Raw genomic sequence first — 72089 nt, forward strand, 5'->3', positions numbered from 1 at the left:
CCTTGTGCTTCCAGACTGCTGGATGTGAAGCTCAGGAGCCTGACTACTTTTTGTCTCTAAGTAGCAGTATAGGGCCATTGTAAATAATTAAGTAGAAATTTGTTACCTTTTGTCAAATGTATTTCTGATGTTGCTCTTCCTTAGCCTCCATTAAGAAATCCCTTGATTAAATTTTAAAGTCTTAAACAATTTGAAGGGCTGAGAGCACAGGACACAAATGACAATTTGAATGTTTTGCACAGGAAAGTCATATTCTCTTTGGGAGCAAAGAAAATAAAGTCAAGTATTTAGTATGCAATCCCATGATTCCTTTTCAAGACATGATGTTAAGAGATTTGATTACTGACCCTGTAGCTGGTGTGTGTAGGTCATTTATTTTCTCAGCTGCTTTGAATTTACAGGATTGGGATTTCTACCTTTTCCTCTATTTAAAAATATTTTTATTCAAATAGAATCTGTAGCTGGAAAACTAAACCAATGAAATCATATTAAGAGGTTACATATAGTACTTTGTATGTTAATACAGAAAACAGAAAACACAGGACAAATGCTCTAATTCATAACTTCAAATCCACAATTCAACCAGCAAGCCCATTCAGAGCACAGAAAGAGAAGGAGATTAAAAATAAAAATATAGAGACAAAATCTCTTAGAAATCAATCAGGTGAATATAAATCTGATAAGCAAGTTGCCCTTGTCTTGACTTCTGCATGTAAAGGCATGAGGAACAGGTGGTTTTTTTTATCCTTCATTAAAAGTGGATCAATTCATAACACAAATTTATAATTATGTAGGAGTTGGAAAAGCTATATAGCAGTGTTACTGACAAAAATCATATACTGTGAATTGAACATGGGACACATTCTGTACTCAAAAAAGGAAAAAATAATATCAGTAAGAATGAAATAATCCTGGAGCAGAGGGCTATAATCTGAACTAAAGAACGTACAATGAAAAGTGACCTGTTAAAGTTAGCATGAGCATGACTGTGAAGGTCTGACTTCACCTACACAAATAAATGATTACATTTTTTTTCGTTTAATGATGTTGTATGCTCACTTACCCATAATTGTAATTCCTTATCCCTAAATTTCATTTCCCTTCTTGCTCCAGGGAAGCAGTAGAAAACAGAAAAAAGTCCAGTGTGGCACAACAATCAGGAGAAAGCACTCTCTTGAGTTACAGCTCCCCAGTCATGGTACTGCATGTAAGCAGTTGGAGAATGAAATCCCCCTCAGCATCTAGTGATGCCTTTGGAAGAGAAGTCAGGAGCAGATCATATTTGCAAACACACTCTTACTCTGCCTGGGTATTCAACAGACAACCCTGCTTTGCCAAAGTAATTACTTCTGGATGGTTTTAAATTACAATTAATGTTTGTATTGAATGCAGGAATAATAAAACGAGATCCTCACCATACGGGTAAAGGTCAGCAAAGCAGTACCTAGCATGCCCTCATTGAGGGTGTTACCCTACATTGAACCTAACTTGCTAAACCAAAACCTATTGCAGATGATAAGAGATGGGGACAGGAGTTCTTACCTGATCGTGTGGACACTATTTGAAGAGCCAGACATCAGTGTACCCTCCCCTCGCTAGTGTTTAAAGAATAAGCAGATGGGATTCAATCACGAGTCCTTATTCAGTGACTACTAGAGCAGGTCTAGGGGCTAAGCCTTAGAAGTGGTTTGAGGAAGGTGCAGCAGTGAAGGACTACAAACATGCAGTAGCACAGAAGTTCCCCATTCCCCAGTCAAATTACTAAGAACTGGGTTAATGGCAGAATCTCAGATCGTATCCTAGTGGAAGTGGCAGTGAGTGGCAAGCAACAGCAGAGCTAAGAGCAGCTGCAGCAGTGGTGAGTGAGTGGCCGGTGGCAGCAGAGGTGACATCAGTGAGCAACCAATGGCAGCAAGTGGCAAGTCCCTGGAGAGATAACAGTGGCAGCTGTGGTAAGAAAGTTCCAGAGATGGAGGCGGCAGCATCAGAGGCATTGCTCAATGTTTCTGATGTGCCTTTTTGGGGCTTGGATGTGGGCCCATTTGAATGCACTTCTGTGTTCTAGTTTGTTATTGACTAAAGCCAACCAACCCTGAATGGGCTGAAGTAGAGGAAAAGGGGTGTGGCATTTTAAGGGGACATACATTCATCAGGCTTGTAATGTGGGCAAACCAGATGCCAGGTCCTGCCAAAACTTGTGCCTCAATTGAGCACTGACAACTAGAAATCAGCCTGTTTCTGCTGCGTGCGAGTGTGGCTAAGAGGGGTATTGAATTTTAACAATGTGTTAAGTTGTTGCACACATTATACTATCGTTATCGTTGTATTATCATTGGTACGAGCCATAAGAAAATATTTAAGTTTTTGCTTCATAGGTGTAGAAAATGTTTGCTTTGGAGCTGTGAACCTGTCAGGAGGGATCACCAAATGCTCATTGACAAGGCTGTTGAAACCAAATGGGCCAATGGGGAATGTTGCCATACAAAAATCTTGCTAATTGACCCAACATATCCATGAAAGGATTACATGCAAGAGGGATCATCCCATCACCTTGGATTCTGGAAGAAGGAAATAAAGACAGTCGAAAAGAATATTTTTCATCTCTTTTGCTTTTTGGACAATGACCAGTCCACAGCTACAAAACAGAAGCAGAGGTTCCCAGAATGAGCCTTGGTGGGCCCTAAAAGACATTCAGAGGTGATAGATTACTCTGTCACCCTCTGGAAACCATAGACTATAACTCATTTGTATATATACATTTGTGTGCTTTAACCTTGTAATAATTCTTTCATTTAGTTTTTATTTTACTAAACCCTAAGCAAGTTTACTTTATGATTGGCCATAAACATCTTCGGTGTGAGATCTGAGGTACAAATTGACCTGGGGTAAGTGACAGTCACAGGCCTGCTAGCAACCTGAATATTCTGTGATCTTTTGGTGTATCACAACTAACACAGAGTCCTGAATGATAAGGTGCAAGGTAGACTAGATGGTCCAAACAGACTAGTTGTTATTCCATGGTAAGACTCTTACATTGCTTTAGGAGTTTACACTTGTTACTGGGTGGGTGAAATTTCATTGTAGAACACAAAGCCTGTTTGGGATCTTTGGACTTGCTTCTTGACAGTCTGCCTTGAAGTTGGCACTCATGGGCTATGTCTACACTAGGACACTACGTCAAAGTAGCCTATTTTGAAGTAGCAACATCGACATGCGCTACTTTGATGCGTACCATCCACACATCCTTCGGGGCTGGTGCCGTCGATGTTCAATGTCGAAGTAGCAATGGGAAACGTTGAAAGGAGCCGCCCCGGAAGGAAATGTGGAGCGTCCACAAACATAAGTGCTCCCCATAGAAATAAGGGACCAGGAAAGCCCACGGACGGGGTCACAGGCTGGACTAGCCCTTCCGGGGCAACAGCAAGCTGCTCCTTTAAATGGCCCCTCCCAGACACACCCAGCCTGCACAGCACGAGGTCTGCAGAGCACTAGCCACACTCTTGCAGACCGAAGCGCAGCAGCTATGGACTCTCAGCAGCAGCAGCAGCAGCAGCAGGAGCACTTGGAAAGCCTTCTAGGTAGTCACCTAGGGAGCAAGAGCCCTGCTAGGTGCTGCATGGGAGGCCGCTTAGCAGCTCCTGGCAAGGGAGCCCTCCCAGGGGGCAGACGGGGATGCCCCTGACCACAGGGCTCCTCTGTTCCTCCCCTGCCGGGTGCTCCACCGACTCTGGAGCTACCCCACCAGATCCAAGTGGTGGGAGCAGATGGTCATGGGGGAATGGGATGATGACCAGTGGCTGGGGAACTTCCGCATGTGCCGGCAGACCTTCCTGGAGCTCTGCCAGTGGCTCGCCCCTGCACTGAGGCACCAGTACACATGGATGCAGCGCACCCTCTCCGTCTCGAAGAGGGTCGCAATAGCTGTCTAGAAGCTGGCCACTCCAGACAGCTACCGCTTCATGGGACACCAGTTCAGAGTGGGAAAGGCCACTGTCAGGGCCATCATCATGGAGGTAAGGAGGCCTGGGCATGCACCCACTGGGGGGCAGGGGGCCATGGAGGGGGCCGGGTGTGGGGCTGGGGATGGAGGCGTGCCAGGGAAGGAAGTGGCTGAGTGTGGGGCTGGGGAGGAAGGGGTGCTGGGTAGGTAGGGGGCTGGGTATGGGGTTGGGGAGGGAGGGGTGCTGGGGAATCAGGGGCTGGGCAGGGGGGTACCTAGGGAGGTGCCTGGGATGGAGGCCTGTGTGGAGGGGCCTGGAGCACCGTGCACACCCTCATGGGCGCTTGTGTTCCCTCCCCACAGGTGGTCTGTGTGCTTAATGCCATGCTGCTCTAGAGGGTTGTCCGAGTCAGGACCTGGATGCAGCCATTGCCAGATTTGCTGCCATGGGGTTCCTGAACTGCTTCAGGGCCCTGGACGGGACCCACACCCCCTTTTGCGCCCCGGAGCACAGCGGGGGAAGATACATCAACCGCAGGGGCTGTGACTCTGTGGTCCTGCAGGCCATGGTGGACAGCTAGGGCTGATTCCAGGATGTCTACGTGGGCTGGCCCGGCTGTACACATGGTGTCCGCGTCTTCCGGAACTCAGACCTGTGCCGCCAGCTGGAGGCAGGGACCTACATCCCCCAGAGGGAGATTCCTCTGGGAGACACCACCGTGTCCCTTTGCCTTGTGATGGATGCAGCCTACTCCCTCCAGCCCTGGCTCATGCGTCTGTACACTGGCCACCTCACTGCCAGCCAGGAACGGTTCAACACCCGACTGAACCACGCCCGCCAGGTGGTGGAGAGGACCTTCGGACGCCTGAAGGGCTGCTGGCGGTGCCTCTTTGCCTGCCTGGATGTTGCCCTCCAGAACATTCCCCAGGTTGTGGGTGCGTGCTGCACGCTCCACAGCATTGTGGAGAGCAAGGGGGAGGCCTTTGTCCAGGGGTGGGCAGTCGATGCCAGCACAGGCTTCCCCCAGCTGGTTGCCGCACCCAGTCACTAGGCCCACCACAAGGGGATACAGGTCCGTGAGGCCGTACAGGCCCATTTTGATCAGGGAGACCCCTGACCACCTCCCTGGCTTTCCCCGGAGGGCCCCCACACATCGCCCACACTGCCTGCACAACACCCCTACCGCCCACACACCATCCACCCAACAAGCACACATCTCAGGTTCTTTGGAAAATAAAACTGTGGATTGTTGAAAACTGGTAACTGTGCTATATTCACAACAAAAACTGGAACCAATGTACAAAGGAGGACAACTATATACAAGGGGAACAACGATACACAAAGGGGACAACTATATACAAATGGGGGACCAGCAGATGGCTTGGCCATCAGCCCATCAATCTGGGGTGGGTGTAGAGGGGTGTGACCCCCAGCGGGTACGAGTTGTGGCCCCCTGCCTTGTCTGTGTTCCCCGGCATGGCCAGCTGGGGGCTGGGAGGACCAGCAGGTATGGCTGGGATGCCTCCACCAGCTGGCCTTCAGCACCAGTGAGCTGTGATCCTGGGGAGCTGGCAGGCAGCACATCAGGTGGTGCAGCAGGTGGGGCGGCAGGGGGGCATCAGGTGGAGCAGTGGGAGGTAGGACCCGGGCGACAGACTCCCGGATCGACATGGCTATGTCCCAGAATATGCCCAGGAACTCCTGCCACACTGCCCAGAGACGGGTGGACTCCTCCCAGTCGAACCTCAGTATCTCCTCGGCCACCTCCGCCTACCACCAGAGAGCCGCCAGGAGCTGGGGTCCACGGGGGGGTCATTCCTTGGGTCTGGCTGTGGTGTGCCTGGCCCCCTGGCCTTGGAGGTGTCCCCGGGCACTGGCAGTGGCTGACCTCCAGTGGGCTTTTGGGGACCACAGAAGGTACCTGGCTGTCTGGGGCCTCAGATGGTGCAGCTGTGGAGAGAGAGAGAGGGAGGGAGGGGAAGGCTGTTACTACTGTTCCCTGGCCCATGGCCCATTCCACCCTGCCGCCCCTTGGGTGCTGGGTCTCCATCCCCATTGGTGGGTGTGGTGTCCCTGTTGGGTGTCCCCACTGCATGGCTCCCCTGCCCCCGGGGTTAGGGCACAGGGCTGTCCATGGGTGTGGGTGCTGATGGCTGTGCCGCCATCCTGGGGCCATGCGGTGGCTGGGCAGTTGTGGGTGTCCACTGGGGGTGTGTGGGGCTCCCAGTCATGTTTGGTGTCCCCGCCCCGTGGCCCAGGGGTTTGTGCCCTGTGGGGTACGTACCTGACTGTCCACTACCGTGGTCGGGGGAACCCTGGTGGGCAGACGCCTGGCTGGTGCTCTGGGAGGGGAGGTCTATGAGGATCCCCCCACCTTGCTGCTGGACCCACTCCTCCACCGTCCTGAGGTGTGGATCCTTGGGTGGGTCCTTGAGTGTGGGGCTGGCCTCCGGGCTGGCCTCTGGCTCTGAGGCCTGCTGGAGTTCATCGTCTGTGGTGTCAAGGGTGGCCAGGGGGCAGGAGGTGTCCCAGGGGCCCAGGATGGCCCTGAGCTCCCTGGAATAGGGGCAAGAGGTGGGAGCAGCCCCAGATAGGTTGGCTGAGTCCTGGGCCTGGGCATAACCCTGCTGCAACTCATTCATCTTGTTCCGGACATGATTTGGAGTGCAGGCAGGGTGACCCTGGGCGGCCAGGCCCTTGGCCAGTTGGGTGAATGTTTCCGCATTTCGCCGCTTGCTCCCCATTATGTAGAGCACCTCTTCCTCACCCCAGAGCCCCAGCAGGTCTCGGAGCTCAGCCTCTGACCAGGAGGGCCTCTTTTTGGCCCCTCATTTGGCTGCCGGGGGTGCCTGGGTCCCCTCGGGGGGGAGTCCTGGGGGCTCTCTGGGGGCTGGGTGGCTGCCATGGGTGGTGGGTGGTGGTTCAGGACCTCTGGAGGGTGTGCAGGGCTAGCATGTGCATGTGTTGCTGCCTGCATGCTCTCAGCTTCCTTCCACAGGATATCCGGGTCCATGGTGCTTTAAGGGCTGCTGCTCGTGGGGACCAGAGGGCTCCGCAGGGGCTGGACAGAGCGTTTCAACCCCTCAGCTGATTGCTGCCATGGAGGACCCCACTATTTTGAAGTAGCAGCAAGCGGCTCATCTACACATGCCTTACTTTGACATTGAACGTCAAAGTAGGGCACTAGTCACATCTTTGGATGGGACTGGCGATTTTGACGTCTCGCCGCCTGATGTTGATTTCAACGTTGAAATAGCACAAGGTGCGTGTAGATGCGACTCGTGCTATTTTGATATTGTGCCAGCTACTTCGAAGTAGCTGGCTAGTGTAGACTGCACCCTTGGGCTACGTCTACACGTGCACCCAACTTCGAAATAGCTTATTTCGATGTTGCGACATCGAAATAGGCTATTTCGATGAATAACGTCTACACGTCCTCCAGGGCTGGCAACGTCGATGTTCAACTTCGACGTTGCTCAGCCCAACATCGAAATAGGCACAACGAGGGAACGTCTACACGGCAAAGTAGCACACATCGAAATAAGGGAGCCAGGCACAGCTGCAGACAGGGTCACGGGGCGGACTCAACAGCAAGCCGCTCCCTTAAAGGGCCCCTCCCAGACACACTTTCATTAAACAGTGCAAGATACACAGAGCCAACAACTAGTTGCAGACCCTGTATATGCAGCACGGACCCCCAGCTGCAGCAGCAGCAGCCAGAAGCCCTGGGCTAAGGGCTGCTGCCCACGGTGACCACAGAGCCCCGCAAGGGCTGGAGAGAGAGTATCTCTCAACCCCCCAGCTGATGGCCGCCATGGAGGACCCCGCTATTTCGATGTTGCGGGACGCGTATCGTCTACACGTCCCTACTTCGATGTTGAACGTCGAAGTAGGGCGCTATTCCCATCCGCTCATGGGGTTAGCGACTTCGACGTCTCGCCGCCTAACGTCGATTTCAACTTCGAAATAGCGCCCAACACGTGTAGACGTGACGGGCGCTATTTCGAAGTTACTGCCGCTACTTCGAAGTAGCGTGCACGTGTAGACGCAGCCTTGGTGTGAAACCTGCCAGACAGCATGACAGGACTTTCAGACTGCAAGATGAGAACCTGAAGCTAAATATGGAGTCCAATGGATTGTGGGGTGGTGTTTACTTATGGATTCTGTCACAGATTCCTTATCAGTACCCTGGGGTTCTGCACTTCCTGGCCATTTCTTATGTGCCTCAGAGGCTCATGGAGGCCCTTTTGCTGCCCTAGGTCTTCCCAAAGACGAGGATGTCTGCTTACCAGGCTTAAGTGGGGGTGGAGTAGGCCCCCTGCACAGGTCTTGGGCTGCTTTGGTTTCCCCAGCCGGGCAGCCCTCCAAGGGGTAGGAGGGTGGAGTCCAGACCTACCCACTATTCTGGACTCCAGCCCAGGGACCCTAGGGAAAAGGGAGCTGGTGGGGCTTTTTACTCCTGCACTGTCACAGTGACCCTTCCCTGAGCCACTTTATCTAACACTTCCCTCTGGTACCTTTCTCCCTTGTACCTCAATGCATTGCTCTGCTCTGACCTGACCTGACCTCCAGCCTCTTTCCTCCTTAAACCTTTCATAGGGAGCCCGGAGACCTTAACTGGTCCCAGGTGCTTGATTAGGTTTTATTGCTGACTGCCTCCTAACAAGCCCCAGCTGCTCATCTAACCTGCAGGGCTGCACCCCCTGTGAGCCTAGGAGGGGAACAGAAAGGTTTTTATTCAATGACCAAAGTGTTCGCTCTCTATCACTCTCTTGCCACGTGCAGTCTGTGATCTGACTCAACTCGGCTGGGTCTACACAGCACGGTTTTCCCAGCAGGCCCATTCTAATGAGCTGCCTCAAAATAGCAAATGGCTGCTCATTATCATGGTCCCATGGCTCTTTAGGATTGCTGCGTGAGAGCTCAGTCTTGGCAGAGGGGGGTGCTGGCAGTAAAGAGTCTGTGTGGATGTGCTCTGACAGCAAAAAGCCTTTCTGTTGCCAGACTCAGGCACAAGGGTCTGGTGACAGAGGGCCTTTTTTTCCGGCAGGGGCATGTCCACACAGCCTCTTTAGTGACAGTGCCCCCCTCCGCCAAGACTGAGCTTTCATGTGGCTATGCTAATGAGCTGCGGGACCATGCTAATGAACAACCATTTGCAATTTCATAAGAACATAAGAATGGCCATACTGGGTCAGACCAAAGGTCCATCAAGCCCAGCATCCCATCTGCCGACGGTGGCCAATGCCAGGTGCCCCAGAGAAGGAGAACAGAAGACAAGTGATTTATCTCCTGCCATCCATCTCCTGCCCTTGTTATGAAGGCTAGGGCACCATACTTTATCCCTGGCTAATAGCCATTTATGGACCTGACCTGCAAAAATTTATCAAGCTCTTTTTTAAACCCTAATAGAGTCCTGGCCTTCACAGCCTCCTCGGGCAAGGAGTTCCACAGGTTGACTGTGCGCTGTGTGAAGAAAAATTTCCTTTTATTAGTTTTGAACCTACTACCCATCAATTTCATTTGGTGTCCCCTAGTTCTTGTATTATGGGAAAAGGTAAATAATTTTTCTATATTCACTTTCTCCACACCATTCATGATTTTATATACCTCTATCATATCGCCCCTCAATCGCCTCTTTTCCAAACTGAAAAGTCCCAGTCTCTCTAGCCTCTCCCCATATGGGACCCTTTCCAAGCCCCTAATCATCTTAGTCGCCCTTTTCTGAACCTTTTCTAATGCCAATATATCTTTTTTGAGGTGAGGAGACCACATCTGCACGCAGTACTCGAGATGTGGGCGTACCATAGTTTTATATAGGGGAAGTATGATATCTTTTGTCTTATTATCGATCCCTTTTTTAATAATTCCTAACATCCTATTTGCCTTACTAACTGCCGCTGCACACTGCGTGGATGTCTTCAGAGAACTATCCACTATAACTCCAAGATCCCTTTCCTGATCTGTCGTAGCTAAATTTGACCCCATCATGTAGTACGTGTAATTTGGGTTATTTTTTCCAACATGCATTACCTTACACTTACCCACATTAAATTTCATTTGCCATTTTGCTGCCCAATCACTCAGTTTGCTGAGATCTCCTTGTAGTTCTTCACAATCCCTTTTGCTTTTGACTGTCCTGAACAAGGCTGCTCATTAGCATGGACCTGCCAGGAAAACCGCGCCATGTACAACCTGCCAACATGTTTTGAAACAAGGCTGTGGTGTTTTCCCAAATTCATTCATTCATTTCTATTTTAGTAAAAAAATTAAGTTCTTATATACAGACTCACAGACAATATATACAGAATGATTGGGGAAACATTCTCTTAGACGAGCTCTAGGGTAATATTTAGATTCTCTGGTCACTGGGTAGGGGCTCAAGGTGGTTCAGTTTTGCACTGTGAAGAGCAATCTTTAGATACCCCCAGCAGGAATTCTGTAAAGCATGGCAAATCCTCAGTTACATTTTGACTGTAGAAATAAACTCATCCAGTATTATCTGTATATTCACTCAGATCACCATCGCTATTACTGCATGTTGTGTAATATATGCCCTTCCAAACTTTTATGTTTTGAAATATAAGCTATTTAAATATTTGCTTATATTAAGAAATAACACCTCCATTTTTCACAGGCTATATTTAGAGAGGCTTTATCACATTTTCATTATTTTAAATATTCATTTCAGAATGTTATAATTTTACAGAAGATGAACACTGTCATCTGAGAAGCATTTTTGTGCCTGTTAAGTAATTCCAAATCTCCACCTGCCTCCAACCTTGAGATGGATCTATTGCCCTTCTAGGTCAGGAGGGCTGTACACATACATAGTTTCCTCAAGAATACATCGGCTTAACCATAAAGCTTTCAATAGATGTCCCACAAGCTGTTCTCACTGGCACTGATCTGCCTCCATCATAGTCTCAGACCCTGCCAGTGAGAGAGCAAGAAAGAAGAAATAAATATTGAACTTGGAAAACATGTCCAGAAGCTGCTAGTGATGTATTGGCTGTATAATCAATATCATGGAGAGCATTAGAAACTGCACACTGGGGAGAACTACAGTGCAATAAATTCAATCACAATAGCCAAAATGTAGTAGATATAACACAACAAGAGATAAAAATCTGCTAGATTGCTTGTGCAAATTTTTTGGCCAATGCCAGATTACGTTAGATTCCTCTTTGGCTACGTCTACACGTGCACGCTACATCAAAATAGCTTATTTCGATGTAGCGACATCGAAATAAGCTATTTCGATGAATAGCATCTACACGTCCTCCAGGGCTGGTGCCGTCGATGTTCAACGTCGACGTTGGGCAGCACCACATCGAAATAGGCGCTGCGAGGGAACGTCTACACGCCAAAGTAGCACACATCGAAATAAGGGTGCCAGGCACAGCTGCAGACAGCGTCACAGGGTGGACTCAACAGCAAGCCGCTCCCTTAAAGGGCCCCTCCCAGACACACTTGCACTAAACAGCACAAGATCCACAGAGCCAACAACTAGTTGCAGACCCTGCGCATGCAGCATGGATCCCCAGCTGCAGCAGCAGCAGCCAGAAGCCCTGGGCTAAGGGCTGCTGCACATGGTGACCATAGAGCCCTGCAGGGGCTGGAGAGAGAGTGTCTCTCAACCCCTCAGCTGATGGCCGCCATGGATGACCCCGCTATTTCGATGTTGCGGGACGCAGATCGTCTACATGTTCCCTACTTCGACGTTGAACGTCGAAGTAGGGCACTATTCCCATCCCCTCAAGGGGTTAGCGACTTCAACGTCTCACCGCCTAACATCGAAGTTAACTTCGAAATAGCGCGCAACACATGTAGCCGTGACGGGCACTATTTCGAAGTTGGCGCTGCTACTTCGAAGTAGCGTGCACGTGTAGACGCGGCTTTTGAGAGTCTTAGAAATCTTCAGCCATGATTGTCCAAAATACAGTTTTGACCATATTGCATAAAAATGTCCGGAGATGTAGGGTTAAATTTTACTCAGTTATGCTGGTATAAATCTAGCATTTACTCTGGACTTAAATGAGTGGGACAACAGAATTTGTCTGGTATTATTTTGTACTAGGAAACACTTCATAGTTCACAAATAAACATTTAAATGAAAAAGAGTTGTGGCTATTGAACATCTGATAAAATAAAGATTTTTTTCAGGTCTTTTTAAAGAAATGATTCAGTATGTTCTTAATTCTGAATCTTTAACTCACTTACAGTAATTTATATTGTAATGTCAAATGTACAAATAAACATTTCCCAGAAGAACTTTTAAAATAATCTTTTTGATCCACTGGCATCAATTTTTAATGCACAGACTTTAAAGTTGCTTTGCCATTTCAGCATAGAATAAAGCACCCACAAAAATAACAAACGGATACTGTAATCCTGGTACAAGGCTGTGAGTCATAAAACTGAAGTCTTGACTGCTTGTGGTCATAAAAGATAGAGTAATAGCAAATGATTGAAACTAATTTCAACTGTGCTTACTTAAATCCTCTCACCGTTTTAATCAGTGCTTTTTTGTTAAAAAAACAAACAGGTGCAGAGGTGCTGGTACTCAGCTGTCTCCCTGATCCACCCCCACAGCCAATCCTATGGCTGGAGCTGCTGAGGTGCCAGAACTCAGTGTTGGCTAGTACCGACAAAAAACCCCACTAGTTTCAATACAGTATTCTTCAGATTATTTCCACACAGTTCTTATACAATCATAGAATCCTAGGGCTGGAAGGGACCTTTGGAGGTCATTTAGTCCAGCCCTCTGCTAAAAGCAGGTTCAAACCTAACTAAATCATCCCCGCCAGGACTTTGTTAAGCCAGGACTTAAAAATCTCTAGGGATGGAGATTCTACCACCTCTCTAGGTAATGTATTCCAGTGCTTCATTACCCTTCTGGGCTGCGTCTACACGTGCACGCTACTTCGAAGTAGCGGCAGTAACTTCGAAATAGCGCCCGTCACGTCTACACGTGTTGGGCGCTATTTCGAAGTTGAAATCGACGTTAGGCGGCGAGACGTCGAAGTCGCTAACCCCATGAGGGGATGGGAATAGCGCCCTACTTCGACGTTCAACATCGAAGTAGGGACGTGTAGACGATCCGCGTCCCGCAACATCGAAATAGCGGGGTCCTCCATGGCGGCCATCAGCTGGGGGGTTGAGAGATACTCTCTCTCCAGCCCTTGCGGGGCTCTGTGGTCACCGTGGGCAGCAGCCCTTAGCCCAGGGCTTCTGGCTGCTGCTGCTGCAGCTGGGGGTCCGTGCTGCATATACAGGGTCTGCAACTAGTTGTTGGCTCTGTGTATCTTGCACTGTTTAATGAAAGTGTGTCTGGGAGGGGCCCTTTAAGGGAGCGACTTGCTGTTGAGTCCGCCCCGTGACCCTGTCTGCAGCTGTGCCTGGCTCCCTTATTTCGATGTGTGCTACTTTGCCGTGTAGACGTTCCCTCGCTGCGCCTATTTCGATGTTGGGCTGAGCAACGTCGAAGTTGAACATCGACGTTGCCAGCCCTGGAGGACGTGTAGACGTTATTCATCGAAATAGCCTATTTCGATGTCGCAACATCGAAATAAGCTATTTCGAAGTTGGGTGCACGTGTAGACGTAGCCCTGGTGAAATAGTTTTTCCTATATCTAACCTATTCCTCCCCCTCTGTAACTTTAGACTATTGCTCCTTGTTCTGCCACCCATCACTACTGAGAACAGTCTCTCTCCATCCTCTTTAGAGCCCCATTTCAGGAAGCTGAAGGCTGCTATCAAATCACCCTTCACTCTTCTCTTCTGTGAAATAAATAAGCCCAAATTTCTCAACCTCTCTTCACAAGTCATGTACACCAGCCCCCTATTCATTTTCATTGCCCTCTGCTGAACCCACTCCAATGCATCCACATCTTTTCTGTACTGGGGGGCGGAGCTCAGAACTGGATGCAATACTCCAGCTGTGGCCTCACCAGGGAGTAGGCATCCTTCAGTCTGCATAGACTATGGATCACGCCCTTTATATTTTCAATTGAGGGCTTCATTTACAGCATCTACTGTGACTATGAAGACCCACAGGAGAGTGACAGTCCTTGCTGCATCTCTTGCAGTTGTGGTGGGTGTCTGGCAAGTCCTTCTTGTGCTTTCTGTGCGCTCGCTTCTCCTCTGCTAGCTGTCTGATCCTCATCTCGCCCTTCTGAAGGCCCTTGTGTAACCCCTGCCTCCATCTGCTGCGGTCGTCTGCTAGTTCTTCCCAGTTGTCCAGCTCGATGTCTACCTCTCTGAGGTCTCTCTTGCAGACATCTTTGTAGCGCAGCTGGGGGCATCCGGAAGGTCTTTTGCCAGAGGCAAGCTCACCATACAGGATGTCTTTTGGAATCCTTCCATCATTCATCCTGTGGACGTGGCCAAGCCAGCGAAGCCGACACTGCCTGAGGAGGGTGTGCATGGTTGGGATTCCGGCTTGCTCGAGGACGGCAGTGTTGGTCACTCTGTCCTTCCATGATATTCTAAGGATGTGCCTGAGGCAGCGCAAGTGGAAGACGTTCAGCCTCTTTTCCTGGAGGGCATACAGGGTCCAAGTCTCACTGCCATAAAGGAGGGTGCTGAGGATGCAGGCTCTGTAGACTTGCATTTTGGTGTGAGTGTACAGCTTGTTGTTATTCCACTCTCTCTTGCTGAGTCTGGACAGAGTTTTGGCCACTTTTCCGATCCTCCTATTTAGCTCAGTGTCCTACGACAGGGTGTCAGTGATGGTGGACCCAAGGTAAATGAACTTGTGGACAACCTCTAACGTATAGTTGTCAATGCTAATTGATGGGGATTCAGCAACATCCTGACCGAGTAAGTTTGTCTTCTTTAGGCTGATGGTAAGCCCAAAGTCCTTGCACGCTTTGGAGAACTGATCCAGCAGTTTTTGAAGCTGGTCTTCTGTGTGAGACACTACAGCAGCATCGTCTGCGAACAGCATGTCTCTGATGAGGACTTCCCACACCTTAGATTTAGCTTTCAGCCTTGCAAGATTAAACAGTTTCCCATTAGATCTTGTTTGCAAAAAGATGCCCTCTGTTGAAGATTCAAAGGCATGCTTCAGGAGGAGTGCAAAGAAGATCCCGAACAATGTCGGAGCAAGCACGCATCCTTGTTTGACGCCGCTCCTGATTCTGAAAGCATCCGATAAAGCGCCGTCATATTGGATGGTTCCTCTCATGTCTTCGTGGAACGACTGGATCATCTTGAGTAACCGTGGAGGACAGCCTATCTTGTGGAGCAGTTTGAACAGACCATCCCTGTTGACCAAGTCAAAGGCCTTGGTCAGGTCAATGAAGGCTATGTAGAGTGGCTTCCTCTGCTCTCTGCATTTCTCCTGCAGCTGCCTTAGAGAGAAGACCATGTCAACGGTAGACCTCTCTGTGCGTAATCCGCACTGCAATTCGGGGTACACCCTCTCAGCAATCTTCTGGAGTCTGCCAAGGATGACACGAGTGAACAGTTTACCAGTGACGCTTAGGAGGGAGATTCCACGGTAGTTGTTGCAGTCGCTTCTGTCTTCTTTGTTCTTATACAATGTTACAATGTTAGCATCGTGCATATCCTGTGGAACCTCACCCTGTTTCCAGCACAGGCACAGTAGCTCATGTAGGGGTTCCAGGAGTGTGTCTGCGGCACACTTGATTACCTCTGGTGGTATACCATCCTGGCCAGGGACCTTTACTGCTGCAATGCTGTCGATGGCTCTCTTCAGTTCATCCACAGACGGTTCCTGATCTAGTTCGTCCATTACTGGTAGGAGCTCTACGGCATCAAGGGCTGCGTCAACCACAACATTCTCGCGTGCGTACAGCTCAGAGTAGTGCTCAACGCAGCGCTCCATCTGTTTGGCTTTGTCAGAGATGACTTCACCAGATTTGGATTTCAGAGGTACCATCTTGTTCTGGGTGGGTCCTAATGCCTTCTTCATACCCTCATACATTCCTGTGAGATTACCGATGTCAGCACAGGTCTGGATGCTGCTGCATAGCAGGAGCCAGTGGTTGTTGGCACAGCGCCTGACTGTCTGCTGTACTGTTCTTCTGGCCGCTCTAAGTGCTTGCTGGGTACTCTGGTTCGGTGAGCGTTTGTACTTCAGGAGCGCAGCACGCTTCTTTTCAATGACTAGTATCATCTCATCGGAGTTAGCTTCGAACCAGTCATTCGTGTTTCTAGCTCTTCTTCCAAACACCGACAAGGCCATGTTGTACATTGTATCCCTCAGATGTTGCCATTTGGATGTCACATAGGCACCCCCAGGGCCACTGCGCAGATATTCCTGGAGGGTCTCTCTGAACTTTTCAGCTTTCTCTGAGTTTGCCGTCTTTCTGTCATCAATGCAGGGCTTTCCAGTAGGTTTAGAGTGGTACAGCTTCTTAGGTCTCAGCTTGAGCTTGGAGCAAACTAGCGAGTGATCTGCTTCACAGTCAGCACTATGATAGCTGCATGTCAGAAGGACTTTTTTGAGGTTATTACGCCTAGTGATGACCACGTCTAGTTGATGCCAGTGCTTCGAGTGTGGGTGTCTCCACGACACTCTGTGCTGTGGCTTCGTTTGGAAGAATGTGTCTGTGATGCACAGATTGTGGTACGTGCACAGTTCAAGGAGACGCTGTCCATTGTCATTCATTTTTCCCAGACCAAAGTGTCCTAAGCAGGAAGGCCATGAGGCCCAATCAGCTCCAACTCTTGCAATGAAGTCACCCAAGATGTATAATTGTTTACGAGTAGGTATTTGCGCTACAGCAGCAGTAAGCATGTCATAGAACTTGTCTTTTACTTCTGGTGTGGCGTACAGGGTTGGAGCATAAGTGCTGATCAGGTGGACAGGACCAGAGCAAGTTTGAAGTGTGATCTGAAGAAGTCTTTCTGATCCGCCCATGGCTAAATCAACCATTTGTAGAAGGGTGTTTCTGACAGCAAAGCCAACACCATGCTCTCTGGGTTCTTGGCTACGTCTACACGTGCACCCTACATCGAAGTAGCTTATTTTGATGTTGCGACATCGAAATAGGCTATTTCGATGAATAACGTCTACACGTCCTCCAGGGCCGGCAACGTCGATGTTCAACGAAATAGGCGCAGCGAGGGAACGTCTACACGTCAAAGTAGCACACATCGAAATAGGGATGCCAGGCACAGCTGCAGACAGGGTCAACGGGCGGACTAGCGCTTCCGGGGCAACAGCTAGCCGCTCCCTTAAAGGGCCCCTCCCACATACACTCAGACCCCGAGCGCCGCAGTCATGGACCCCCAGCAGCAGCAGCAGCAGCAGCAGCAGCAGCATCAGCAGCAGCAGCTAGAGGTCCACCCAGCCCTCCCGGCAGGAACAGGGCTTGCCCTGGCTCTTGTCATGTTGGGGGCAGCTGAGCACCTTCTTGCCCCAGGGGAGGAGATGCCCCCAGGGCAGCAGGGCTCAGCCCCTACCCTTGCAGCACCCTGCTCCACCCCCCGCCTCACACGCCGGCGGCTGTGGAGCTACCCCACCAGCACCGACTGTTGGGAGCGGCTGGTGCTTGGGGAGTGGGACGAGGACCACTGGGTTCGCCACTTCAGGATGACCCGACAGACATTCCTGGAGCTGTGCCAGTGGCTCAGCCCCGCACTCAGGCACTGGGACACTGCCATGCGGCGTGCCCTCCCTGTGGAGAAACGGGTCGGCATCGCTGTCTGGAAGCTGGCCACTCTGGACAGCTACCGATCCGTGGGGCAGCAGTTTGGCGTCGGAAAGGCCACCGTCGGGGCTGTCTTCATGGAGGTAAGAGAACCCACAGGGGGAGGCCAGGGCAGCCCAGGGGGGCCAGGGCAGGGCAGAGCAGGGCAGGGGGGCCAGGGCAGGGCAGGGCAGGGCAGAACAGGCCAGGGGGGCCAGGGCAGAGCAGAGCAGGGCAGGGGGGCCAGGGCAGGGCAGGGCAGGGCAGGGCAGGGCAGGGCAGGGCAGGCCAGGGGGGCCAGGGCAGGGCAGAGCAGGGCAGGGGGGCCAGGGCAGGGCAGGGGAGGGTAGGGGAGCCAGGGCAGGGCAGGGCAGGGCAGAGCAGGGCAGGGGGGCCAGGGCAGAGCAGGCCAGGGGGGCCAGGGCAGGGCAGGGCAGGGCCATGCACACCCTGCTCACCCCTCATTGGGGCTGTCCCATGTGCTTTCTCTGCAGGTCGTGCGTGCCATCAACTCCATGCTCCTGCACAGGCTCGTGAGGCTGGGGGACCCACGTGCCACTGTCGCCGCCTTTGCCGCCCTGGGCTTCCCCAACTGCTTCGGGGCTCTGGATGGGACTCACATCCCCATCCGCACCCCGGACCACAGTGGAGGCCGATACCTCAACCGGAAGGGCTACCATTCAGTCGTCCTGCAGGCCTTGGTGGACAGCCGGGGACGGTTCCAGGACATTTACGTGGGCTGGCCTGGCAGCACCCACGACGCCCGGGTGTTCAGGAACTCGGGCCTGTGCCGCCGGCTGGAGGCGGGGACCTACATCCCCCAGCGGGAGATCCCTCTGGGGGACACCACCATACCCTTCTGCATCATCGCGGATGCGGCCTACCCCCTCCGGCCGTGGCTCATGCGCCCCTACACGGGCCACCTCTCCGCCAGCCAGGAGCGCTTCAACCAGCGCCTGAACCACACGCGCCAGGTGGTGGAGCGCTCATTTGGCCACCTCAAGGGACGATGGCGATGTCTCCTCAGCCGCCTGGATGCCAGCCCCAACAACATCCCCCAGATTGTGGGTGCCTGCTGCACCCTGCACAACCTCGTGGAGAGCAAGGGGGAGAGCTTTCTTCAGGGCTGGGCCGCCGAGGCCGGCAGGGCACACCTCCAGCCACCTGCTGCCCCCAGTCGGCAGGTGGACCCAGAGGGGACCCGGGTCCGGGAGGCCCTGTGGGCCCACTTCGACGACCAGGCCGCAGGGTGAACTCTGCCCAGGCCCCCTACTGCCCGCCCCTTCCTCCCCCACACTCCTGCCCCAACGCCCACACCATGGAGCACCCCACCGCCCCCCCCGCACTTGTCCAGGAGAAATGACAGCACGAACTTGTGGGTGAACGTACATGTTTTTTTTGTCCTCACGAATTTTTTTTTTTTTTAAATAAAAAATATATATATGTGAGACAGAAACCAAAAAGGAGGGACAAACATTCAACAAAACCAAGATGGGCACAAATAAAACTATGTACAACAATAAAAATGAAAGCACTGTGCGCCATCAAAAGAAAAACAAAAAGCAGGGAGGAGAACGGGGAGAACTATGTACGGGGGGGACGGGGCAAACAGGGGAAACACCCACACCACCCACCCAGTCCCCAAAGTCTGTCCAACAAGGGGGGGGCCACGTCCCGGGCCCCTCGCCCCTACAGCCCAGCAGTGGGCGTGCCCGGCCGGGAGCTGCGCCGGGCCTGCAGTCTGGTGCGCGGCTGGGTGGGAGCGGGCTCCACCGGAAGGTAGCGGCGCTGGCGAGTCGCGGGTGGCTCCAGGGTCCCTCGGCGCGGTGGCCCTCGCGGGGAGGTGGTGGGGCGACGGCGGACGGCCCGGCGACGGCTGGAGCAGCCAGTGGTGGGGCTGCAGGAGCGGGCATGGCGGGCGGTGGCGCGGCCGGCGCGGCATGGGGGGCCAGGGAATCAATCAGCCGATTGATGGTATCCAGAAAGGCCCCCCATGCCTCTCTGCGCCAGGCCAGCACCTGCTCCTGCAGCCGGAGGTGCTGCTCCGAGACCTCCAGCTGCCGGCGGTGGATGGCCAGCAGCTGGGGGTCTGTGGCCGCCGCCGGTAGCAGGCGCGGGGTCCGCCGTCTGGCCCTCCGCGGGGCCGGTCGTTCCTCGGCCGAGGGGCTGCCCTGGAGCGAGGGTCCCGGAGGGGTCTCCGGGACGACCGATGCCTCGCCGGCGCTCTCTTCCGGTCCTTCGGATGGTGCAGGTGCAGGTGCAGGACACAGGAGAGGAGGGGGGAAAGAAGAATGGAGACAGGCGTTAGTGTGGGCCCCGAGCCGTGGCCTTTGTCCCCGCCGCCCTGTGCTGCAGGTTCCCCATCCCCGTCCCCGGGAGATGCTGCTGTGATGGATGGGGTTCAGGGGTCCCCCTGCCCTGCACCCCGTCCCCTGGTGGGAGCGACTTTCACTTCACCCTGCAGGGTCTGACAGCAGGAGAGGTTTCTTAGGCCACAGATGTCCAGTTTCTCCCAGGAGTGACAGCACCAGCTGTCGGAAGAGACAGTCCTTCCAACCCGTCATGGGGAGAAGACCCCAAGGGGGGCCCCTCTGGGATGCAGCTTTCCCCCTCCTCTGGCTGGCTGCCTACCAGCTCTCCCTTCCCCTAGCCTCTACCTGTGGCCCCCGCCCTCGCCCCCCAATTCCAAGCCAGCTCGGCTCCTCCCTCCTGTTTGTTCAGGGCAGAGGTGTCACCTGCCAGCTGTAGCCCCAGGATCCTCCTTTGGCCCTGGGAGCTCCTCGGCTCGGGTGGCTCATATGTAGCCTGAGTCTCCCTTTGGCACTCCCCCTACTCCATCGCATGCTGCTGCTGCGGGGTGTCCGACCCCCTCCGCCTGGGGGCCCCTCGAGGTTCCGCTCCCCCCTGGCCCGGGGATGGGGCATGGCACTGTCATGCAGGGTGGAGGGGGGCAGGGGCTGATGGCTGCAGTGCTGTGAGGGCCATGGCCCTGGTGTCCTTGGGGCCATGGCCATGTGAGCGTGTGGGGGGCCCTGGACACATCTCTGTTCCCCCCGCCCCTCAAGCCCCGGGGTGTCCACCAGAGAGGGGTACCTACCTGTGGGTCCGCTCCCACGGTCCGGAGATCCCCGGGGGTCGGAGGCCCTGCTGCTGCTCCGGGATGGCAGGAGGAGGATCTGCAGGCTGGAATCGGTGGAGGAGGAGGCCCCCTCCTCCTCCTCCTCCTCCTCCTGCCGCGATGTCCCGGGGATGGCCTCCAGGGGGGGCCCCCGGGGTGCGGGGCTTACCTCCGGGGCGGAGCCCGGCTGCAGGGCCTGCTCGGGCTCGTCAGCCGAGGTGTCAAGGGTGGCCGGAGGGGAGGAGGTGTGCCGGGAGCCCAGGATGTCCCTGAGCTCCCTGTAAAAGGGGCAAGTGACGGGGGCAGCCCCAGATTGGCTGGCCGCATCCCGGGCCCGGGCATAACCCTGCCGCAGCTCCTTCACCTTACTCCGGACATGGTCCGGAGTGCGGGCAGGGTGACCCCGGGCAGCCAGGCCATCGGCCAGCCGAGCGAACGCATCCGCGTTCCGCCTCTTGCTCCCCATTACCTGGAGCACCTCCTCCTCGCTCCAGAGCCCCAGCAGGTCCCGCATCTCGGCCTCCATCCAAGAGGGGCCCCGCTGCCGCTTCCCAGACTGCGTGGCCCTCTGGCTGCCCTGGCTCCTGTGGCTCCTCTTGGGGGGGGTCCCCTGGGGGAGCTGGGGGGGCTGCTGGGCAGCCATGGCTGCTGTCAGGGGCTGAGGGCTGTGCAGGCTCGCCGCCGCGTGTGCAGGCAGGAGCCTGCACGTTGCCTCAGCCTCCTGCAGTCAGGGCGGGGGAGGGGACCTTTAAGGGGACGCTCCACGCGGCCACCAGTGAGCTGCGGGGCTGGAGAGAGTGTCTCTCGACCCCCCAGCTGATGGCCGCCATGGAGGACCCGTCAATTTCGACGTTGCGGGACGCGGATCGTCTACACTGTCCCTACTTCGACGTTGAACGTTGAAGTAGGGCGCTATTCCTATCTCCTCATGAGGTTAGCGACTTCGACGTCTCGCCACCTAACGTCGAAGTTAACTTCAAAATAGCGCCCGACGCGTGTAGACGTGACGGGCGCTATTTCTAAGTTAGTTCCGCTACTTCTAAGTAGCGTGCACGTGTAGACGCAGCTCTTGTTGGGCTTTACCCTGCCAGAAAAGGATGTAGTCCTTTTCCTTTAGAGATCCCGAATCTGTGAGTCGCATTTCTTGCAGTGCAGCGATATCAACTCGGAGCCTCTTCAGTTCCTTGTTGATGACAGCAGTCTTTTGGGTGTCACTGATGGCTTGAAGATCTTCAGTCAAGCCGGTCAGCATGGTCCGCACATTCCAGCAAGCAAGCTTAAATTGTTGATGTTTCTCATTTCTTGTTGTTTTGCTTATTGGTTTGCCTGGTGCCCAAATTCCAGTCATGTGTCAGGATCAGGAACCTTAAGCCTCACGCACCCAGCGAGGCAGGTGAACTGTGGTGGGACAGTACCCTATTGGCTGGGGGCTGCCCAGCTTGAGGCAGGCGGTGACTGTCCAGTGAGATGCAAGGATCTCTCCCACCATCGAAGGCAACCCCTGGCGCTCATTCTCTACACCAATCGAGCAAGAGCTTATAACTGGTATCTGTTGCCTCCCGTGTTGATGCAACACTGTTCAGCGATGCCGGAGTACCTCTCCGGGCGCGAGCCTGGGCACTTATTATGGAGACTCTGGGCTACCCAGACACCAGTGTCCCCCTCTCGGCTTTAGTGATATAGTCCAAAGGAGAGGATAACCTCCATGTCTGGTACCAGCTCAGCTGCAGGAGTTGCTGGGACAGTGCCAGAAGTTGACACCAAACCGCCTTCGGACTTCACTCCGGATTTTCTGTCAGCATTTACTCCCCTAGCCTTGCTCCTTCCCAGGATAACCCACAAGGCAGTGGGGTGTGAAGAATGTGGTTAAGGATCCCACTACTTCATACCTCCCTGTCACGACGAGTCACCATAGCTCCCTCTGGAGCAATGACCTCATATTCCCGGGACCCTCCTCCCCACCTTTCCCCCCCTCCCCAGCTACCATCACCATAGGACCCTCCCCAACCCACTACCCCCATCTGCTCCCATGTCCTCCCTCCTCACTGCACTGGCCCCTCTCCCCCCAGCTGCTCTCAGTGCCCCCAGGTCCACCTTCCACCATCGCTCTTCAGCTCTTCTCTTCAGAGACTGCTTTCCTTGATAGTGCTGCCTTGCAGGGCACAGGTGGAACACCATACCTGAACAGGACAACAAACACGGTGCTCCTCCCATGGCGAACTCCCAGAGGCAAACTCCCTTCCCTGTTAGCTGCTACCACCTGTTCGCTGCTTATAGTGTTCGCTGAAAGCTCCCTTCTTACAGGGAGAGCTGCTAGCTGGTTAAGCCTGTCTCAAAGCCTTGCCTCCAGTCTAATCGGCCCTTGAAGGCTCACCTGGCAGGAAACTCTCCCAATTCACACCTTGCAAACTGCTACTCTCTGCACCACACAAACTCAGGCACACAGGCAGCTGATCAAACTGCCCTTCTCTGCAAAGTAACATAGCTGCCCAGACAGACAGACATTCACCCACCAGCTCACCACACAGCCCCCCAAATCCCACACTCACTCAAGCCCCTCTAGGATGCTTTGCCCAGAGGCAAACTCCCTTCCCCATTAGCTGCTGCCCCCTGTTCGCTGCTCAGCTGCACCCTGAGCCCCACCCAAAGCTATTAACTCTTCATCTGGCTACGGCTGTTCCTAGAGCCCCACAGATCTGGTGCGGTGCATACATACAGGGAGCGCAGCACTGGGCCTGGAAGCCATGCAATCTGAGCCAGTGCGCCGCAAGCAGCCTCTGTGGGTGCTGCAATCCTCTCAGCTGTACCAAGTACCCTCAAACCACTTGCCCACCACTGACATCCCTTGATCTCGCCCCCACCCCGTTCCTCATGCTGCAAACAAACACACACACAGCTCAGCACTCCAAACTCCAAATAAACAGACAAACCCAGGCCCAGAACCCCCAAACCCAGGCACCCACACACTCCAGAGAGCCACTTACCCAAAGGTGCTGTAGTTTGCCTCCTCCTTCCCCAGGAGAGCCCCTCTCAAAACTCCCTCCTGTTAGCAACCACCCTGTTCGCAAGCTCCCTGGTCGCTTGACAACAGGGCTTTAGAGCTCTGGCCTACCTGAGAGAGCCCCTCCCTCTGATGACCGCTCAGCCAATCAGCACGCAGCCTGAGCACATGGCCAGCCTGAGCACATGGCCTTTCAAACAAACAAACACACACACAGCTCAGCACTCCAAACACCAAATAATCAGACAAACCCAGGCCCAGAACCCCCAAACGCAGGCACCCACACACTCCAGAGAGCCACTTACCCAAAGGTGCTGTAGTTTGCCCCCTCCTTCCCCAGGAGAGCCCCTCTCAAAACTCCCTCCTGTTAGCAACCACCCTGTTCACAACCTCCCGGTCGGCCTCACCAGTGCCGGAGAGAAGGCAATAATAACTTCTCTAGATCTGCTATGTTTCATCTTACAAAAGGCTGCATTTCATTTGTGGGCCAAATGATCACAAATATGTCCTCAGACTTAATTATTTAATGCTTTAGTATTTTTGAGATCTTTGGATGGAAAGGGCTACATAAATATTGTTATAGCATTATTATTTATTATTTTGAATTTAATTGTACCTATTATTTTGTTTAATCCACTTCCATTATTCCTATTTAAAAACAAATCAACACCTACCAATAATGAGTTCATTGTGGTATCTGAGATCTCTTAGAACAGGAAAAAACTGTGATATCTCTGATACCAATTGCTAACAAATGTTGGCCTTTAATAATGACTACTCTATATTTTGATAGCTACCTAGGTGCTTTTGAGAATGGAATGCTTTATACACGTCTATTGTCAGTACAGTATAATATACTGTATAATATTCTGTCAGTCTCTGGCATGATGGCTGCACATGGTTCATCAGGGTTATCCATTGCTGGGCTGTGAGATGCTTTGTTTACCTAAGCAACTGCAGGCATAGACCAGTAGCTCTAGTTTGCCATTCCATATCATTAGGAGTTCAGGGAAGTAGAGGCCTGGCTCACCCACTTCCTGCAGTTCTTCTTGATCAGGAATGGCAAATCACAGCTATTAGGAGCTGCAAGAGTCTGTGCCTCTGGATGCTCTGGTAAACAAACCATCTGGCATCCAGTTAGTGGCTAACTCTGATGAACCACATGTGGCCAGGAACCTGGAGTTTCCCTCCCTTGATTTATAGGGACTGCTTTTGTTCACTAGGCCTTGCCTGGTAGTATGACTTGATCTGGCACTATGCTATGAAATTATTCCTGTCTGCACCTTGTCCCTTCCTGAGTGACAATTTATTCACATGGAGTGTGAACAATAAAGAAATCAGTCGTAACATTATTAAACCCCTGTACTCCAAGTGGAGCATAGGTTATCTACAAGTCTCCTCCACTTCACTCTGTCTCAAGACAAAACTTAACTGACTCCAGGAGTACCCCAGTTGTTGTCCTTCAATCTTGGTAGATCTTCTCTATGTTGTCCGAGATCTTCCTCCTCTACATTTTTCTTGCGGGTTCCATTTAAGAACTTGACAGACTAAGCTGAATGATGGTTTTCTGAGAGTGTGTTCTAGCCATCCCCACTTTCTTCTCTTGATTTGAAAGTCAAGTGGTTCTCGTTCTGCTCTGTTTCCAAGCTCCTTATTTGTGACAAAGGCTTGCCATTTGATGTGAAGGATGTCCCATAGGCATCTGTTTATGCATGTCCGTAGCTTGTGATTTGAAGACTTTTTAGTATGCCAGGTCTCGCATCTATACAAGAGCACACTCTTCACATTCGTGTTCAAGATCCTCAGATTCATCTTCACAGATATTATTTGTGAACTCCTTATGGGACAGAGAGTCTTGAATGCAGCTGTTGCTTTCCTTATCTTGGCATTGATTTGCCTATCTATTCCTCTGTTTCTGCCCATAATACTTCCCAAGTAGGTGAACTGCTCCACATTTTCCAGGTCATTCCTGCCCAGTGTGATGGTGCTGTTGTTGGCTGGTTGATCCTCATTGTCTTTGTCTTTCCCTGGTTAATGTTCAATCCAGTCATTGAGGCAGTTTTTTCTAGTGTTGCAACCTTTTCTTCCATGCTTTCTTGTCAATGTGAAAGAAGGGTGACATTGTCAGCAAAATCAATGCCCTCTACTGTTTGAAAAGTGTCCGCTGAATGCCTTGTTGATAGCCATCTGTTGTCCTGCTCGTAATCCGGTCCATTGTGAACAAGAACAGGAAAGGTTACAATAGGCACCTTTGTCACACTCCTGAGAGTATGCTGAAGGATTCTGTCAAGAAACCATTGTGAACAACCTGGCATGTTGAGGGTTTGTACGTTGAATGAATCAGGTTAATAATTTTGGATGGGATGCCATGGTGTGCCACCAGTTTTCACAAAGTGTCTTTATCAAGGCAGTCAAAGGCTTTTATGAAGTATATGAAAGCTATATATGGCAGGGGAGTTCTCAAGCAACTGTTCTATGCTCCCTCTGAGAGTAGTTGTTTGATCAGTACAAGATCTCTTGCTTTGGAAGGTGGCCTGTTCTTCCCTGAGCTGTCTATCAATTTCTGTCTTAATTGTCTCCAAGAGAATCCTACTGTACACACATCTTGGAATAGACAATAACGTGATACCCCTCCATTTCTTGCATTCCTTCAGGTTGCCTTTATCTGGAGCTTGATAAGGTAGCCATGTTTCCAGTTTTGTGGGATCGCCTCAGTGTCCCAAATTTTCCCACATAGATTATATATCATGTTGACTGATGTCTCACTACTTGCCTTGACTGCTTCTGAGGGGATGCTGTCTGGACCAGGTGCTTTTCTGCTTTTCATATAGACAATGGTTTTTCTGATTTATTCTTTTGTAGGTTTGTTGCTGTTAATTTGCAAAAAAGTATTTGCAGGAGGTAACTCTAGAGGTTCCTTGTGGGCATGGCAATTCAGCAGCTCTTCAAAGTGTTCCTTCCATCTACTAAGCTGCTCACTTTAGTTTGTTAGCACATAACCCTCACCCCCCACATCCTGTACTGGCTGATCCACCATACACCATGTCCTATCTAGCGTCCATGTGATGTCATATGGCTCTTTCAACTTTCTCTATCCTCCAGCTTGTTCTGCTTATTGCGCAAGGTTTTCCACAAAGTTCTTTTTGTCCCTTTTTACAACCTTTTTAACATCTGTTGGCTTCTGAATACAGTCTGTGAGTTTCTACCATGGCTGCTTTTGTGTTGCTGTTGTTGACTGCTGCTTTTCAGTCTTTTTATTCCTTCACTCTTCTTGGCGTTTCTATTGTGATCCATTTCTTGCAACACCTTGTCCTCTTTCAAAATGTTTTATCTCAGGTCTTCTTCCCAGGCTGTTTTGATGTGTTCCCAAATTTGTTTCATGATAGCCTCTTTCAGGATGAGGTTTGTCAGAAAGTGAATATCTGTTGGACAGCTCCACTTGGAAATTGGCTTTTGTCTCTATATACTTCAGCTGGTCTGTGCTGAATCTCAGTCCCAGCTTGGTCTCTTTTGTGGTGTACCTCTTGAGCTTGAACTTGAATTTTACTGTGACCAAATTGTGGTCTGAGCCTACATCTGCTCCTCTCTTCTCCTAAATCCTTTAGGTACTCACTCATATGTGTGTCAGGGAACAGGTCAAATAACGTGACTTTTCCTTGACCACTTAATCTCACTATCTACCCATATGCCTCACATCTGCAAAACCTTAAATCCATTTCATTTAAAAGGGACTTGAGCAGAAGAGGAGGTAAGTGACATGTTGATTAGACTCATTTCTCCTCCATTTATTAGTTTTGTAGATGGGAAGTCTAGCCCTAGCTCAATCGTCCAGTGTTTGGATCACAAACATGAGAGGGTGTGGTTTATTACATTCCATGTTTATTTATAAAATAGCTATGTGAAAACCTCCCCAGTAACCTTCATTTTGTAAAAAGAATGTGTTTACTTTTGGGCTCATTTGGACTTGGTGATTATTTCTTTACCTTATAAAATCTAATGAAGTAAGCCCCAGCTCCTACCACACTAAAACTAAAAATCCTTGTCCACAATAAAAATGACCAAATCCATTGACTGTGTTTTGAAAAGTGAAGTGAGATAAGATTGTCGTGTTGTTTAGCATGTGATTTAAAAGCTGTGCCTGTGTTCCTTTGCCTGTCAGTATGGAACATGTAAAAGTGACATAGAAAACAACAACTACATTGCAGCAACAGGAAGTCCATCATCCTCATAACCTAACAGGCTCAGGTATAAATTCAAGATGTATTGACTTCTACTGTATATGTTCAAGTTGGCTTTAAAAACAGCATGGGGGAAAATTCTCATTTGGAAATATTTGGCTATACTGGCCAAAACCGAAACTTCATATTGGGGAGCTGCTTATTGTATGATGAAGGTACATATCCTTTGCTGCTGGTTGCTTATGTATATTTTGTATGAATTTCCCCATTTCTGGGCTTTAGTGCTACAGTCTAACTGCCTTATTTATGCTGCATCTCCTAGACAGCATTTCCACCCTGTAGGAAATTGTCCCTCCCTCGCATCAGGGAAAAACTGGCCCATTCAGAGTAACATTTAGAAATGTAGTGCTTTTCAATGAATATAAAGACAGCATTAGGCTGTATTTTTTACTTTAAACCAAAACAAACCATGCAGCTGGCTCTCATTTTCTACCATTAAGAAAAATACCCCAGTAAGCGGAACAAAGGACTCTATATACAAAAAAACAGAAATTCACTTTCAACCAACATGTAGTCACAATGGCCAGATCCTTATCTTGTGTAAATCAATGTAGGCTCAATAGAGGTACATTAGCTGAGACTCTGCTCTACATGGAGGCTTGCTCTTGAATGAAAAAGTTGTATCAGCATAGTTATGTCAATCAGAGCATATAAAAAAAAAAACAGCCACACTCTCGGCTGTTGTAGCAATGTCACCACAACCCCTAGTGTAGAAGCAGCTGTGCTCCTGGAAGAGGGTTTCCTTCATCATAGGTAACCTAATTTGGGGAAATATGTTCCTGTACAGTGCAGAGTGTGTTAATAGAGCTATGCTGGCATAACTGTGGTAGTTTTGCTGGCACAACTATGATATCATAACTGTTCTTGAAGATACCTCTCTGATATGTTGGTACAGACTCCAAACTATAGGCATTCCCTTTATTTAGCTTGAGCCTCTGCATTGTGATGAAATATGAGCAAACAGAAATGCTTCTTTTCCTTGTGTATAGACAGTAAAATAATGTATATACAGTGACAGATAGATTGAAATTTTAAGCCATTGTTTAACGTGCTGGTATGGTTTGCTAATCTGAAAAGTGATGGAGTTTACAAAAGTGTTTTATTTAGTCAAGTCTATCCTTTTGCAAAATTGCAGACTGTCTCACAACATGGTAAAGAAAGATGGGAAGTATGCAAATCAATAATTTATTATGAGATTTCATCAGGAGGCTGAATACCAACATCATCATTACCCTAGCACAGGACCCTTGCCAAAGAATTAACTGAGCATAGCTTCTCAAAAACTCTTACATATAACTCATAGTTCTTCACAATGGCTTGGTCACACGGTTGACAAAGAATTCTTATAGCCTGTGTATTAAAATTAGCTTTAGTAACAGATCACAGTTTTTGCCATGGATTCAGATCAATAACAAAACTTGAGGTAGTTAGTAGACTTACCACCGATCACCTGACTGCAAGCTGAGAAATTTTGCTTTCTCTTCTGAGAGTTGTCTTCTTCTTTCATGAACTTTCTTTCACATTTTTTCTCGTTATGCTGAACACACTTTTAATTGACAGGCGTATTCAGACGACCTATGACAGTTTGGTAGTTATGCCTATGCTGGTTTATAGATTCCAGATTGGTGTGGTGGATGCCTTGTTGTAGTTCAGACTCTATTTTGAATGTAACCTTTAGTGTGAAGCAGGAACTTGACACTCAGTGAAGAGAGTCTCCCTTGGAAGATGGACAGAGCAATCAAAGGCCATCAGTTTTGAATGGCTGCAGTGAAATGGTGGGTTTTCTATCAGCAGGCCTTTACACTTGGAAAGACTCTCTGCTGAGAAGCCAAGGGGAGAGAGAGGACCGGAGCTTTCCAATTTGCAGTGGAAATGCAGGGGCAGAAAAGGTGTCTGAGGCAGTTTCAAAAAGAAAATGCTGATTAAGTACAACTTTTCACTTTCAGAAACATGATACTTTGGCCAAGAAGTTGGGCAGGTCAATCATTCTATAGCAAACCAGATTGTCCTCCTCTTCTTTGCGTTGTTCTCCATCCAATATGCAAACAAAACTGGGTATGGCTTTGTCCAATATTTGATGGATTTCCATTCCAAATGGCTAAATGCAGTGCCTTGCATTAGCTGTTTGGAATGGAAATCCATCAACTACACGAAAAAAAATATTCAGCATAAAATGGAGTACACTTAGCCTTGTCCAGTATTGTAAAGGGAGTGTACCATTCTGCCTTCACTACCGTGATTTGATGTAGCAGTTCATGCCAGTGGGTGCTGGGAACTTTTATAAAGGGCACCCCCTGTGTGGCGTGCCCTTACATCACCATGGCTGCGTCTACACGTGCACGCTACTTCGAAGTAGCGGCACCAACTTCGAAATAGCTCCCGTCACAGCTACACGTGTTGGGCGCTATTTTGAAGTTGAAATCGACGATAGGCGGCGAGACGTTGAAGTCGCTAACCCCATGAGGGGATGGGAATAGCGCCCTACTTCGAAGCTGATCATCGAAGTAGGGCATGTGTAGACAATCTGCGTCCCGCAACATCGAAATAGCGGGGTCCGCCATGGCGGCCATCAGCTGAGGGGTTGAGAGACGCTCTCTCTCCAGCCCCTGTGGGGCTCTATGGTCAGTGTGTTCAGCAGCCTTTAGCCCAGGGCTTCTGGCTGCTGCTGCTGCAGCTGGGGATCCATGCTGCATGTACAGGGACTGCAACCAGTTGTCGGCTCTGTGGATCTTGTGTTGTTTAGTGCAAGTGTGTCTGGGAGGGGCCCTTTAAGGGAGCGGCTTGCTGTTGAGTCCGCCCTGTGACCCTGTCTGCAGCTGTTCCTGGCACCCTTATTTCTATGTGTGCTACTTTGGTGTGTAGACGTTCCCTCGCAGCGCCTATTTCGATGTGGTGCTGCCCAACGTGGAAGTTGAACGTCGATGTTGCCAGCCCTGGAGGACGTGTAGACATTATTCATCGAAATAGACTATTTCGATGTAGCGTGCACGTGTAGACGTAGCCCATGTGTCTGAGATCATGTTAGTTAAATTGTATTAGAGCCCTGTATGAGCACTCTCATTAAGAATTAAAGTGAACTTCATTGTGATTCTGAGAGTGTTCACATAAGATTTTAAAGCAGTTTAACTACTCACTTTGAATTCACACCTTTAATTAAGTCAGAAACATTTTTTTCCTGAGCTTTTGCCTTGTAGACAGTCCATAAGAAATCCCCTTGCTAAACTTGTGTTGCTTGTTTTACTACCATGTTTTCTCTGAAGGAAGTAATTTGGAAACCGGAGCTCCCATAGTTAGGAACAATGTTTCTAAGCAACTTGGGAATTCAGTGGGCTGAAATGCTGCTGCAGTTTGCGGAGTTACGCTGCCAAAGAAAAGTGTCAGATCAGGGCCTTCACACGGTGAGTGTGTGTGGAAGACCCAGAGCTATGATCAATGATCAGTCGATAACTAAGCACAGAAGCTCACAGCATACAGGATTCAGTGATTAGAGCTAATCATAACAGACTGGGCCTGTTCAGGCAGGAGGACTTAAACCAGGTTATGACAATAGTTAACAAGGTAATTTAGTACAGTATAATTGAATAAATATTAGTTAAGACATATCCGTTTTAGTAGACTGATTTGTCCTAGAAAACAAGATACAGAGGATTGTCATAAATTCGTATGCTTTTCTTTTTGCTAGCATAATCTGATGATATGACAGTTGCTTAGGTAACTGAGTGTGTTTTGCTTTAGAGCAGTAGAAAAAAACCCTGTTTGAATGTGCATTTAGTATGAAATTCACCCCTTCATCACAAAGCCTGAAAAGTTGGGCTTTGTGCAGAATGCTAAGCAGGTGTTCCTCAAACCCCTGTACAAGAGCTCCCAGTCATGGAAACTTGTACATAAAAATCTACAATTACATGTATATGTACATTACTACTCACTGTCCTTGCTACCCAGTCCAATTCTCCCCTCATGCTGTCCTACTTTAAGGCTACAGCTACAGTACAGCGATTCTCCAAAAGAAATTCTTCCAAAAGAGATCTTCAGAAACAACTTCTTTCAAAAGAGCATGTCCACGTACTAAAAAGCAGACAGGAAGAATGATCTATTCTCTCGATAGAGAGCATCCACACAGCTCCTGCTCTTTCTTAAGAATGGGCCAGTGATAAAACAATCCAGTGCCATGAGGACTGCTTTTTCAAAAGAAGCCCCCCTGGAGCATCTACACATCCTTTTTGTTCTAAAGAAGCTTTTGAAAGAGGTGCCCTTCCTGACTTGGGAGCGGAAGAAAGAGAGCTTCCGGGAGAAGAGCAGCGTTCTTTCAATTTCGGCTCAAAAGAGCACACGTTGTGTTTAGACACCCCATGTGTTCTATCTAAAAAAGGCAGGATTTTCCTAAAAGAACTTGCTAGTGTAGATGCAGCTGCAGAGAGCATGGGATGTAGCCATGGGGCATGCAGGGATGTCCTGCCAAGTGGGAGTCTGTGCCTGGAAGCCTTTTGCATTCATTGACAATAGTGAATTGCACTTCTTTTACAGTGCATAGAAGAACTTTTTGGGCCCTCCTCAAAGTTATTTCGGCCAAAGCTGGCATTCTTGATTGCTTTTCTACCTAGCTCCTAAATATTTAATGGAATAAAGGTGTTTATTCTTTAACCTAATCTGCTTTGGAACAGCCTCTCACAATATAAATCTGCTTCAGTTCGTCCCAAAATGCTTATGCTAGATCCCACTTGCCTCTCCCGCTACCACCACTTTTTGTTCCCCCTTTCATCTACACAGCACAGTTATTTCAATGTCATTTCAAAATAATTAACCCAGTGTTTATATGACACAACCTCTATTTTGAAATAAATTCAAAAGAGCGGTTGACTTATTTAAAAAACCCATTTCACGAGCTATTTGTAAGAAAACTATTTCAAAACTGTCCTCCAGTTTGTCTTGAACAATGGCAGCCTGAGTGATCTGGATTTTCAAGGACACAGTGAGGAGAGCAGTGGTTAGCCTCTCTAGGGGCAGCTATCTGAGAGTTAGCTGGGCAACAGCAAGCACTGCTTCAACAAGTTATAATCTTTTTGCAGCGAGTAGGAGAAAACATTAGTGCTGGTGAAGCTCACAAAGGTCAAAATAGGCACTGTTAAGACACAGAATAGTGCCTATTTTGAAATAAGCCAATAATGTGTCCAATGTCTGTATTATGAAATAGGCTTTATGTGTGTAGCAGATGTATTTTGAAGTAGCAAAGTGCTATTTTGAAATGCATTTTTGTGGGTACCAGTGTTTTTTCAAAATAAGCTATTTTGGAATAGCTAATTTTGAAATAAGGCTGCTATGTAGACCTGCCTTGAATGTGCTTTGAATAGTCAGGATATAGTTCCTCTTCTACTGCTGGGGTATAGCAACCTCACACCAAGCAAACAAGAGTTGATGAACTGCTGTGGGTCCACTCATCCATGCCCTGCTACATCTGCATGCACAGCACCTGGGGCAGCCCTTCTGTCAGCTAGAGGCAGTTAATAGAAGAAGAGGACAACTCAGCAGATGACGGAGTGGGAAGGACAAAAAATGTCCTTTTCTTTGATCTCTGAGGAAAATCCCAGGCCAACATAGCATAACATAGCATTGCATGTGTGCAGATCCTAGTGATTGCAGATGCCTCAGGAGGAAGGTAAGCCTAGCAGAACACTATCAGTTTTTTTTTATACTAGTACTTTGTTTTCCTACTAAAACGTATATCAGGTTGTCTGTGACAAGTCTGTGTTGCCTAAAGTCTGAGAAGCCTAATAGGACTATGACAGAGAACCTCCTCATGGGAGCACTGGAGGAGGTATTTTTGGAAACTGCTCCAGCAAAGTTTTTGTTTGTTGTTACTCTGTTTGAGACTGCCCTCCAGTTTGTTTTCAGCCATGAAGATCATGTGATCATATATGGAGGAAAATGTGATTTACATGAAAGGGAGGCCTGAGTGATCTGGATCTTCAAGGACACAGTGATGGGGAGTGGTGGTTAGAGTCTCTAGGGGCAGCTGTCTGTGAATTAGCAGGGCAACAACAAGCATTGTTCAACAAATCATAATCCTTTTGCAGCGAGTAGGAGAAAACAGCTGTGCTGATGAGGCTCACAAAGATGGGCCTGCCTCATGATCTTAGACAGCAAGGTAAAAGTGGCACAGAGGCCATTTTGCAGACTTTGTAACAGACAAGGGCAGCCCCATCACACACCAAGGCCTGAATACAAGGGCTAAACAACACTATCCCTTGCTAGAGGTAGCAATATTGGATTATCTAGATATAATGGAGGAAACCTGCCATAAGTAGTTCCAGGAGAAAAAAATATTCCTAGATAAGCTGGTCTCATGTGATTTCCCAAATATTGAAAGTTGTATGCTGGTGATTGCTGAAGCCTGAAACCTGGATCAGTGTTTAGGTTGCTACATGTACACTAATAAAACAGATTTCACAGATATTCCTGGCTGAGGAAGAGACTGATTATGGAGGAACTGAGTCAGGACACTCACTGAGGCAATTCAACAGACGGAAGACTATAAGGCTGCTGATGCTGCCTCAGGAGAACCCAGGATGAAGCAGCATGAGGCTACAGGGTCAGCTTGGAGAACAAACCCTCAGAGTAGCCAAATTGTAGGTGCAATACAATGGCTCTTGAAAGAGCTTGGCAAGATTAAGAAGCCCTGGAAACCTGGATGACATAGATTTGAGCCAGCCCAGAATCCTGGGGACTACCATAGTCCCACATTTGAAAAGACCATCTGGCATCATGGGCTGACTCCAGCTATATTTTTCAAGTGAGCATTCTGTCCACATGTACCACAACTGGACTTTCATGGAATATAGTTACAGATGGTTGAAAACCAGACCTTGAAATCCCATCCAAGTAAATGTGACAAAAATGACAGGTCTTTCCCACTCAGGATGTGGCAAGACCATGGACCACAGGGACCACTCAATAAAGGTCAGGGGATCTGATGGGGGATGATTTATTTACAATGTGTCAATATTTATGTTAAGTCATATCTCTTGCCTGACTACAACTGACCATAAGCTAACACATAGGATTATTCATTTTGCAAATAGCCTCAGCACTGGTCCACCAGGTGATTTTTGGCCCAGAACTTGGACTATTTCAAGGAAGTGGTTGGGACATGTGAGGGAATCATCAGAGACCACAGTTACATTGACCCCAGACAACACAGAGACGAGATTCAAAGGGTCCACGAGTCAGTTAAAGATAGGTGAGTAGGCAAACCCAGGACAAAGTGGATGAGGTCATCTAGTGGCTTCTTCAGTTTTCCTCCAGAGTGAAAAGTCAAGCCAGCTCCTCCTACAGGACATAGATCTTTTGTCCTGGTTCTTCAGATGTGAAGGAGGCCTATGATCAACTGAGCAAGAAAGGCTCAGATAGTTTCTTTCCCATTGGTGGATACCTCTTTTGAGATGCCAGGGTGTGACTCATTGAGAGAAGTGCAGTGGGATCTTTCTCTGCATTGGAAAACCTGGATTACGATGCCTGTTAACCAGAGGTAATCATGTGAGACAAGTGTAAAGATCATCAGTAAAATTTTTCAATCAGGTGGGTTGCCCTGGGAGATCTTAATACGTCAGAAAAACAGCTTTATGTCACAGCTAATGAAGGAGGCATTTGGACCTTCATGTACTATTCCAAAGAGATGAGCTAATCTATCAGTTTCATCTGTCACTCTTAGAATTTAGATTGCAACTCCTTTGTGTACATGTATGATTGCTTTACACTCTAATTCACTTTTATTTCTTTTTCATTGTTTGCAAACTTTAGATAGTCAATTACAAGGCTGGCTAGAGGTGTTGCCTTTGGTGTAACACGTAGGGTACCAATTGATTGGGGGTAAGTGGCCAGTTTCTTGAAACTGGAAGCAACGTGAATATTATGTAATCTTTTCCTTCATGTAAATGACCACTTATTTTTCAGTCCAGCTTACTGGACTGACAACTGGCAAGAGAGACTGGAGAATCTAAAAGGACATCCTGTGACTGAATGGTCAGACTGTTAGTGACCCAGGAGATGTCACTGGCTTGATGCAATCCAGTAACAGAATTTACCATCAATTTGGGGTGTCTGTCCTTTTATTGATAGTCTGGTAGACACTCACAGTCATGAGCTGCTTCAGAAATCATCATAGTCATCATTTATAATTGACACCGGAGCCATGTCTACACGTGCACGCTACTTCGAAGTAGCAGCACTAACTTCGAAATAGCGCCCGTCACGGCTACATGCGTCGGGCGCTATTTCGAAGTTAACTTCTACGTTAGGCGGCGAGACGTCGAAGTCGCTAACCCCATGAGGGGATAGGAATAGCGCCCTACTTCGACGTTCAACGTCGAAGTAGGGACTGTGTAGTCGTTGCGCGTCCCACAACGTCAAAATTGCCGGGTCCTCCATGGCGACCATCAGCTGAGGGGTTGAGAGACGCTCTCTCCAGCCCCTCAGCTCCATGGTGGCCGCATGGAGCAGCCCCTTAAAGGTCCCCTCCCCCTCCCTTCCTGTGCAGGAAGCTGAGGGAACGTGCAGGCGGCAGCCCAGACACGCGGCCAGCCTGCACGTTCCTCAGCCACCCACCCAACTGCGATGGCTGCCCGGCAGCCCCCCAAGCGCCCCCAGGGGACCCCCCCCAAGGGGAGCCAGGGCAGCCAGCCCAGCCAGAAGGGCAGCCAGGACAGACTCCTGGATGGAGGCCGAGCTGCGGGACCTGCTGGGGCTCTGGAGTGAGGAGGAGGTGCTCCAGGTAATGGGGAGCAAGAGGCGGAACACGGAAGCGTTTGCTCGGCTGGCCGACGGCCTGGCTGCCCGGGGTCACCCTGCCCGCACTCCTGATCACGTCAGGAGTAAGGTGAAGGAGCTGCGGCAGGGTTATGCCCGGGCCCGGGATGCGGCCAGCCGATCTGAGGCCGCCCCCGTCACTTGCCCCTTTTACAGGGAGCTGAGGGACATCCTGGGCCCCCGGCACACCTCCTCCCCTCCGGCCACCCTTGACACCTCGGCTGACGAGTCCCAGCAGGCCCTGCAGCCAGAGTCCGCCCCAGAGGTAAGCCCCGCACCCCGGGGGCCCCCCCCGGAGCCCACCCCGGGACATCGTGGCAGGAGGAGGAGGAGGAGGAGGGGGTGGCTCCTCCTCTGCAAAATCCGGGCTGCAGATCCTCCTCCTGCCATCCCGGAGCAGCAGCCGGGCCTCCACCCCCCCGGGATCTCCAGACCGTGGGAATGGACCGACAGGTATGTACCCCCCTCTGGTGTACACCCCTGGGCTTGAGGGGCGGGGGGTAATAGATATGTGTCCAGGGCCCCCCACATGCTCACATGGCCATGGCCCCAAGGACAGCAGGGCCATGGCCCTCACAACAGTGCATCAGCCCCTTCCCCCCCCACCCCGCACGACAGTGCCATGCCCCATTCCCGGGGCAGGGGGGAGCGGAACCTCGAGGGGCCCCCGGGAGAAGGGGGTGGGACACCCCGCATCAGCAGCAGCAGCAACAGCAGCAGCAGCAGCAGCATGTGATGGAGTGGGGGGAGTGCAAAAGGGAGACTCAGGCTACATATGAGCCCCAAGAGCTGAATAGCTCCCAGGGGCAAAGGAGGATCCTGGGGCTACAGCTGGCAGGTGACACCTCTGCTCTGAACAAAGAGGAGGGAGGAGCCGAGCTGGCTTGGAATTGGGGGGGTGAGGGCGGGGACCACAGGTAGAGGCTAGGAGAAGGGAGAGCTGGAAGGCAGCCAGCCTGAGGAGGGGGAAAGCTGCATCCCAGAGGGGCACCTCTTGGGGTCTTCTCCCCAGGACGGGTTGGAAGGACTGTCTCTTCCAACAGCTGGTGCTGTTACTCCTGGGAGAAACTGGGCATCTGTGGCCTAAGAAACCTCTCCTGCTGTCAGACCCTGCGGAGTGAAGTGAGAGTCGCTCCCACCAGGGGACGGGGTGCAGGGCAGGGGGACCCCTGAACCCCATCCATCACAGCAGCATCTCCTGGGGACGGGGATGGGGAACCTGCAGCACAGGGCTGGGGAGACAAAGGCCACGGCTCGGGGCCCACACTAACGCCTGTCTCCATTCTTCTTCCCCCCCTCCTCTCCTGTGTCCCGCACCTGCACCATCAGAAGGACCAGAAGAGAGCGCCGGCGAGGCATCAGTCGTCCTGGAGAGCCCTCCGGGACCATCGCTCCAGGCCAGCCCCTCGGCCGAGGACCGACCGGTCCCACGGCAGGCTAGACGGAGGACCCCGCGCCACCACCAGCCGACGGCGACGGACCCCCAGCTGCTGGCCATCCACCGTCGGCAGCTGCAGGTCGCGGAGCAGCACCTGCAGCTGCAGGAGCGGGCGCTGGCCTGGCGCCAAGAGGCATGGGGGGCCTACATGGACACTTTCAACTGCCTGGTGGACTACCTGGCCCCGCATGCCGCGCCGGCCGCCGCAGCGCCCGCCCTGCCTGCTCCACCAGCCGCACCACCAGCTGCTCCTCCCGTCGCCGTCCCGTCCGCCGTCACCCCGCCACCCACCGCCGAGGGCCGGAGCGCCGAGGGACCCCTGGAGCCACCTGAGACTTGCTGGGCATATCTTCCGGTCCGGCCCTCCCCCAGCCAGCCCCGGACAGGGCTGCGACCGCGGCGGGGCTCCCGGCCGGCCACGCCCAGTGCCGGACTATAGGGGCGACGGGCCCGGGATGTGCCCCCCCCCTTGTATATAGTTTGACCCTCTTATTTGGTGCCCCCCGTTTGCCCCGTCCCCCCCATGTAAATAGTTCTCCCCTTTATCCTCCCTGGTTTTCTTTTTATTAATGAGGACACTTGTTTGTTAGTATTGTTTTATTTGTACATATTAGTTTGTTTCCACATGTTGTATATAGTTTGTTCTTGTTTCATATATTTACAGTTAAAAAAAAAAGTTCTAAAAGAAAAACCAGTTTAAGTTCAGCCACAAGTGCGTGCTGTCATTTGTCCAGGAAAAGTGGGAGGGGGGTGCGGTGGGGTGCTCCATGGTGTGGGCATTGGGGCAGGAGTGTGGTGGAGGAAGGGGCGGGCAGTGGGGGGCCTGGGCAGAGTTCACCCCGCGGCCTCATCATTGAAGTGGGCCCGCAGGGCCTCCCGGACCCGGGTCCCTTCAGGGTCCACCTGCTGACTGGGGGCAGCAGGTGGCTAGACGTCTGCCCTGCCGGCCTCCGCAGCCCAGCCCTGGAAGAAGGTCTCCCCCTTGCTCTCCACCAAATTGTGCAGGGTGCAGCAGGCACCCACAATCTGGGGGATGTTGTTGGGGCCCGCATCCAGGTGGGTCAGGAGACATCTCCAGCGTCCCTTCAGGTGGCCAAATGAGCGCTCCACCACCTGGCGCGCGTGGTTCAGGCGCTCGTTGAAGCGCTCCTGGCTAGTGGAGAGATGGCCCGTGTAGGGGTGCATGAGCCACGGCCGGAGGGGGTACGCCGCATCTGCGATGACGCAGAAGGGCATGGTGGTGTCCCCCAGAGGGATCTCCCGCTGGGGGATGTAGGTCCCCGCTTCCAGCCGGCGGCACAGGCCCGAGTTCCGGAAAACCCGGGCGTCGTGGGTGCTGCCAGGCCAGCCCACATAAATGTCCTGGAAACGTCCCCGGCTGTCCACCAAGGCCTGGAGGATGACAGAATGGTAGCCCTTGCGATTCAGGTATCGTCCTCCACTGTGATGCGGGGCGCAGATGGGGATGTGAGTCCCATCCACAGCCCCGAAGCAGTTGGGGAAGCCCAGGGTGGCAAAGGCGGCGATCGTGGTATCTGGGTCCCCCAGCCTTATGAGCCTGTGCAGGAGCATGGCGTTGATGGCACGCACAACCTGCAGAGAAAGCACATGGGACAGCACCAATGAGGGGTGAGCAGGGTGTGTGTGGCCCTGCCCTGCCCTGCCCTCCTCTGTCCGGGCCCCCCTCCCCTGCCCTGCCCTTCTCTGCCCTCCCCCGCCCTGGCCTCCCCTCCCCTCCCCTCCTCTGCCCTGGCCTCCCCTCCCCTCCCCTGCCCTCCTCTGCCCGGGCTCCCCTCCCCTGCCCTGCCCTCCCCCCGTGGGATCTCTTACCTCCATGAAGACAGCCCCGACGGTGGCCTTGCCGTCACCAAACTGCTGCCCCACGGATCGGTAGCTGTCGGGAGTGGCCAGCTTCCAGACAGCGATGCCGACCCGTTTCTGCACTGTGAGGGCACGCCGCATGGCCGTGTCCTGGTGCCTGAGTGCGGGGGTGAGCCACTGGCACAGCTCCATAAATGTCTGCCGTCTCATCCTGAAGTTCCTGAGCCAGCGGTCGTCGTCCCGCTCCCCAAGCACCAGCCGCTTCCACCAGTCGGTGCTGGTGGGGTAGCTCCACAGCCGCCGGCGTGTGAGGTGGGGGGGGCGGGGTGCTGCAGGGTTCGGGGTTGAGTCCTGCTCCCTGGGGGGCCGCTCCTCCTCCGGTGTGGCAAGGAGGTGCTCAGCTGCCTCCCACATGGCATGGATCATTGCGAGCTCTGCTCCTGCAGGGAGGGCTGGGTGGACCTCTGGCTGCTGCTGCTGCTGCTGCTGCTGCTGCTGGGGGTCCATGACTGCATCACCCGAGGTGTGCATGCCTATGGCTCTTCAGACCTCGTGCTGTGCAGGCTGAGTGTGTCTGGGAGGGGCCCTTTAAGGGAGCGGCTAGCTGTTGCCCCGGAAGCGCTAGTCCGCCCTGTGACCCTGTCTGCAGCTGTGCCTGGCATCCCTATTTCGATGTGTGCTACTTTGGCGTGTAGATGTTCCCTCGCTGCACCTATTTCGATGTTGGGCTGCGCAACGTCGAAGTTGAACATCGACGTTGCCGGCCCTGGAGGACCTGTAGACGTTATTCATCGAAATAGCCTATTTCGATGTCGCTACATCGAAATAAGCTATTTCGATGTAGCGTGCACATGTAGACGTAGCCCGGGAGTCCCAACTTAGTCATATATCAGCACTGGAGCCTGAAGGAGGCAGAGTTGACAGTGAACCCAGTCAAATGAATAATTTGAAAGGACTAAACTGTTTACCTTGTATAAAAGGTAGCAAGGGGCTAAGTCCCACTCTCAAAGGCAAAATGCAGGCCTTGACAGTTTCCCCTGCACCAGTGATGAAATAAACAAACAAAACACAGGCAAATATTCCTATGGCTTATGCTATATTATTAATAGTTTGTCTTGATAACTCACCACAGCAATCCCCTCATGGAGGAGATCAAAGAAAGCTCCCCAAGGAGGGCCTGCATGTCTGATGCCTCTGAAAGAGCTTTCCAGACATTAAAGTGCTTATGTGAGGAACCATTTCTGTATAGACCAGATTTCTTAAAGACATTAACATGCAAACCAATACATCAGATGACAGACTGGGCAGAGTCCCAAGATGCCTTATCCCAAGAGGTCCATTGAAAGAAATATCCAGTGCTGTATGTTAGCTACAAGCTTTATCACTAGGGAATTGGCCCATTCTGGTATTGAGAAAGGTTTGTCTGTAAAATGCACAAGGGATGAACTTCATTATTACTGCCTCAGGAGTTCATTCATCCTGATTATAAATCACACACTTGCCCTTTCAGATGTCAAACAGTGATGAAAGAAAAAAAAACCCTTGACTAATGATATGGTACCTAGTGCTTCATCCCTAAGCTTTCATGTTCAGCATGAAACAGGGAAGGTATTCTTGAATGCTGACTTCTCCCACCAGACTGGTGGGGGCGACTGGGGGATGAACAGTAGTGATAAATGCTCACCCCCAAAATGACCAGTATGATAATCCAATCTGTCATTTTGAGGAACACAGGCCATAGAATGTCATCAGTAATTCTCCCATCAGGGTGTTATGCAAGATGACGCATTCTGTGGTAGCCATACAACACCTAAAGATATTGCAAGATGAATTAAGAGTAGTTTTGATTCCTTACTCTGATATTGGTGGGGTTGAAGTCAGACTTTTAATCTTATCAGTGTATTCTTCTTGTTCTTGTATGTTTCTTTTTCCTCCATGTTATTAGAGATTATGTCAAACTAGCCAATATTTATCCAGATCCAGATTCCAAATATCCCAAGGGTTAGGGGTATTAGTAAGTGGGTTTTTGGTTGGAACCATTTGATATTTATTTAGGTAGTAGCCAACCCAGTAACTGTACTGTAAAATACATGAGTTGTCCTGAAAAACCTACAGACCTGATCCTGATAACTCTGACTCAGGTGAATAGTCCTTACTTACCTGAGTATTTCTAAGGAACTAAATAACATTACTCACAAGTACAAGTTCCCAAGGTTGGGCACTAAAGGCACAATGGATACAGAGACAGGATGAAGCAATATGGAAAAAATAAGTAATGAGGTGTGGTCATTAGAGCTGGCATTTTTAATAGCATAGATGGATTTTTCACAGTTGTACGAAAAAAAGAAATCTCTGATGGAAATGTAGAAGAGTTTTCTACTTTTTTTCAAAACAGACCCTAGTGCTTGTGGGCACTGCGATCACATCAGCAAATCACAAGCTTTTTATTTAATTGTATGTGATGCAGGGAGAAGCATTAAGGACAACCAATGATCCATCACATCAAACCAATTTTAAACTAACAAACTGAGATTTTGGCTGAAAACTGATGCTAATGGAGGGTCTGAGGCTGTGAGTACTGCGCCTCTTTAGCCAGGTATGGCTCATCTTTGACTCTCCTGGGATAAAGTGGGATGTGAGGGTCATGCTCTACACCTTTCAGAAAGAGCTCAGGCCTCCAAGAGTTCAGCCCCTGCCCCCTTGTTCCTCCTGTCACCAAACTTTTACTTTAGTCACGGATAAAATCTTCACTTTTACGTCCTGATTCAGCAAGTGTTTAACATTAAGAGCAGGTTTAGCTTGATCCTGTGCTTAGGTGTAGGATAAGTCCTGGATAGGGAAGAAATTAAGTATACTGGTACGGGAGTAGATGACCTCCTCAGGTCCCTTCCAGCCCTACAATTCTATGATTCTAAATGCTGTTCTGAACTGGGGTTTGGGTTGTTTAATCTGATTTTGCCTCCAAACTTCATTTTGAAAGGAAAATTGTCTCTATTTTTGTTTCACTTTTGGAATGAATTTTATGTACACATAAATAAACCTGATAGAAGAAATCATTAATGAAAATAGTTCTTACTATAAATTACCACTTAAGCATGTATTTTTAAAAGAGAGTTAAATTTATTTTCATTTTTTTCTTTTTCTAAAATGTAGATAGACATACTTCCAAATGCATGTGCAGTCCCAGTTACCAGGGCTACAAATGATGGCCATCTTCTCCCTCAATCACAGCGACAAGTCTACAGCAAACACAAATTACCTGTAATTTTCTTATTCCCATAATTCACATTCATCCTTCCATGACTAAAGACGACTAAAAGGGAATCGGATTCATATTTCTGTGAAAAGGTGTTAAAGCCTGTGCTCGTGCAGACTTTAAATGAAAGCTGTCTGTTACCACAAGTGTGCAAAATTAAAATACGCTCTTTGATATGATCAGAAGAAGTGCTTGTCTTTCTACAAATTGATGTTAAACTTTTTAAAATTACAGAATTCTTTTTAACGGCATTCTATTGCGGGTGTTTTGATACTGGTCTCACATTGCAGCAAGGTAGAGTACTGTGGGTTTTAGAACAAATCTTTCTCAGAAAAAGGTAAATTATAGCCCTAGATTCTTCATAAACATCCTGTTTCAGAGCCAGAGATGGCCTTATGCAAGCCAAACGAGTACACAGCCAAGTGCACAATCAAGCACCTATTGATGCAAGCTCTACAACTCATTGGCCAGCACTATGTACATACCCCCATGATCTGGACAGGTTTTTACTCAAACAGTTTGCATGAGCTGCTGCTCTTTCTACCCCTAGCTACTGTTCTATTTTTAGCATACACTAGAACAGGGTGAGCAAACTTTTTACATCGAGCCCCACTTTTTGCCCTGTATTTAGACAGGGCCCAGCAGCCTGTAAGAGGACCACAGGAAGGGATGCAGGGCTGGCAGGGGCGGGGGGCGCACTCAGGAAGAGGGTGGGATGTTGGGAAGATGGCACTGGGGGGGCAGAGAGAAAGATGTGAAATGGCACCAGTACAATGAGAAACCATGTTGCAAGAGGCAGAGGGAGACTGATGAGATGTGCCAGTGGATCTACAATGTAGAGATGGCCAGGAAGATTGCATATCTAATGAGAAAGAATTTACAGAACCCTAGCTAGGCTATTAGAGCTAAAGAATTTCAATAGTTTGGAAAATTATGACTTTTGCTTAAAACAAACAAACAGGCAACCAAAACCAAAACCCATACCACTCTCAGATCTGATCTCCTCATTGCTAGGCTCAGCCAAGAGGCCAATCACTGAATGGCCTAGCGATACTGTCTTCTCCACCAGGGCAGGATCGAAGAACGTCAGACCATCAGATCTGTTTCTGAGCATTTACCATGTTGCATCTTTCTATCTGTTAATAAAGTATCCATTTAAAAAAAAACCAAAAACCTCCTCTTCAGCATGTCTGGGGGTTCCCACGGGCCAGCATGACATGGGCAGCAGGGACCAATCCAGCCACCTTTCCAAAATGAAAACTCACCAGCTTGGCCCTGCTGCTTGACTCATGGCCTCAGAATTTTCTGATTGGCTCAGTGGCCAGGGGGTGGGGGAGGGCATTCATTTAACGACACCAGCAGCAGAGGCCATGGGAGAGGAACTAAAAGGCTGGGGAGGCAGGGGAAACAGTGTGTGTGTAGGGGAATTGATCATGCTTTACCTCCTTACAAAATGTCATGCCCCCTGTGGAGGGTGTGTCCCCCACTTTGCATACCCCAGCACTACAACCTCAGAATTATGAACACCAGAGTTATGAATTGTCCTGTCACCGACATATCTCATTTGAGCCGCGTCTGCACAAGCCAGCTACTTCGAAGTAGCGGTGCCAACTTCGAAATAGCACCCACCACGTCTACACGTGGCAAGCGCTATTTCGAAGTTGAAATCGATGTAAGGCAGCGAGATGTCGAAGTCGCTATCCCCAACAGAAGAGCCGCATCTACACGTGCCAGCTACTTCGAAGTAGCAGCGCCAACTTTGAAATAGCACCCGCCACGTCTACACGTGGTGAGCGTTATTTCGAAGTTGAAATCGACGTAAGTCGGCGAGACGTCGGAGTCGCTATCCCTATCAGGAGATGGGAATAGTGCCCTACTTCAACATTGAACGTCGAAGTAGGGCACGTGTAGATGATCTGTGTCCCACAACATCGAAATAACGGGTCCGCCATGGTGGCCATCAGCTGAGGGGTTGAGAGACACTCTCTCCAGCCCCTGAGCTCTATGGTCGCTGCGTGCAGCGGCCCCTTAAAGTTCCCTGCCCCCTGTGTTCCTGTGCAGGAAGCTGAGAGCGTGTGCAGGCGGTAGCACTGCCACGCGGCTAGCCTACACACACCTCTGCAGCCCCAACTCACCACCCCCGCAGCGATGGCTGTTCGCCAGCCCCCCAAACGCCCCCAGGGCACCCCCCCCAAGGACAGCCAGGGCTCCCAGCCAGCCAGCCAGCCTGGGAAGAGGCAGCGGGGCCCCTCCTGGACAGAGGCCGAGATCTGGGACCTGCTGGGGCTCTAGAGCGAGGAGGAGGTGCTCCAGGTAATGGGGAGCAGGAGGCAGAATGCGGATGTGTTCGCTCAGCTGGCAGAGGGCCTGGCTGCCCGGGGTCACCCTGCCCGCACTCCTGACCACGTCAGGAGTAAGGTTAAGGAGCTGCGTCAGGGTTAGATGTGGCCAGCCGATCTAGGGCCGACCCCGCCACTTGCCCCTTTTAGAGGGAGCTCAGGTCTATCCTGGGCCCCCGGTACACCTCCTCCCCACCGGCCACTCTTGACACCTCGGCCAACGAGCCCCAGCAGGCCCTGGAGATGGAGTCTGCCCCGGACGCAAGCCCCGCATCCCTGGGGCCCCCCTAGAAGCCCACCCCTGGGATGCTGGAGGAGGAGGAGGGGGAATCCTCCTCCAGCAATGGTGGGCTGCGGATTGCTATCCCATCCCGGAGCTCCAGCAGGGCGTCTGCCCAGAAGGTGTCCCCCGACCGTGGGAGCGGACCGTCAGGTATGTACCCCCCCGGTGCACACCCCCAGGGTTAAGGGGCAGGGACAACAGACATAACCAGGGCCTTCCACATGCCCAGATGACCATGGCCCCAAGGACAGCAGTGGCATGTCCCTCAGAAGAGTGCATCAGCCCCAGCCCCCCAACAGGACAGCGCCATGCCCCATCCCTGGGGATGGGGGGAGCAGAAACTAGGGTCCCCAGTGGGAGGGGGTGGGACACCCATCAGCAGCAGCAGCATCTCCCAGGGATGGGGATGGGGAACCAGCAGCAGAGGGGTGGGGGACAAGGGCCACGGGTCGGGGCCCACACTAACGGCTGTCTCCACTCTTCTTCCCCCCTGTGTTCCGCAGCTGTGCCATCAGAGGGCCTGGAGAGGTGTCTGTGGTCCCGGAGAGCCCACCGGGCCATCACATCAGGCCAGCCCCTTGGCGGAGCACCGACCAGCCTGAGGACGGGGCCGACGGCGGAGCCACCACCAACAAAGGATGGCCACGGACCCCCAGCTGCTCGCGACCCTCTGGCATCAGCTGGTGGTGTCGGAGCGGCGCCTGCAGGTGGAGGAGCGGTGGCTGGAGCTCCAGGAACAAGCGCTGGCCTGGCGCCAGGAGGCATGGGGGGCCTTCATGTGCACATTCGAGCGCATAGTGGAATATCTGCCCCCCCCCATGCCGCGCCGCCCGCCGCGCCGTCCGCTGCTCTGCCTGCTGCTCCACCCACCACTCTGACCGCCGCTCCGACCGCCGTCCCACTGCCGTCCGCCACCCTGGGGCCTGCCACCGACGGGGACCTGGGGCCTGCAGACACTCACCGGCCATACCTGCTGGTTCACCCGGCCCCCACCCAGCCTCGGCCAGGGCTCCGGCCGAGCGAGGGTCATGCTCTCCAACCCCATGCGCCAGACAGTAGAGGGGTGCAGGGCTGAGGATGTGGGCCCCCCCCTTTGTACATATCCCCCATTATATTTGTATATAGTTTGTGTTGGACCCCTGTTGTGTTATGGTACCTGCCCCCCCATGTAAATAGTTCCCCCCTTTTGTTCTATTATATATATATATATATTGTATTAATAATAAAACATTTCACTGTTTTCGTTTAAAAAAACAGGTCCATTTATTTGTAAGAAAAGTGTGTGGGGGGGGTCCTCTTCGGTGCTCTGTGGTGTGGGTGGGGGGCAGGGAGTGTTGTGGAGGATGCAGGGGGGTGCAGTGGGTGGCCTGCCAGCATTCACCCCATGGCCTGGTCGAAATGGGCCCGCAGGGCCTCCCGGACCAGGATCCCCTCGGGGTCCACCTGGTGACTGGGGGCAGCGGGTGGCTGCACGTCGGCCCTGCCAGCCTCTACAGCCCAGCCCTGGAAGAACGCCTCCCCCTTGCTCTCGACCAGGTTATGGAGTGCGCTGCATGCGCCCACAGCCTGGGAGATGTTGCTGGGGCCTGCATCCAGCCGAGTGAGGAGACACCTCCAGCGCCCTTTGAGGTGGCCAAAAGTGTGCTTGACCACCTGGCGTGCATGGTTCAACCGCGTGTTGAACTGCTCCTGGCTGGCTGTGACATGGCCCGTGTAAGGGTGCATGAGCCAGGCCCGGAGGGGGTACTCTGCATCTGCGACGACGCAGAGGGTCATGGTGCTGTCTCCCACAGGGATCTCCCACTGGGGGATGTAGGTCCCCGCCTTCAGCCAGCGGCACAGGCACAAATTTCTGAATACCCGGGCGTCGTGGGTGCTGCCACGCCACCCAACATAAATGTCCAGGAAGCAGCCCCGGCTGTCCACCAAGGCCTGTAGGACCACCGAATGGTAGCCCTTCCTGTTGAGGAAGCGTCCTCCGCTGTGCTCCGGGGCACAGATGGGGATATGGGTCTCATCCAGAGCCCCAAAGCAATTTGGGAAGCCCAGGCTGGCGGACCCCGTGATGGCAGCATCCGGGTCCCCAAGCCACAAAAGCCTGTGGAGGAGAAGGGCGTTGATTGTGCAGACGACCTGCAAGGGAAGGACTTGAGAGAGCACCAGTGAGTGGTGTGCAGGGTGTGTCTGGCCCTCCACCCCAGGGCTCCCCCCTGCCGGGGCTCCCCCCTTCCAGGGATCCCCCCGCCCCGGGTCCTCTTACCTCCATGAGCACAGCCCTGACGGTGGCCTTGCCAATGCCAAACTGCTGCCCCACAGATCGGTAGCTGTCTGGAGTGGCCACCTTCCAGACAGCAATGCCGACCTGTTTCTTGACCATGAGGGCACGTCGCATTGAGGTGTCCTGGTGCTGTAAGGCAGGGGTGAATGACTGGCAGAGCTCCAGGAATGTCTGCCAGCTCATACGGAAATTCTGGAGCCAGCGGTCATTGTCTCACTCGCCGAGCACCAGCCTCTCCCACCAGTCGGTGCTCGTGGGGTAGCTCCACAGCCAGCGGTGTGTGCGCCGGGGGTGGTGTCGGAGGGCAGCAAGGTCTGGGGCTGCTTCCTTCTCTCCTGGGGGCAGCTCCTCTTCCACGAATAAAAGGTGGTCAGCTGCCTCCTGCATAGCATTGATCAGGGCAAGCACTGCTCCTACAGGGGCAGCTGTGTGGACCTCTGGATGCTGCTGCTGCTGCTGCTGCTGGGGGTCCATACCGCTTCGACGGGTGTGCGTGCCTGTGGCTCTGCAGACCGCGTGCTGTGCATGCTGAGTATGTCTGGGAGGGGCCCTTTAAGGGAGCAGCTAGCTGTTGCCCCGGAAGTGCTAGTCCGCCCTGTGACCCTGTCTGCAGCTGTTCCTGGCACCCTTATTTTGATGTGTGCCGCTTTGGCATGTAGACGCTCCCCTGCAGCGCCTGCTTCGATGTGGTGCTGCCCAACGTCGACGTTGAACGTTGACGGCACCAGCCCTGGAAGACGTGTAGACCTTATTCATCGAAATAAGCTATTTTGATTTAGCGTCCCCACGTAGACGTAGCTGAGATGGGAATAGCGCCCTACTTCGACGTCCAACGTCGAAGTAGGGCACGTGTAGACGATCCGCATCCCGCAACATCGAAATAGCGGGGTCCGCCATGGCAGCCATCAGGTGAGGGGTTGAGAGACGCTCTCTCCAGCCCCTGCAGGGCTCTGTGGTCACCGTGTGCAGCAGCCCTTAGCCCAGGGCTTCTGGCTGCTGCTGCTGCTGCTGCAGCTGGGGATCCATGCTGCATGCACAGGGTCTGCAACCAGTTGTCGGCTCTGTGGATCTTATGCTGTTTAGTGCAAGTGTGTCTGGGAGGGGCCCTTTAAGGGAGCGGCTAGCTGTTGCCCCGGAAGTGCTAGTCCGCCCTGTGACCCTGTCTGCATCTGTTCCTGGCACCCTTATTTCAATTTGGGCCGCTTTGGTATGTAGACGCTCCCCTGCAGTGCCTACTTCAATGTAGTGCTGCCCAACGTCGACGTTGAACATTGACAGCACCAGCCCTGGAGGACGTGTAGACGCTATTCATCGAAATGGCTTATTTTGATTTCGCTACATCGAAACAAGCTATTTCGATGTAGCATGGCCATGTAGACGTAGTTTTGGAACCAGATGTATGCAATCAGGAAGCAGCATAGATACCAACCAACCAAACAAACAAACAAAATCAAATACAGTACAGTAGTATAAGTGTAAACTACTTAAAATAAAGGTAAAACAATATTTTTCTTCTACATAGTAAAGACTCAAAGCAGTGTTGTCAATGTCAGTTCAAAACTTTTAAAAGAACAACTATAATTAGTGCAGAGCTCCCCCTGTTGGTTCTGCCCCCTCTGCCCCCCACTGAGCCTGCCCCTCCGCCCTCACCAGGCCCACTCACTGGCAATATTTGCTGGTGATACCCGCACCCTCCCCTCCCCACCATGGACCTAGCACCCGGGGGGGCAGGGGCTCCAGGGTCTGACGGGACTCGCGGCCCACCACCCCTGCCCCAGAATGAGAGCTTTGCCCCCCTCCAAAAAGTTAGGTTTCCCCCTCCAACAAATTAGGTTCCTTGCTCCAAGTTAAGTTCCTCCCCCAACAAATTACTTTCCGTCCTCCAAGTCAGGTTCCCCTCTGTACATAGTTACCAACACCCAGTTATTATTCACAACTCTGTGCTGTGCTCCTCGGCAGATGGTGGGTGGTGGATGCAGGGGTGCGGTGCTGGTGGGGGTGGCAGGGATGGTGGGTGATGGATATGTGTGGGATGTGGGTGTGCGTGTGGGTCAGAGGTGGGCATCAGCAAAGGCCTGTCTGAGGGCCTCCCGGATAAGGTGGCCATCCCGGTGGGCCTGGCGGAGGGGGAAAGGGGACACGTGCTGTAGTGCAGATGTGGCAGCTGTTGCCCCCCACCTCGGGCCCATTCTGCCCTGCTTCTGTCCAGCCCCTGGCCTGTGCAACACTTTGCCCACCTTCCATTCGGCCCCTGCCCCATCCAGCCCCTTGTAGCGGAGGGTTCCCCTTGCCCCAGCCCCCGCACCCACCCTGCCCCACCTTACCTCCATAAGTACAGCCCCGATGGTGGCCTTGCTCATCTCGAACTGCTGTCCCATGGAGCGATAGGAGTCTGGGGTGGCCAGCTTCCAGATGGCGATCGTGACCTGTTTCTCCAGGGTGAGGGCTGGCTGCATGCAGGTGTCATGGAGCCAGTGGCAGATCTCCTTGAAGGTCTGCGTTGACATGCAGAAGTTCCACAGCCACATTTCCTCACCCCACTCCTCTAGCACCATGCGCTCTCACCAGTTGCTGCTGTTGGGGTAGGTCCAGAGGTGTTGGGGCACCTGGGGGGGGCGCCTAGAGGTGCCCTGTGGGGGAACCCCGTGGCCCCAGAGGGACGGCCCGCCACCCAATTAGCTCAGGTGCAGCTGCGGCTATGGTGCACAGCACTGCCATCAGGGTGTCCATGATGAGGGCGTCCTCTTGCAGGAGCTGTCACTGGGCCTCCATGGTGGGCACAAGAGGGATCTGCCAGTCTAGGAAAGGCTGGCCAGCACTAGGCTTGTGCTGAGGGGAAGGCGGAGGGAGGGGCCCTTTAAAGGAGGCGGCTGGCTGTGGCCATGGAAGAGCTTGTCAGCCATGAGACTCGATCCGCGGCATTTCCTGCCTCCCTTCTTTCGAAAGAGAGCTTGGAGATATGTGGATGCTCTCTTTTGAATGACCTTGATGGTACTTCAAAAGAGCGGATTGAAGTGCCATTCTGAAAAATGGCGGAGGATGCTCTTTCGACGGCCGCTCTTTCAACCGCCGAAATTCAATTTTCCTCCTTTTGAAACGCCGTGCACATGTAGACACAGATGTAAAGTATTTTTTGGAATAGTTATAATCTACTGAATATGATTTTTCCATTTATATGCATGTAGATGAAGTTAGGAATATTGAGTCTAAAGCTGTGCTAAGTCATGCTAAGTGAAGGTAAGTAATGGTAGTGAAGGTATTCAATTGTCCCTCTAGCTATTCCACCCAAAAGGACTGTTAAGGATATCTAGGGAAAGGATTCAGCTTGATTGGAAGACTTTCCAGTATTTGAAAGAAACTTTTTAAAGCAATTTAAAGGGTGAGATATTACATGTAAGCAGTTTCTTAGTATATTAAGCTTAGCTCACATGTTCTGTTTTATTTTATTTAGTGACCTGCTTTATTCTGTGTGCTATCTCTTGAGACCCCTTAAATTATACATTTAATACTGAATAACATCATTTTTGGTTATTAATAAACCCAGTGTAAAAAATTGTTCCTGGGGTGGGGAAACAATTGTGCATTTCCCTCTTCACCTCACAAAAGAAGATGGACAATATGAGCTTGCCTTGTATGAAACTTTATACAGAATAAGATGGTTCTATCTAGGATTCAGATCCCACTGAGATTGTTCATTTGGGTGCTGAAGTAAGTCTCCTTAACTGAGTCTTCCTAGAGCTGATCAGATCTCAGCATCAGAGGGCTGTGACCTGATCTCTGTGTCACTGGCAGAGGAGGCCTGATCAGCAGGACAGAGTTGTGTGATGCCCATGAGCACAGGAAGATAGGCACAGTGATAATTCAACATTTCCAATGACAATTCCAATGGGATCCCAGGAGCCAAACCTATCATTTAGCCGTATTGAGTGGAAATCCATCAACCTCATGAAAAACTTGCACAGATACAGAAAGATACCATCTTCCTTCTCAAATGCAAACAGACCCCCTCTTTAAATCCTCCTCTGGAACCCACCCCCCACTCATGCATCTGATGAAGTGGGTCTTTGCCCAGGAAAGCTTATGCTCCAAAATATCCGTTAGTCTACAAGGTGCCACAGGACTTCTTGCTGTTTTGGAAGATACAGACTAACACGGCTACCTCTCTGATACCTATCACAATGAACAACCTCCATTCTTGAAGTGCTGGTAACTCTCAAGTTCTACTTTACTGGTGTCTGTCTACCTGCCCTGGCAAGCGTGCTTCCTGTTGCAGTGTAAACATGACCTTAATGGTACTGAAAAGAAAAGAAACAAATACATTGATAGATACCTGTCAGCAGTGCAGAACTACAGTGTGAAGCAACTCATGTCCTGATGTTTCTGCCTCTGACACTTCTAAGAGTTTGTAAGTCAGCTCCTCTTATTGCTCCAGAAAATGTAAGGCTCGCCCTCTGTGTAGCATGGAGCTGCGAGGTATTCATCACACTGTATTCTTAATGCTACACTGAACTCTTTTTTCTCTCTCCAAGCAGTGAGCCCATGCTGTAGCTGTGAAGGTTATTCTGCTTTCTAATTAGGCAAAATGTGCCTACAGCATTTGTTCAGCATTTTGTTTCTAGAGAGTATATTTTCATAAAAGAAGCATTCACTAAGTATCTCCTGGAGGAGCCACTGGATTCAATAGGAAGATTCCCAGGGAGGTTAGTGGACTTAGATCAGACTCAGAATGAAAAGAATATCTTCTTGAATGCTCTCAGAAGGGTAGGCATATTAGTCTGTAGCTTCACAAAAAACAAAACATAACAAAACAAACAAACAAAAGCAAGCAGCCCTAAATCACCTTGAAGACTAACAATTTAATTTATTAAGTAATGAGGTCTTGTGGGTAAGAAGTTCATTTCCTAATAAATTAAATTGTTAGTCTTTAAGTTGCTACTGGCTTGCTTGCTTTTTTCATGATAGCTGTGTAATTATTAAATAGTGGGTTGAAAATATTTTCAATGGAACAGATTCCCACTGAAGAATGTATTCTAGTTGAAACTGCAACATTACATGGGAACATGTTGATAACCACAAAATTTTCTATGGGGAAAAGTTAAAAATAAATAAATAAATAAATAAATAATGTTGTAAAATAATTTAATTTCCAGTTTTATATTAAATTCTTAAATCAAATATTAAATTATATTTATAATATTTAACTTACAAATATACATGTGTATATATAATGTTATATCATATATTCTAGATGGTATGAAGATTGTAGAATGAACAGGAAGCTTTTCAATCTCAGGAGACTGAGAATAAAAGCAAGACCTCCATGACGTTGATTATGGAGCTCCAGTATGCGGATGATAATATGGTTGCTCCTTTTTCTCCCAGAGCTCTTCGGACCATCTTACGTGCCTTTGCTGATGCATGTGAGAATCTTGGCCTCACCTCACATTGAACATCAAAAAGACCAAGGTGCTCCACCAACCCTCGCCAATGGGACAATCTCATGTACCTTCTATTGAAGTCAGTGGAAAGCAGCTGGAAAATGTGGAGCACTTCCCATACCTTGGAAGTCATCTTTCTGCTAATGTCAACATTGATGTGGAAATCCAGCATCATCTGAGCCTTGCAAGCTCTGCTTTCACCTGCCTGAGACAAAGCGTTTTTGAAAACCGCGACATCTGTCCCAAGACAAAAATCCTTGTATACCATGCAATGGTTAATCCAATGCTATTGTATACAGGTGAAACCTGGACAACATACAAACATCATTTGAAGGCACTTTGACAGTATCATCAGCTCTGCCTCTGGAAAATCCTAAATATCTCTTGGGAGGAGAGGTGCACAAACACAAGCATCCTGGAAGAAGCAAACATGTTCAGCACTGAAGCCACGATCATTCATTGACAACTTCATTGGACTGGCCACTGGATGTCTGATTAGTGCCTCCCAAAACAGATTCCTTTCTCCAAGTTGGAGGAAGGACAAAGGAGCATGGGGGACCAGTGGAAGTGATATAAAGACATGCTGAAGGCACACATGAAAAAGTGGAAGATCAATGTCGACACTTGGGAGAACCTTGCCCAAGACCATCCACAGTGGAGAAAGGTAATCCGTGTGGAGGTGGCACTATTTGAGAGCTCCCGCTGCAGTGCAGATAAGGAGAGAAGGAGAAGAAGAAATTAGCATCAAAAACTGCCCCACGCCTCTCCAGCAGCTACCAGCACCTGCCCCTTTTGTGACAAGATCTACACCTCCAGAACTGGGCTGATCAGCCATCAACAGATTCACAAATAGGAGGGTGACATGAAGATGTCCTACTTGTTACTGAGTGTCTGCCAAGAAGGAATATCATATCAAATATAAATATAAAATTATTTAAAACAATAACATTTCAACACAGATCAACTAATTTTTTAACATTTTCTTTCCTTGCAATTTTGGCTTTTTATGATGATTGTAATATTATTTTAAATGTCAGAGCTTCTCATGGAAGAGAAATCCCAGTTCCTGATAGCTCTAAATACCACTATGTAGACAATGGGAAAGCCTTGCTTATTCACCAACCAGATGGGTACACCATTCTACAAATGATGTCATGTGAACCACACTTTTGGTTAAAATATCATGTTTTTGGTAAAAAGAAATAATTTTCATTACAATGGCCAAATTAAGACGTCTTTCTGACATGAAAAAAATCAGTGAAAGATACCACTGTGTTTTGTAAAAATACAGCAATAAGCAAGATATAAGGGGAAAATATTATGGGCCACTGCTCTCCCAAGCACTAATGATGGGTACTGGGCAGATATCCAAGGGAAAAGGAGAAGGGGAATCATGCAACAGCTCTTATATCTCAGCATGCTTGTAACAGCTCCACACATTCCCATTCCTGCAGTGGAAAGGACAAGAGGATCTTGGTGGAAGCCACACGTGAAATGTATTCAAAATGTATCAGTAAATTTAAAATTTAAATAGACTCCTAACTGCTTTTCCGTTAACCAGAGAGTTTATTAATAGAAAATACAGAAATATTATGAAGAAATAAAATCAGCTTTAACAAGTCTTTGTTTGCTGGATAAAAGCTATTCCATTTCTTATTACAGAAGTTTCTCAAAAGACAAATGGCACTAAGGTCTCGATCCTTCAGGCTTCTTAAAGCTGCTGACACATAATGCAATGAGCGAAAGCCTTGGAAGTCTGCACTCACAGGCTATGTCTAGACTAGAGCAATCTATTAACAAAAGTTTCTGTCAGGAGATGTTTTCTGACAAAACAGCTCTTGATAGATTGCAGCCAGACATCAAAGTGAATAATAAAATAGTGATCCTCTCTGCTGATAGAGAGTGGCCAGACTACCCAGACACTCTTGACAGAATGGGCCCCGGAATCCCATCAGACAGGGTCACATGGCCAGCAATCCCTTCCAGAAGCCCTCGCAAAGAACACCCTTAAAGTTTCCCTCCCCGCCCCACCCCCCGCCCCGACATCCATTCCCTGTCCATGCTGAGGCTTGCCTACCTCCACAAGAAACGGCAGGGATTAAATGCTTGATGAGAGGGACACAGTGCTTTCCAGCTAGCCACGGTGTCAGAGCAGCTCCTGGGCTTCCACTGACCCCACCCAGAGGTGCTTCAGCATCTTCTGAACCTTTTCATTGCTGTCTTCCTCTTCCTCAGGAAGGACAAGCCTGGCCCCACCTTTGAGCAGCAAGCCATTGCTGCTGCATAGGCTCACCTGTGCTTACCCCCCACATGGTGCACAGGTGGATCTGGAGGCACAGCACGAGTTCGAACTGGTAACCAGTTGGTCATGGGACAGTGGGATGACAAGTAGTGGCTCCAGAACTTCTGAATGTGGAAGGGCACTATCCTGGAGGTCTGCACGCGGCTTGCTCCCACCCTCCAGAGACAGGGCACCTACCTGTGGGCCACCATCCCTGTGGGGGAGTGGGTCATCATTGCCCTGTGGTATGTTGCCACCCCTGACAGCTACTCCTTCATGGGAAACCACTTTGGTGTGTGGAAATCCATTATCAGGGCCCTCCTCATGGAAATAAGGCACTCTTGGACTGCAGGTCCTGAATGGAGGGAAGGGAGAGTGTCTCACTAAGGGGGACCCTCGTGAAGCAGGGTCAAGGATGTGAAGGGTGGGGTGGCGGGGAAACCACATCCCCAGGGGACTGTTCCATCCCTGCTGCTGGGGTGGCAGCCTCATGGGTGGGGCAAGGTACAGCAAAAGCTCAGGTGAGAGCAGACAGGAAGGGGTTGTGTGTTCTGTACTCTTCCTCTGAAGGTCATGACTGCCATCAACTTGCTCCTGCTGTGGAAGGTCGCCTGTCTTGCAGATGTGCACATTGTCATGGCTGGATGTGCTACACTGGAGTTCCCCAGCTGCTTTGGGGTTCTTCATGGGACCCACATCCCCTTCTGTGCCCTGGACCACAGCATGGGAAAGTAAATCAGTTGCAAGGGACATTTCTCCATTGTGCTGCAGGCTCTGGTCAACCACTATGGACACTTCATTGGTGTTGAAGTTGTGTAGTCAGGCCAGGCACACGACGCATGGGTGTTCCACAGCTCTGGCAGGTGCCAGAGGATGGAGGCAGGCACCTTCAGTCTCCACCAGGAGCTGGCAGTTGGGATGTGCACATGCCACTGTGCATTGTGGGGGATGCATCCTACCCCTTCCTGCCCTTGCTTATGATGTCCTACACTGGGCACTTGGACCCCAGCTAGGAACTCTTTAGTGCCTGACTCAACTGGGCCTGGATGCAGACCGAGTGTGCTTTTGGCCACCTGAAGGCATGCTTTCAGTGCCTTCTCACCCACCTGGACGTGGGGGAGGACAACATACGCCAAGTTCTGGCTGCATGTTGTGCCCTCCACAACATAGCAGAAGGGAAGGAGAAGGCTTTCCTCATGGGATGAGGGGCAAACGCCGGCCACAACTATGAGCAGCTGCGTGCAGCTCCAGTAAGCTAGGCCCATTGGGATGGGCTACAGATCCTCAGGGCCCTGAGGGAGACTTTCTTCTGTGGCCCCAAATAACCACCTCAGTGCACCCCTGTGGGGACCTTGGGCCCAGAGCCCTATCCCAGCCCACCACAACCTTTCCCGTTCCCCGCTTACTCCTTCCCAACTGCTGCACACTAACTGTGCATGAGGGGGTGGTGTTCAAATAACTTTTTAACTTTAACAAATAAAAACATTTTGAAAATAGATGGCGTAAGAACAAACTATGTACAAACAGCAAACTATACACAGCAGGGGGGGATTAGGACGGGGGGGTGCCATGACTCCATGGGGATGCGGGACCCTCAGTGGCGTCAACCTTGGGGTGCCCTCCCACCTTAGGTTCAGGGTCCTCTTCAGGGCTGGGTTGGGGCTGGGAGCATGGGGAGGTATGGAGAAGGTGGGGTTGCAGTGGGGCCAGGCTCAGCAGTGGGAGAAGAGTGGCCTGGGGAGCAGCAGGGGCAGGCATGGCAGAGGGCTAAGCCTGGGAGATCAGTTCGTCCCAGGATGGTGACTGCCACTCCTGGTCATCTCACAGTTGCTGCTCCAGGAGGTTGGTTAGCCTCTAGAGGGTAGCAGTGTGGACCCTCTGGAAATCGTCATTTATCCGGTGAAAGCCCATCCAGCTGTGGGTCAACCCTCTTGGTATGCATGTGGAGTGGAGTGCTGGCTCACGCTGATGCTGCTTGGGGCTGGCTTGCTCCAGTCCTGGGGTGGGGCTGGCTTGGCCTGTTGGGGAGGTGGGGCTGGCTTGGCCCTTGCTCAGTGTGGGTCCAGCTGTAAGGGAGAGAAATAGGAGAGAGGGTGAGTAATTCACACAACACAGGCCCTAAGGCCCCGTTCCCCATCATGAGCAGCAACTAACAACCCCTGGATCACAGGATGGGGATGTCCTGGGAGCACTAGACTGCAAGGGGAGTCCACAGTGCCTCAGGGACCTGGCTGACTGCTGCATGTCACCCCCGCTGCTGGATGGACTAGTGGCCAAAGGGGTGTATCTAGCCACAGAGGTATGCCCACATGCATGTTGGGTGAGCTGGGAGCAGCCTGGCCCACCCTGTGTGCCCGCTCACACACATGCCACTCTCAGTGCTGCCCGTGGAAGCAGGTGCTGACTCTCACCTGTGGGCATACCCGTGTGACAGAAGCTGCACTCTTTGGTGAGTCTGGGTTGAGGCTAGTGCCCATGTGGCTGGCTTGCTTCCACCCATGGCAGGAGCTGGCAGGGCCCCCCTCTAGGGCGTGGGGCTTGTTCTGTGAGGCTGTCAGCAGGCTGGCTCCCATGCCCAGGGGCTGCCTGCTGGGTCCGGTTGGGACATGCTTACTTGCACATGGTTCCATGTGCTGGGACCACAGCACAAGGTGCTGCCTCAGCCAGCTTGGTGACACCCACAGCATTCCCCATCTGCACCCACCTCCCACACCCAGGCTTGTGCAATGTGCAGGATACTGACTGGAGGGACCCTCGCCCAGCTCTTGGGACATCCTGGAGGTGGCCTGGCTGGAGATACCTGATTCCACGACAATGATGAGGGTGCTTCCACTCACCTTGGACCCCGTGTTCGCCTCCGGCTCTGGCGGAGGTTGGGTCTTGTGGTGACGCTGCTCCTTCTTCTCAGGCTCTGGCTATGGGTTAAGGCAGGCTCCTCCATGGTGTTGACAAAGGCAGAATATGGGGATGTGTTGTCCACCCCCAGGAGGTGGTGCAGCTCCCTGTCGTAGGGGTAAGTTGTGGGTCCCGCCCCCAATCTCCACCTGACATCACGGGCCCAGGTGTATCCCTGGTGGAATTCCTTCACCTGCACCTGCTCCATGGTGTATGTGCAGTGGACCCATGCTTCCAGGACAGTGGTCAGCTGGGCATACATGGGAGTCATTCCTCTACTTCACTTTGGGGTTGAGGAGGTGTAAGACTGCTAAGAGCCTAACGTAGAGTCATCCGCCTCCACAGGGCAGACACCTGGGGCGCCCGTCAGCCAATCCTGGTTGCCCGCTGCGACGGGACAGTGCATCCTAGCAGTTGAAGCCTCGGGTGTGGAAAGGCTCTTAGTGCTACCTTTGGGGCACCCATCAGTCAATCTTGACTGCCCGCTGCAACGGAGCTCCCTGCTCTAGCAGTAAAAGACTCGGGTGTTTAGGACCCTGGGGCATCCGCCAGTCTGGCCCAGACTGCCCACTGCGAAGGAGCCCTGCGCTCTAGCAGTTAAAGACTCGGATGGTAACAAGGGCATAGTTGGTACCTCACCACACATTACCTGGCCACCGGCTAACAGGAGAGTCTCTTCTTTGCCCCAAAGGTCCTACAGGGCTTGGACTTTGGCCCTGATCTAGAAGGGAGCCCAACCCTTTGTGCCCCTGGGTGTATCCTGTGACCCTTCACGCTGCTCCTTCGAAGGATCAGTGGGGTTGTAAGTGGCTGTCCAAATGGAGTGACTCCAAGGATGTGGGGATGAGCAGTGTGCTGCTGGGTTGCTTCCACGTGCTGAGCCTCCTGCCACGGGGATTCCAGGGCTCCCCCGGAATGTCCAGACTGGCTGGCTGGCTGTCGACAGATCCCTGTTGAGAGAGGCGTTCTTCCTCATGGGGAACGGCAGAACACTGTTCACAAAACTGGCAATAAGGGTGCACCACAGGTTTTGTCAGCAAAGCCCACTAGCATAACTGTAGCCAGGGTGAAATCCTGTCAGTGAAATTGATGTAGGTTTTGTCATTGACTTCAGTAGAACATAGATTTAATCTTCAGTGTTTGCTAAATACCCAGGTTAGTAGACTTTCATACAGTGTGCTGAATATATGCTGTACTCACCAATGTGAGCAAATTCTCTACACCCCTCACTGAAGATAGCACTGCCAAAAAGAGGGGAGCTGGAAAGGATGGGTACTGCTGGGGTCTGGCCAGGATGTAATCTGCTTGAATGCAATCCAGTGAATGCACAAAAATATAAGAAGAGCTAATGTCAGGATTTTTAGTTTCTCCCTCTGACAGCCACTGCTTGACAACTGCTTTACTGTGCTTAAGAGTTGCACTTCAATAAAACTGAGATCTGGGATAGTCATCATAAGACAGTGCCAGGCATGCTTCAAGTGTAATATTGTTTTTTCCCATTTAGCTGCTCTGTTTTTCATCGGGGCACAGAGTTCCTGAAACAGTCTGTCTGCGTTTAGCACTCTCTTTTTAAAGCACCATATTCTGAAACCCTACTGATGGCTCAGTCTTTTTCTCTCACAACCCTTCTAAGACTGAGCCCCTAAAACCTGTAGGGTTCTGAACTTGCATCTTTACGCTCTTAAAGAGGGAGCGTAAGCAAAACTAGTTCCAAGTTCAGTTATTCAAGGCCTTTGTCACCACAGTTGCTTTTGTCAAAATCAGCTTATGTTTTCCTTCACTGATATAAAAGGCTTTCTATAGTGGACTATGAGAGGAGAAACAACGAGAAGTCCTGTGGCATCTTATAGACTAACAGCTATATTGGACCATAAGCTTTCATGGGATGAAGTGGGTCTTTGCCTACTAAAGCAAAGCTTATGCTCCAATAAATCTGTCAGTCTATAAGGTGCCACAAGACTCCTTCTCGTTTTTGTGGATACAGACTACCATGGCTACCCTTCTGATAAGAGAGGATAAATTATAAATTTTTCTCCTTTTCAGTTCACTGTGACTCACATAGATCAAGACCAGATTTTTGTGTTGCCAACTGATAGTATTCTTTGTTTGGACCATTCTTGTTTCAGTTCTCAATGTCTTCTGTGTTTGCTTAAGCTTACTATATGTCAACTTTCAACAAAAGAGGGCGCTCTGGGGGTCAGGGGGAGAGGTCACTTGAGCCCCCCCAGTCACAGGGCTCCTGCACTGCAAAGAAGGAGATTGCATCATGTGACCATCTAGGCTGGTGGTAGCATCCTCTATCCCCCTCCACACTAGTTCACTCCATAATTAGGGCTGCTGGTTTTGTCACAGGTTTTTGCTCTGCAAGTCATGTTTCACGGCTCTGTATCCAGGTTCACTCTAATGGAGTGATGCTACCGGCTGATTCAGAATGGGTGACCTCCTTCTTCATTGGCAGTGGGGCTCAGTGTGAAAAAGAGGTTCTCCTGTTGCATCCTAGCTCCATAGTTGCTGGGAGTGATGATTCACTGTCCAGTCTCACTCTCTGGACCCTGTGTTACACTCCTGTTTACTAAGGTCACTAATGAATTTGCAAACTGACCTGAGCCCAGCTAGAAATGAGGTTACTAGGAGAGCACATGCTTCTGTCTTTTTGTGCTTTTTCCAATCCTTGTACCCTTGCAGTAGACGAAAATGTGTTGCCGCTGCACCCATCCCACCTCCGTCCAGTCCACCACTTCTCCCTAACCCCATCTCCCCCTCCCCCAACACCCCATCCTCAGCACTGCCTCCCATACAACCCTTCCTCCAACTGGCCCTCCACCGAAGCCCTATCTTCTCCATCACCCCTCCCCCTACGTAGGAAAAAGCATTTGTCTACATTTAACTGGAGATGCTCCAGAGAGTGAGCCCCCCAGGGTCGATTTAGCGGGTCTAATAAGGATTTGCTAAATCAACAGCTCATCACTCTCTCGCTAACCTCCGTACTGCATGGGGTTGTGAAGAGTAAGAAAAGTGGATGGGAGAGGTGATCCCATTGGCCTCCCGCTGTGGGGATGTCACAGAAATTCAGTTTAAGCTACGTTGAATCCAGCTATGCTATTCGCATGGCTGGAGTTGCATATCTTATAAGGCAACTTTTTCCAACTTTTAGCCTTGTCCTAATAAGTTAGACCCAAAATAATTTTAATGTGTTTGGAACAGAATAAAAATACCTGCAGAAGCATTAAGCCATGTTCACTCTAAAAGGGGAACACAATATTCCAGGAGTCCAGAAGAATTCCTCTGCAATGAGAGTAAGCGTTGTGCAACATAGACCGAAAGGACAGTAGATTGCATTTAGAACTAGCCCCTCAGCGTAAATCTATTTGATTCTTGTGTAGTCTAAGCAAGTGGAGATTTCTTGTACATTCCCACCCAGATCATCCATGTAAAGCCAACCACAATGTGACTCTTTGTGTTAAATATTAAACTCATATCTCACATTCCCATATTTCATTATTCATACAAAAGCCAGGATTAAAAGAAAATCATTGTGTACCAATATAACACAATGTATATGTTTATAAATAAAATATTGCCCTTGCAGTGTCTCATGTGCAACAGAAGCATTTAAAATGAAGTAACAATTATATTCATATCACAGTGATATTTTCTTAGTGATTCACAGCAAAAGTTCATCCTTATGAATATTAATCAGTGAATAGGCCCAACAAGCATCTGAAAAACAATACAAATTTTTCAGGGCTAGAGCCACAATGGGATTTAGGGACTTGTCACTTCAGACAGCTGACTGTACAGTTTTGACGGTGGAAATTCCTGCTTAGCTGAGGCCTCTGTGCATTAGGCCAACAATTGTGCAACTTTATAACCCAATAACTGAGGCACTCACCTTGCAGATGGGTGACTCGGGTGCCAGTCAGCCTGGCTCTTTTTCCTAATTAATTATTGATATACAGTGGAAAGGCTATAACCAGAGAGCTTGCTTCCCTAAAGGAGTCTGTAGGCCAGAGATTTGGGCACTATATTGAGGGGTGGGAGAATCCAGTTCATCTCCTAAGCTCAAGTCAGGCTGAAAAGAGATGCTGAATCTAGTTTCCAGAATCCAGGGGGAGTGCTCATATCTCTGGGCTAAAGGCTGTAAGGGCATCTCCTCAGTATTTTGAAAAAAAAAGCATGGGAATCCTGAGCAAAGACAGAAGCCTCACTCTGGCCTGGTCATAGATTCCTAATTCCCTTTGCCTGGTTGGGCTTCAGCCTCTCTTTAGCTACCCTGTAGGTTGGGCAGATCTCTACACAACTTGCTGCCTTCTATAAACCACTTTTGTATTCCTAACCCTTCTCATGCATCGTACAGGGAGCCTGGGTGCCTAATATGCAGCTGAGGGAGTCTACACAGCTCCAGGGCACCAAAGATTTGGATGCTGCAAAACTAAGTCTAAGGTCTCTTTATGTCTCTATCTCTTGCCGCTGAAAAAAGAAAATGAAAATGCTAAGGCCCATATTCACAGCTCACTTCAAAGACCTCAAGTGACTGCAATGAGGTTTGGATCTGGTCCCAGCTACACCCTTACTAATAAGTGGCCTTGCAGGAAAACAGCAGAGAGGAGCTAGCCAGAGAGTTCAGTATTAGGAACAGCAGAAGCCAAAGCAGGGACTGCCATATGAAGAGGTAAAATGAGGCTCTGCTAGGGGCCCCCCACCCCTCAAGCACCAACAAGACCCAGCTACCTCTAGGCTGGCTTGTACCTTTTGGTCCTGAGTCCTGCTCCACAATCCAGTAGGTCTAAACTTGCATGCCTCAACTCCTTTTTCCAATCCACAGCCAGTCAGGAAGTCAGCTGCCTACCGAGTCATGTTGCCTAGGCAACACGGTGCCACTTGGAGCATTGTATGCCCTGCCAGCAAAACCAGAAAGTGCCCGACACGACCAGATTGCTGAAATGCAGGGCTTTCATATTATTGCACACTTAGACAGCATGCCACACTAGGACCCAGGTGCTGCTTCTCCACTCTACCATCTGGCTATGAGGAAGTCAGCTGCCTTTGAGGAAGGGCAAAGTGCAGTGAGGAGTCAGCCAGAGATTCCAGTGCTGGTAGGAGCAACTGCAGAAGCAGAAAAAGCAAGGACCTTGTGATATTCAGAGACCTTTCTACAGTTTTAATTTGAGCTCTTTGCCCTGTGTTGATTGGTTGTCAGCACAGGAAGCCTCCACAGCTGGCCTCACATGGCTTGTGGGAGGCAGAGGGCATGTTCCTCCAGCTTCTAGGCAGAGGGCCAGCCGGTGGGGTACAGAGCACATCCCTCACACTGAGTGCCAACCCCAAAGCTCCCATTAGCCAGGAACAGTAGCTAGTGGGAAGTGTGGTTGTCACACTTGTGGGTGGGAGCAACGTGCAGAACCCCCATAGCCGACCCCCTGCTTAGGAGCCAGAGGAATATGATGTCACTTTCCAGGAGCTGCCTATGTAAAAGCTGCCCAGAGCCTTCAAACCACTCCCTCTCCCACACACTAACCCCCTGACTCCTCTTGCACACCACCTCCTCTCTGTGGTCCCACCTCAGAGCCAGAACTCTAGCTGGAGCCCTCACCCCTGCTAGCACTCTGGCCACCTGCCCCAGCCCATTGGGATGAGAGAGTGAGTGGGTGAGGGGAAGAGCAGTGGGGCTGACAGCCACCACAGGCCCAGGGGCAAGGTGTGTACGTGTGGGAGTGTGAGGGTGGGGGCTGGCTCCATGTCCCTTGGAGGAGGAGGGCCTCAGGCAGAAGGGCAGTCAGGGCAGTCAGCCCTCAGTTTAGGGTTACCAAACATACTGTTTTGGCTGGGACAGTCCCTTTTATTAAGGTCCTGTCCTGGACCTCCCACCTTTTTTGGCAAAAGTGAGTCCTATTAGCTGTTACTGACTTGGCCAATTGGCAAGAGCAAATGGGACAAATGCTCACTTTTGATACAAAGAGGATTTTGTAGGAGGTGCAGAGCAATACAACCTTAGCAGTGGGGATGGAAGTGGGATTCATGTTGGTTGGCAGGCACAGTTCCAGTGACCAGCAAACCGAGCTTGGGGGGCGGGAGGGTGGGCTCATAAGAGCAATGTGGGCCAGCCCCATGGCAGGGAGGGGAGGGCAGTGACCCATTTTTTCCTTTAGGAAACATGATCACCCTAATTTAGCTTCACCCCACGCCTTTCTCTCCATTTTCTGTTCTGACCCACCCTCTTCTCATCACGTCCTTCCCTCCCTGTTCACCTGATCCCCTTCTAAGTACTCACTTCCACCCTCAGTATTGAAAACATGACCTTAGATGTTATCACACTGCTGTCTCTGCTGGTGTGTTCTACTCGTTCACCTACCCTGCATTTCTCGTCTTTCAGACTGAAAGATTTTTGTGGCAGGAAAGTTGACTATTGAGTTTTACAGATCCTTTCACAATGGGATTTCATTCTCTTTAGGCACCAGCTTAAAAAACATGAATATGATTAATATTAATAATTTTTGGATACATGCAGATTTTAACTGTAATTTTGGATTACCTATTTACAGGCTATTTTTCCTCTAGCTTTTCATCCCAGCTGGGATCAAAATCTTATTTTAAATATTTCTAATACTGGAAATTTCTGTTAAGTTTGAGAAGAATGCAGAAAGAAAAGTGCTATTACATTCAGTCTGTGTCTACACTAGCCCAAATCTTCAAAATGGCCATGAAAATCTGCTGATAGGAATAAGGGGATTTCGAAGTTCCTGGGGTTCTTTCAAAAAGGACCCCCAGCTGGATAAGCTGTGCGGCAGCAAAAAGCAGCAATTTCAAAGAGCTGCAGCTGGTGGCATGCTCATGAGGCACTGAATATGCATTTCAGCGCCTCATTAGTAATCTTCGAAATGACCGTTTGCCCGGGCATTTTGAAGATTTGGGCTAGTGTAGAGTTAGCCATAATGTATTTAATTGAATTTACAGCATAATAGTAGCAATGGTCCAAACTTCCAGTGCTTTTGTGGCTTTCAAATAATGTAAGAAGTTGTACACTGTCTAACTTACTTCAAAACGTCACATACTAGACAGACATTCATAATTCACTAAATGCCTATTAACAAACTCCTTCATAAGCCATATGTCTCCCAGACTCTCTCTTCCAAAAATGCCCATGAAAAAATACTGTCTTTGCTTCATGAGTGAAAGGCTGATAAATCTGGACTTGTTTTACTCTGCTATTAGAGGGTGGCTTTTCTTTTCACCCTCTGGAGCTATTTAATCCTAGAAATATAAAAGAAGGGCTAAAGGCTTGCTGTCTGAAACTGCTATGGGCAGAATTCCAGGATGTTCATGAAGGCAGTGTCTTACAGCAATTGAAATATCAGGCAATTAACACTGAAAGTCTTTTTAATTAGGGTGAGTCATGTAAAAGGAAATATCAGGTAGATATATCTACACAATCACTATATTTACCCTTTGGTTGAAGCTGTGATTTAAGGCTTTCTATGCATAAATATTCTCTTGCTGCTGTCTCTTTTTCAGTAAGAATTGTAAATTTCCATCAGAGTTAATTCTCATAGATAAACATGAAAAACTAGAATAGTAGGACTTAGCTGTGATGATGCACCCCCATATTTTTATGGAAACATATTTTGAATATGAATGTACCTAACTCAGATATGCTTTATCCAAAATATACCAGGTAACCTATCACTGGAAAACTTGCAGTCCTCTGAATTTGTATATCCTGTTTGTGTGCATACATCATTCCTGTCTTTGAAGTTAGAAAGATGAAGCATAAACCTGCTTATTTATCTGGATGTGCTAGTGAAGGCTATTAGTAGTACTCAATGAACTTAATGGCCAAGAACTTAAGACAATGATCTGTGAATAACCTTTGTTTTCTTGTAAACCTGGACTATGCTTGGTTCTGCCAAGACATGTGGCCAGGTCACCTGACCTTAGAACCGATTTTGGATTGGTGCTTTTTCCCTCAGGGTGGGAAAGAGTTTAAACTGACCACAAAGCATTCCTGCCTTTGGCAAAATCCATAGAAAGGGTACCGAGCGATAGAGGAAGAGTAAGTAGTTGCCAGACTTGAAGTTACCTCCTACTTGCCACTGAGATGACTGTTGTACTGAACAGGGGAAAGATCAGGCCCAAATTAGGAAGGTGCCTAGTTTGTGAGAAAAGCTAATTAAAACTACTGTTAGGTAAGAAATTTCATGTCAAAGGTTTCCTGGAGTAGTAATCTTAGCTGGGTTACCGGATGTCCCATTTTTAAAGGGACAGTAGGATACTTAATCCCTTCTGCAAGTGTCCCTGCTTTTTTCCTCCAATATAAGCAGTTTGTCCCATATTTTCTGTTTCTCCCCTTCACTCAGTACAAGTGAATCCTATTTCTGTCTGGGTCCCTGCTTCCCAGCCACCCAGCCACCAGTGCTGAGTGGTTGGGATCCAGCGGCTCTTGATGGGGTGGGTGTGCAAGGCTGGTGGCCAGGCAAAGCTGCAGCAAGTGGGGCCAGACGCTACCCATACTGGTCCATGAGTGCAGTTCCTGCTGTGTGCCTCCTCTTGGCCAGAAGACCCCCTCACTTGCTGTCCCATTTCCAGCCAGCACTGGCTGCTTGCTGTGGTGGCAGGTGAGTGTGGGCAGGTAGTGGCTGGTTATGTTGCACCTCTGCTGTCCACATATTGGCCTTTACATGCTCCCTATCTCACTGTTCTCTCGCTGATGTGCCCCTTCACACCTGCAGCCCTGCTGCTCCTCCATTCACTCCTGGGCAGGGAGCATCCTGCTCCCAGCACTGTGTGGAGAACCAGCCCCTGGCTGGATTACTGACCTCACCACTAGCCTGCCTGGCAGGCTTCTTCCTCCCCTCACTGCCTCTGTCTGGGGTGGCACCTAGGGAAAGCTCAGGACCCTGTGACACAGGACAGTGGCCAGGAGGAGCCAGGCCCTGCATGTGCCAAAGACCCACACAAAGCTGGCCTGGGTAAGTTTCTCTGCCCCTCAACTCATCTCTGGAGTGGTGGGGAGGAAGTTGTTTCCAACCTGATTGTGCCCCAACCCTGCAGGCTCTGCAGCAGCTCCCAGGTATGGGCTTAGCACCCTCTTCACACATTGCCTCTGCCATAGATTCTGTCCTTGCCAGTGTGGAGCAGCTTTGACCCCTAGGAATCCTCCCCTGCGAGCCACCTCTCTGGCCAAGTTCACTGATACCTCTATAGTCAGATATCCTGGGCTCTAGCACAAAATGCACCTTTAGGGCTTGACCCCTTCCTGCCCACACTGTTGCCAGCAAACAGGAGGTGGCTGGGTTATATCAGTGGCAAGCAGCATCTTGGAGATGTTAGTTGTCTTTCGACGAACAGGAAGGGGCAAGCTGATTCTAGCCAAGGTGGAGAGGAGATGGGAGACAAGGAGGGAAAAGATGATCTCTGCAAAGACATGGGCCAATTTATCCTCACCCCATAACATCCACCCCCGTGGCCTGAAGCAGTTCCTGTCCTTTCCCTCCTACACAGTGTTGAAAGGCTGCTGTCCATGTTCTGATGTGAACCCACACAGAAATCTGTGACTTAGCACACTTCCCCATATGTTGGCTTATGAAGATGGAGCACCAAGTATCAGAAGAGATTGGTGCAGCTGGAGGGCCCAGCCAGGTATATAGGAAGGAGGGATAGCTCAGTGGCTTCGTTGTTGGCTTGCTAAATGCAGGATTGTGAGCTCCATCCTTGAGGAGACCATTTAGGGATCTGAGGCACATGGATTTAAAGAAAAAGGGCCATGCTTGCTGCTGCAAAGGTGGCAGGGGACTGAATTTGATAACCTTCCAGTTGTATGAGATGTATATCTCTATATATTAGGGTAATGAGCACCAGGTTTGTGAAGGCTTGTTAGCCTTCCCCATCCTTGTATAATAGGAGTGCTTGTCACCTCTCCCCACGCAATCAATAAAAAGACTCCAGCTATTTAGTGCTTCTTTCTAACATAGTTCTCATTTATTGTTATTGAATTCTCCTGAATACGAATAACTTTACTGGGCATCCTCTGTTCAGCATAGGCAAATACGGTGACCTTGAGCTTAGCTGGCATGCTTTATTTTATTTAGCTTAGTAACTTACTGTCATCTGTCTGTTATCACTTGCAGCCACTTAAATTAGACATTTATATTTAATAAAGTCACTTAGTTAAACCCAGTATAAATAATTGTTACTTGTGGGACAAGAGCTGTGCATCTCTCTGTTTTTTAAAGAGAGTGAGCAATTTACGAGCTCATTCTGTTAAAGGTTTTTGCAGAGTAAGATGGATTCATTGGGAGTTCTGGCCCCACTGGGGCTGTGCACCTGGGTGCTGTGTCAAGTCCATGACTGAGTCTTCCCAAGTTGAGATGCTCTCATTGTTTGTTTTGCTTTGCTCTGAGCTGTGACCCCAACTTTGTGCCTTTGCCAGGGAGATCAGAGTTTCTGGCTCAGTATGAGAAGGTGGTGGTGTGCTACAGAGGGTAGATAGGAGGGCTCAGTGATACGCAGCCTGCTAGGTGACAGCCTGAAGGGGTCTCTGTGACCTAACCCATCACATTGACTAATATTGAACGAGTCAGAAATCCCTATCTAAAACAAAACAAACAACTTACACCCATAAACATATAGTTTTAGAGGGGTAGTTGTGTTAATCTGTAGCTTCACAAAAAGCAAGGTTTTTTCAAGAAACTTAAAAAGACTAACAAATTTGTTTATTAGATAATGAGCTTTTGTAGGTAAGACTCAAAACAAAGGATGTCTACATTTCAAAAGATCATTTTAAAAGGTGCTGAATGCTTAATCATACTGTAACAGTCTGCTAAACCAGATACCAGATATCCAAAGTCTCTTGCCCACAAGGCAGCACTATGTGGTAATGATTAGCAAATGATGATACATATTTAAAACATTAAAATACAAAACTTTGAAAGACAAAGATAAAATATTTTATCAGTGTTGATGCAGACAGCACATTCTTTTAGAAACACATACAGAAATATTACACACTTTCTGTAATCCCAGAACAATCTCCATGTTATAACTTCAACAATATATAAATTAGTTTCTTGTGTGTGCAGCAATAACTTCCACATGAAGTCTGCCATGGTCATTGTACGCTTAACATCCCTGCTGTGCCTCTTGTCTCCACACAGCCAGGATGTGCAAAATATTGACTGACTTGTTCCATAATCCGCAATGAGTGGTTGCTTACATGTCAGCTGAGGAGAGTGCCTGAACGTTTTGCAGAACTGAGGTGAAAAGAGAGGCTGCTAGTTTTCTTCTTGTTTATAGTCTTGTGTTTTTAATTTCAGCAAAAAGTGCTTGGAGACTTGAATGTTCACCTTGTACGAATCATTCTAAATCTAAACAAACACACGTGATTAATCAGTCAATGTGACTGCTGAATTCAGTTGTCATTCTAGGCTGTGGATAGGAGAGGCTTTGACATAGTGTCTGTCCATTTAAGGCTTCGTAGATGACAACTGGAACTTTGCATGTGGTCCAGGACTGGACTGCTGACCAATGTAGATTGCAGAGGTCTTGTCTGATATATTTTCTTTAGTCTGCTCTGGTTAGCACGTGTGCTGCTACAGGCTGCACCAGCTGCAGCTTCTTGGTGGCCTTGAGATTCAGCCCAAAGTACAGCAGGTTAAAATGATGTAGCCTGCAGGAGATTTAAAGCATGAGTCCGCTTCACTGTGGCTTTCATGTGACAGGAATATAGTTTCTTGGTTAACCACAGATGAAAGTATGTTGTAATACATATACATTTTTAATGTCTTTATTGTTATCCTATACTGTACCAATAACCAAAGGACAGACTGAAAAAATCCCAGAAAACAGACCTAATAGGAAACCATAAACTGTCCCAAGAAATAGTACGGAAGTAATATTGTGTAATTGGCAGGAAGGGGGTACACTATATTGTTAGCTGTCAATGCTGTAGAAACCTTAATTTAGAAGTGTGTGTGATTGCCAGAGAAAAGTGGTTGAAGCACTAAAATCGTATTTGCAAGCATGGGAAAGAGAAGCTCCTTAGTTACAATATCCTGGTGTGTGTTGTTCTGTCAATCACTTTGCATTATACACTGTAGGCAGGAGTTAATGTCAGAAATTCCCTTTTACTTCACTGCCATTTAATCAATCCTAGTTAACAAAGCAGATTAGCTTGGCAAAATTTTATTTAGGTGATAATGACTTGGGCAAAGAATTAAGCTCCCGAACAATCCTGATCTTACCGTGGATGCTCAGGTGGGGAGAGATCAAGGAATTATCCACCCATTCCATCTCTGTAGATGACAGGTCAGCAGAAGAATCATACACTCCTGTGGGCAAACACTGCTCCATGGGAAAATCTTTGTATTACCAATTTAAGATTAATAGATATAGGCCATTTTATTCCACACATGTATTGTGGAATCTCATCTGATTTTTGTGAGAGTCTGGGCCATGTTATAATTTTTTTTTAAACCATCTGGAAAGTCTGTGGTTTTGTGTGATTTTGATCAGAAGCTAGGCAGTCATTTGAACGTTTTGACAAGTTCTGAAATGATGTTTTGAATTGTTTAAGCCTCATATTCAAAGTTAAATTGAGGGGGTCTAAATCCTCATGAAGCAAAATAACAATAACAAGTTTTGATTAGCCTATACATTCTTTATCAATGATGGCTAAAAACATAAAGAAACCATTGGAGTAATAAGTAAGAGACTAGTCCTATACTGTGAGACACACCAGAAGCCACAAATGTAGTGGATACAGTGTGGCAAGGAAGTGGGAGAGGAGAAGGCTGTGGGAAACTTGACAAGTAGGTTTTCAGGTCGTGGAGCATATCAGGGCATTCAAGTCAATGCTGTATACACCAAGGACATGAGATACGTAGATTACCTCACGTGGATTGCTTCAATTAGGGAAGAACTTCAGAACATGGTTAGTGCTGTGAACAATGCCAGTAAAAATATGAAATACCCATTATTATTAGGAAGATAAAAAGTATGCAAATAAGTCAGCACAGTAGTACAAAAAGTAGGAAAATCTATATACCAATGGTGAAGTGGTGAAACAAATGAGTAACTCCCCTATTTAGAAGTCCAATAATATCAGATGCCTGATGGCACCAATATATCAAGAGAAAGATACAACTTGCAAAATAAGTATTGAACAATTTCCAAAGACTTCTATTTGTTAAAAGTTATTACGTGTACACACTATATTGCTGAAATATGACTTATAGTCAAGCCTTCTATAAGACAACTATAAGGGACCTTAAAAAATGACACGGAGAGATGACTCAGAGCTCTCAA

Source organism: Carettochelys insculpta, chromosome 1, assembly GCF_033958435.1.
Source record: "Carettochelys insculpta isolate YL-2023 chromosome 1, ASM3395843v1, whole genome shotgun sequence".
NCBI lineage: Eukaryota > Metazoa > Chordata > Testudines > Carettochelyidae > Carettochelys > Carettochelys insculpta.